Below are 72,089 nucleotides of genomic sequence, written 5' to 3' on the forward strand. Positions count from 1 at the left end.
GATACCGTATTGACTTCAAGATCCTGCTCCTCACCTTTAAGGCCCTTAATAACCTACCTCCTCCATATCTCTCTGAACTCCTTCATATCCACACACCCTCCCGCACCGTCGGATCCTCTTCTGCCCTCCAACTCACTACACTGTCGGCTGCTTGACTACCATGGGGTCTAGAGCCTTCAGTCGTTCTGCCCCCCGCCTATGGACCTCTCTCCCACAAGACATTCACAACACTGACTCTCTTTCAGCCTTCACATCCCATCTCAAAACGCACCTTTTCACACTGGCATATTCAGTCTGATCCACACTTCATTGAGTTTTGTGCAGATGATGATGTTGTACTTATCTCTTGTGTTAACTTTTTATTGTCTACCCTGCTTTGTTTTGATTTTATGCTGTCTGATACTTGTTTTTTACTTTGTTCTGTAAGGTGTCTTTGAGTGCCCAAATAAAATGTATTATTATTGTTATTATTATTATTATTATTATTATTATTATTATTGTTATATGACTAGTAAATATGATAACATGACTAGTAAATATGATGACTACCAGTAAACATTATACCAAGCACATGTAATAACATGACTCATAAACATCCCAATATGACTAGTAAATATAATAACATGACTCATAAACATCCCAATATGACTAGTAAATATAATAACATGACTCATAAACATCCCAATATGACTAGTAAATATAATAACATGACTCATAAACATCCCAATATGACTAGTAAACATAATAACATGACAATAAAATATAATGATATGGATGGTAAATATCATAATATAACTAGTAACTGTGACTAATGAATATGACATGACTAGTAAATGTAGTGTGACTAGTAAATATCATCAGGGGTTTCTTGGTAGTTTTGTTGTTGTTTGACCCCTCTTATGTTTGGTTGATATGACTGACGTAAAGCCTAGCTGACGTGATGCTTAGTCAGCATGATGGTTAGCTGGCATGATGTGAAGATGGTGAAGATGGGGAAGGTGGTGAAGATGGTGAAGGTGGTGAAGGTGGTGGCAGGTTGAGTGGAGTGGATGTGATGGAAGCTTTGCTCACTTGTAGGAGAGGATGTAGCCGATGGCCTTCTCACTGAGGCGGATGAGAAAGCAGCCCAGAGTTTTATCTCTCAGCAGATCTTCAGCTTCCCTGAGCCACAGACAAATCCATCAGTTAAACATTGTCCTAGGCAAATCACATTTAAAACAACGCTGGCCTCGCCCTCTCCCTCTCCCTCTCGCTCTCGCTCTCTCTCTTCCCCTCTCTCTTCCTCACCTCGCTCTCTCTCTTCCCTCTCTCTTCCTCCCCTCGCTCTCTCTCTTCCCCTCTCTCTTCCCCCTCTCGCTCTCTCTCTCTCTTCCCCTCTCTCTTCTCTCCCTCGCTCTCTCTCACTCTCTTCCCCCTCTCACTCTCTCGCTCTCTCTCTCTCTCTCTTCCCCTCTCTCTTCCTCCCCTCACTCTCTCTCTCTCTCTTCCCCCTCTCACTCTCTCGCTCTCTCTCTCTCTCTCTTCCCCTCCCTCTTCCTCCCCTCACTCTCTCTCTCTCTCTTCCCCTCTCTCTTCCCCCTCTCACTCTCTCTCTCTCTCTCTCTCTCTTCCCCCTCCCTCTTCCTCCCCTCGCTCTCTCTCACTCTCTTCCCCCTCTCACTCTCTCGCTCTCTTCCTCCCTCTCTCTTCCCCTCCCTCTTCCTCCCTCTCGCTCTCTCTCTCTCTCTTCCCCCTCCCTCTTCCTCCCCTCGCTCTCTCTCTCTCTTCCCTCTCTCTTCCTCCCCTCGCTCTCTCTCACTCTCTTCCCCCTCTCACTCTCTCGCTCTCTCTCGCTCTCTCTCCCCCTCTCTCTTCCTCCCCTTGCTCTCTCTCACTCTCTTCCCCCTCTCACTCTCTCGCTCTCTCTCGCTCTCTCTTCCCCTCTCTCTTCCCCTCTCTCTTCCTCCCCTCGCTCTCTCTCTCTCTCTTCCCCCTCTCACTCTCTCGCTCTCTCTCTCTTCCCCCTCTCTCTTCCTCCCCTCTCTCTCTCTCTCTCTCTCTTCCCCCTCTCACTCTCTCGCTGTCTCTCTCTTCCCCCTCTCTCTTCCTCCCTCTCTCTTCCTCCCCTCACTCTCTCTCTCTCTTCCCCACTCTCTCTTGCTCTCTCTCTCTTCCCCCTCTCACTCTCTCGCTCTCTCTCTCTCTTCCCCCTCTCTCTTCCTCCCCTCACTCTCTCTCTCTCTCTCTCTTCCCCTCCCTCTTCCTCCCCTTGCTCTCTCTCTCTCTCTTCCCCCTCTCACTCTCTCGCTGTCTCTCTCTTCCCCCCTCTCTCTTCCTCCCCTCGCTCTCTCTCTCTCTTCCTCCTCTCACTCTCTCGCTCTCTCTCTCTTCCCCCCTCTCTCTTCCTCCCCTCACTCTCTCTCTTCCCCATTCCTTCTTGCTCTCTCTCTCTCCCCCCCTCTCTCTCTCACTCTCTCTCTTCCTCCCTCTCTCTTCCTCCCCTCACTCTCCCTCTCTCTTCCCCCTCTCTCACTCTCTCTCTCTCTCTCTTCCCCCCTCTCTCTTCCTCCCCTCACTCTCTCTCTCTCTCTTCCCCATTCCTTCTTGCTCTCTCTCTCTCTCTCTCTCTCTCTCTCTCTCTCTCTCTCTCTCTCTCTCTCTCTCTCTCTCTCTCTCTCTCTCTCTCTCTCTCTCTCTCTCTCTCTCTCTCTCTCTCTTTCGTCTTTCTCTCTCTGTCTCCCCCCTCTCTGTCTGTCTGTCTCTCTCTCGGTCCGTCTCTCCCCACCTCTCTCTCTCTCCCCCCCCCTCTCTCCTTCCCCCTCCTCTTTCTCGCTCTCTCTGTCTCCCCCCTCTCTGTCTGTCTGTCTATCTGTCTATCTGTCTCCCTGTCTCCCCGTCTCTCTCTCTCTCTGTTGCACCCACACCGTCCTGTTGCAGGAGACTACACCAGGACCCAAGCTAAAATGTTGACGATTCAAAATTCAGTTTGAACTCCAGCCGAACAAACGAAAGACCCCCAAGAGCGGCACAGATACACGTTTTCAGCAAATACTCTAATACCTGTGTCTACACGTGTGTGTGTGTGTGTGTGTGTGTGTGTGTGTGTGTGTGTGTGTGTGTGTGTGTGTGTGTGTGTGTGTGTGTGTGTGTGTATGTGTGTGTGTGTATATGTATATATATATATATATAGAGAGAGAGAGAGAGAGAGATTTATCACTGACCTCCTGCTGGTGAATCCCTGAAACCAGTCCGGGAAGCTGCCGTCGGGCAGGAGGAGCGGACTCTGCGTCTCGGTGAACCAGCGGAGCACCAGCTCCTTCAGGCCTCCGTCCGCCGCCTCCATCCTGCCGCCGTCCCGGCAGACGGACGACACCGCGGCGCACCACGCCCGTCTCTCCATCGCTGTCCTCGGCGGGGGACGTCTGTCTCTCGGACGGGCGGCCGGCTGCCTATTTGACTACTTCCGTTACGGGTCTGCCTGCTGAACGGAGGCATTGTGTCCGTTATCTCGCGTCACCATCGCGCTTCCTGGTCCCTCACCCGCTGCTACCCACACCGGGGCGCTGGCTGGGGCAATAACACAGGCAAATGATCTGGACGCCTTTGTTGTTGTTGTTTTCACCCGTTTAATAAAGATAACAGACCACAAGGCCAACCTGACGCAGGCCTCACGCGGCATGGCACAGTGATGACGGACTGTCCGGGTGGTCTGAGGTTCGGTCCCGCTCCCACACTTTACAGCCGAGCCAGAGCACGACACACCAGGCGTGGACAGACGTTTAACGAGAGAGAATGTGAGAAAAAAACAATATATAAAAGAATATAAACCCAGCACTCTGGAACACTGTCATGTCACGTTATAAAACAACATAAACCCAGCACTCTGGAACACTGTCATGTCACGTTATAAAAGAATATAAACCCAGCACTCTGGAACACTCTCATGTCACTTTATAAAAGAACATAAACCCAGCACTCTGGAACACTGTCATGTCACGTTATAAAAGAATATAAACCCAGCACTCTGGAACACTGTCATGTCACGTTATAAAAGAATATAAACCCAGCACTCTGGAACACTGTCATGTCACGTTATAAAAGAATATAAACCCAGCACTCTGGAACACTCTCATGTCACTTTATAAAAGAACATAAACCCAGCACTCTGGAACACTGTCATGTCACGTTATAAAAGAATATAAACCCAGAACTCTGGAACACTGTCATGTCACGTTATAAAAGAATATAAACCCAGCACTCTGGAACACTCTCATGTCACTTTATAAAAGAATATAAACCCAGCACTCTGGAAGACTCTCATGTCACTTTATAAAAGAATATAAACCCAGCACTCAGGAACACTGTCATGTCACTTTATAAAACAACATAAACCCAGCACTCTGGAACACTGTCATGTCACGTTATAAAATAATATAAACCCAGCACTCTGGAACACTCTCATGTCACTTTATAAAAGAATATAAACCCAGCACTCAGGAACACTGTCATGTTACGTTATAAAGCAACATAAACCCAGCACTCTGGAACACTGTCATGTCACTTTATAAAAGAATATAAACCCAGCACTCTGGAACACTGTCATATCACTTTATAAAAGAATATAAACCCAGCACTCAGGAACACTGTCATGTCACTTTATAAAACAACATAAACCCAGCAGTCTGGAACACTGTCATGTCACTTTATAAAAGAACATAAACCCAGCACTCAGGAACACTGTCATGTCACTTTATAAAAGAATATAAACCCAGCACTCAGGAACACTGTCATGTCACTTTATAAAAGAATATAAACCCAGCACTCAGGAACACTGTCATGTCACGTTATGAAACAATATAAACCCAGCACTCAGGAACACTGTCATGTCACTTTATAAAAGAATATAAACCCAGCACTCAGGAACACTGTCATGTCACCTTATAAAACAACATAAACCCAGCACTCTGGAACACTGTCATGTCACTTTATAAAACAACATAAACCCAGCACTCTGGAACACTCTCATGTCACTTTACAAAAGCATATAAACCCAGCACTCAGGAACACTGTCATGTTACGTTATAAAGCAACATAAACCCAGCACTCTGGAACACTGTCATGTCACTTTATGAAAGAATATAAACCCAGCACTCTGGAACACTCTCATGTCACTTTATAAAAGAATATAAACCCAGCACTCAGGAACACTGTCATGTTACGTTATAAAGCAACATAAACCCAGCACTCTGGAACAATGTCATGTCACTTTATAAAAGAATATAAACCCAGCACTCTGGAACACTGTCATGTCACGTTATAAAAGAATATAAACCCAGCACTCTGGAACACTCTCATGTCACTTTATAAAAGAACATAAACCCAGCACTCTGGAACACTGTCATGTCACTTTATAAAAGAATATAAACCCAGCACTCAGGAACACTGTCATATCACTTTATAAAAGAATATAAACCCAGCACTCAGGAACACTGTCATGTCACTTTATAAGAAAATATAAACCCAGCATTCTGGAAGAATGTCATGTCACGTTATAAAAGAATATAAACCCAGCACTCAGGAACACTGTCATGTCACGTTATAAAAGCACATAAACCCAGCACTCTGGAACACTCTCATGTCACGTTATAAACGAATATAAACCCAGCACTCTGGAACACTGTCATGTCACGTTATAAAAGAATATAAACCCAGAACTCTGGAACACTGTCATGTCACGTTATAAAATAATATAAACCCAGCACTCTGGAACACTCTCATGTCGCTTTATAAAAGAATATAAACCCAGCACTCTGGAAGACTCTCATGTCACTTTATAAAAGAATATAAACCCAGCACTCAGGAACACTGTCATGTCACTTTATAAAACAACATAAACCCAGCACTCTGGAACACTGTCATGTCACGTTATAAAATAATATAAACCCAGCACTCTGGAACACTCTCATGTCACGTTATAAAAGAATATAAACCCAACACTCTGGAACACCGTCATGTCACGTTATAAAAGAATATAAACCCAGCACTCTGGAACACTGTCATGTCACGTTTTAAAAGAACATAAACCCAGCACTCTGGAACACTCTCATGTCACGTTATAAACGAATATAAGCCCAGCACTCTGGAACACTGTCATGTCACGTTATAAAAGAATATAAACCCAGAACTCTGGAACACTGTAATGTCACGTTATAAAAGAATATAAACCCAGCACTCTGGAACACTTTCATGTCACGTTATAAAAGAATATAAACCCAGCACTCTGGAAGACTCTCATGTCACTTTATAAAAGAATATAAACCCAGCACTCAGGAACACTGTCATGTCACTTTATAAAACAACATAAACCCAGCACTCTGGAACACTGTCATGTCACGTTATAAAATAATATAAACCCAGCACTCTGGAACACTCTCATGTCACTTTATAAAAGCATATAAACCCAGCACTCAGGAACACTGTCATGTTACGTTATAAAGCAACATAAACCCAGCACTCTGGAACACTGTCATGTCACTTTATAAAAGAATATAAACCCAGCACTCTGGAACACTGTCATATCACTTTATAAAAGAATATAAACCCAGCACTCAGGAACACTGTCATGTCACTTTATAAAACAACATAAACCCAGCAGTCTGGAACACTGTCATGTCACTTTATAAAAGAACATAAACTCAGCACTCAGGAACACTGTCATGTCACTTTATAAAAGAATATAAACCCAGCACTCAGGAACACTGTCATGTCACGTTATGAAACAATATAAACCCAGCACTCAGGAACACTGTCATGTCACTTTATAAAAGAATATAAACCCAGCACTCAGGAACACTGTCATGTCACTTTATAAAACAACATAAACCCAGCACTCTGGATCACTGTCATGTCACTTTATAAAACAACATAAACCCAGCACTCTGGAACACTCTCATGTCACTTTATAAAAGCATATAAACCCAGCACTCAGGAACACTGTCATGTTACGTTATAAAGCAACATAAACCCTGCACTCTGGAACACTGTCATGTCACTTTATGAAAGAATATAAACCCAGCACTCTGGAACACTCTCATGTCACTTTATAAAAGAATATAAACCCAGCACTCAGGAACACTGTCATGTTACGTTATAAAGCAACATAAACCCAGCACTCTGGAACACTGTCATGTCACTTTATAAAAGAATATAAACCCAGCACTCTGGAACACTGTCATGTCACGTTATAAAAGAATATAAACCCAGCACTCTGGAACACTCTCATGTCACTTTATAAAAGAACATAAACCCAGCACTCTGGAACACTGTCATGTCACTTTATAAAAGAATATAAACCCAGCACTCAGGAACACTGTCATATCACTTTATAAAAGAATATAATCCCAGCACTCAGGAACACTGTCATGTCACGTTATGAAAGAATATAAACCCAGCACTCTGGAACACTGTCATGTCACTTTATAAAACAACATAAACCCAGCACTCAGGAACACTGTCATGTCACGTTATAAAAGAATATAAACCCAGCACTCAGGAACACTGTCATGTCACTTTATAAAAAAATATAAACCCAGCATTCTGGAACAATGTCATGTCACGTTATAAAAGAATATAAACCCAGCACTCTGGAACACTGTCATGTCATCCAAAGGAGTTGAATCAAGTGCAACTGGACTTGGTATATATCCGTGAAGACGTTCCGCCTCTCATCCAAGAGGCTTCCTCAGTTCGTGCCTTTCTGACTAGATCAAGCGAGTCTGACTGGCTGCTGATGAGACTCAGTATTTATCCTCTAGGAGTCGTTGTCAGAGTTATTGATGTCCATGGCTCTTTGTGTCCCGATGTTTACCAACGCCCGTCGCTAACAGAGCCATAGATATGAGTGGCTCTTTTGTGTACCGATGTTTGGCCGCGCCCGTCGTTATCGGAGCTATTGATTTGCATTTGCTTAGCAGCGACGGTCGTTGGGGTTGTTAGTTTCGACTTCATTATTCAGTGGTCATGGGAGTCGTTGGAGCCGTTAGTGACCGACTGTTGTTCTTGGAGGCTAGGCTTCTTGAGTCTCCTGTCCAAAGAGCCATGGACATCTATATCTCTGACAACGACTCCAAGAGGATAAAAACTGAGTCTCATCAGCAGCCAGTCAGACTAGCTTGGTCTAGTCAGAAAGGCACGAACTGAGGAAGCCTCTTGGATGAGAGGCGAAACGTCTTCACGGATACTATATACCAAGTCCAGTTGCAGTTGATTCACCTCCTTTTGAGAACCATGACGACCTGGATGAATGAGAACATTCACAGACACTGTCATGTCACTTCATGCACTCCCGTACATGAAATGAAACGGCGTTTCCCCCAGCCCACACCAGCACAACACAAAGACACAACAACACGTCCAAAAACTAACACACATAACCTAACTAACACATACTCACACTAACACACATACCCACGCTAACACACATACCCACACTAACACAAATAGCCACACTAACACACACACACACACACACACACACACACTAACACACATACCCACACTAACACACACACACACACTAACACACATACCCACACTAACACACATATCCACACTAAAACACATACCCACACTAACACACATACCCACACTAACACACACACACACCAACACATATAGCCACACTAACACACATACACACACACTAACACACATACCCACACTAACAAACATACCCAAACTAACACACATACCCACACTAACACACATACCCACACTAACACACATATCCACACTAACACACACACACACACACACCCACACTTACACACACACCCACACTAACACACATACCCACACTAACACACACACCCACACTAACACACATACCCACACTAACACACATACCCACACTAACACATATACCCACACTAACACACATACCCACACTAACACACACACCCACACTAACACACATACCCACACTAACACACATACCCACACTAACACATACCCACACTAACACACATACCCACACTAACACACACACCCACACTAACACACACACCCACACTAACACACATACCCACACTAACACACACACCCACACTAACACACACACCCACACTAACACACCCACACTAACACACATACCCACAGTAACACACATATCCACACTAACACACATACCCACACTAACACACACACTCACACTAACACACATACCCACACTAACACACACACCCACACTAACACACATACCCACACTAACACACACACCCACACTAACACACATACTCACACTAACACATATACCCACACTAACACACACCCACACACACTAACACACACCCACACTAACACACATACCCACACTAAAAAAAAAATTTTTTAAAAACCACCCTCCGAGGGAACAACGCCAGCCAGGATGACTGTGGGAACCGCCGGTCTGCATGGGCTACCAGTTAGCTTAGACCGCCCTCGGCGTCTCCTCCTCGGGTGCAGCTCCAGGCGAGGCCGCCGCCAGACCGCCCTCGGTGTTGTCGGAGCTGCCGATCTGCATGGGCTAGCCGCTAGCCGACCCAGCACCGGCTCTCCCAGCCATCAAACAAGACAACACTTAGTCGCAGACGGGGACCAAGACGCTGCGTGGACGGTGCTGGGTGAGGCCGCCGCACACGGGGATTCGCGCCGCCATCTTCCCACACCGGAAGCGGGTGTAATAAGAAAAGGGATTAAAGAGGTAGGTAATATAACCGGTTATTTTCTTGCCCGGTGCGGGATTCGATGCGGGGTGTACTGCACCACAAGGCGACGTCACTAACCGCTCGACTAAGGGGTCAGACCCCCTAGCTAGTCGGCCAGTGGGTCTTATTAGTAGTTTACAGTCGTCACCCTCTCCCGGAAGCGCGCCCTCGCACTTTGTTATTCCCGCGCTCCGAAGAGACTTCTGAGGATCTGCACACTTCCGGATCCCGCCGCTGCCACCAATATAACCGGTTATTTTCTTGCCCGGTGCGGGATTCGATACGGGGTGTACTGCACCACAAGGCGACGTCACTATTCGGGTTAGTGATGTATTTATACTCTCATGTGTTCCCTAAACTCACGCGACGTTCACAATATCCACCTCAAATCCCTTTCAGCTCACCACTGTGTGCGTGCGTGTGTGCGCATGCGTGCGTGTGTGTGATGGCCTGTCCAGGGTGTCTCCCCGCCTGCCGCCGCGCAGTGGCTGCTGGGATAGGCTCCAGCATCCCCGCCACCCTGACAGCAGGATAAGTGGTTGGGATAATGGATGGATGGATGGGTGGATGGGTGATTGGCTGTAATGATTTAACTTAATGATAATAATTAGTCTGAGAATCGGTAAGATAATAACCGGAAGTGAATGTTTCCGGACGTTGTGTAAAATGTGTACTTAGTGTTACATTGTAGTAATTTAACACCGGCCTCATTTTGCAGACTCTTAGGGGCGTCACCAGTCACCCGTGTGCAGCGGGTGTCTCGTTTAACCTCAAGGCCAGTTTAGTATGTGGTGATTCGATCAGTGGCACTAATGAAGAATTATGCTCTTCTTTTATTTTATAGAAAAATACAACATTCATACATTAGACCAACAGGGAAATAACATATTTCACAAGCCCGTCGAACTCTATAGAATCAAATGAGGAATTGTTTCTTCCCCTCTGCGCCGTTTATAGTTATTTTCGCACGGTTTTATCATTTTCTATGCGTTATCATCATTATCATTATCATCATTCATGTGTTTAATTGTTCATCAGTGGTCCGGCATCAGAGAGGTGTTTTGTTTTCCGAGCTTGTCTAATTGCGCACGTCAACATGTCGGGACTCGTGTTGGGTTACGTGTCGCGAGGACCCTCCTCCCCTCTAAACGCGCGCGACAGGTGGCCCTGGCCACGTGACCGCGGAGTCACCTTGTTCACCAAACGAGATGGGACAGAAGCTCCGCCTTCGCTCTCTTTCCGACCAATGAGAGGCGTGCTTTCGGCACGACGGACGGCTACGGCGTCGATCCCTACACTTTACCGCAGCATTTCCTACTAGCCCCACTCCTTCCCTCACGCCGGGCCAGCATTTTACTGACTGGGACGCATCCGCGCCTCTATTTACCTTTTATTTTTCTACTCGTTTCCACCCCCCGCGTGCTGAGCCGAGCCGAGCCGAGCTGAGATCTGATTGGCTGAGAGGCGGGACGAGGCGGGGCTTGTGTCATGTCGTGTGGGTTGGTGAACGGGCGGCGTCGCTCTGACGGGCGGAGGGCACAGGAATACCACCAGAGACGTTGGCAGAAGTATCCCAAGACTCATTTTTACCACGGTAAGACCGTCACTCGCCCGTACTTACACTGCCAGTGCCAATAACCCGTATGTGAGTTGTTGCGTTAACAGATCCATAACTTTTTTTTTGGATGATTAGCTACCAATTTATACGTCATGATCAGTGATCAATATCAACCTTTTTTTTCACCGCTGCTTAATCGATATGTGTTTGTTCTTACGCCCCGCTAACCGGTATCCGTAAACCAGCACCGGCCGCCTCTGGGTGAAAGTAAGTTCCTGTTGAGGGTTGTTGGCTTTTAATAGTCCTGATAATCTTCTTCTGCTGTCAGCCTCCTGGGGTTTGTGCCTCCGCGTCTGCCACTAACGATTTCTATTTGCTTTATTCTTTTCTATCACGGTTACTCAATGAAACATGCTTTTTTCTTCCAGGGGAAGGTGGTGTGCCTGGTCCGAATGATGAAGAGGGAGGCATCATAACGACCTTCCTCCACCGGGACTGAAGCCATGACTCCATTCAGACACCAGAAAGTGGAGGATTACTATGAAATCACCGATGAGCTGGGAAGGTACACCCCTTCCCCATTAACACAGCAGGTGTAATGTTGTTAGTAAACCGGCCTCTACTTCTTTTACTACCACTGCTATTATCACTGGCACGCGCGCACGCGAAGCCATTAATAGACGAGTTATTCTATTTCCGTCACGAACACTGCTACTATTGATACGACTGTTATAAACCCAAGCGCACGAGAGGTTATAAATAAACTAGTTTGTGCCTCTGTTTACTATTAATACGTGAGGTCATTCACAAACTAGTTACTGCAGTACTTCTACTACAGTTACTATTACAATTACTGTTACAACCCCAAGCAGATGTAACAGCAACAATAAAACACTTCCTACTTTTCATTATTGCTATTACTACGCCAAGCACATTTGAACTCATTAATTAAGTGATTACTTCAATTATTGGTACTTTTATGACTACTGCTGCTAACAAAGTAGATGTGAAGTCGTTAATAAACCGAGGTACTACTTCCACTACTACTGCTGTTACAAGCCACAAGCAGATGTGGCGTTACTGGCAAAACAGTTACTACCTTTATTTATAAAAATCTTCATGTAGTTTTCTCGTATATTCGTTGTGTTCCCACCAAGGGCGTAGGAGAGAGTTTTATATGGGGGGGGGGGCAAGACCATGTAGGGGGGTCCAGGGGCGTGCTCCCCCCCGGAGGGGAAAAACGGTTTTAAACTGCTATTTTACAAGTTTTCAGCAAGGAAGAACATGTTTCATGGCCTCCCCCGGAAGATTATTATTAATTAAATTAACCATGTTTAAGCTATTTGAGACAAAAACGAGACATCTGTACATCATTGACTTTTACATATTGTGGGATGGGAATGACATGAATGCTGCCACATACAAGGAGTATACGTCTAATATTATATATATATATATATATATATATATATATATATACACTACCGTTCAAAAGTTTGGGATCACCCAAACAATTTCGTGTTTTCCATGAAAAGTCACACTTATTCACCACCATATGTTGTGAAATGAATAGAAAATAGAGTCAAGACATTGACAAGGTTAGAAATAATGATTTGTATTTGAAATAAGATTTTTTTTACATCAAACTTTGCTTTCGTCAAAGAATCCTCCATTTGCAGCAATTACAGCATTGCAGACCTTTGGCATTCTAGCTGTTAATTTGTTGAGGTAATCTGGAGAAATTGCACCCCACGCTTCCAGAAGCAGCTCCCACAAGTTGGATTGGTTGGATGGGCACTTCTTTGAGCAGATTGAGTTTCTGGAGCATCACATTTGTGGGGTCAATTAAACGCTCAAAATGGCCAGAAAAAGAGAACTTTCATCTGAAACTCGACAGTCTATTCTTGTTCTTAGAAATGAAGGCTATTCCATGCGAGAAATTGCTAAGAAATTGAAGATTTCCTACACCGGTGTGTACTACTCCCTTCAGAGGACAGCACAAACAGGCTCTAACAGGTACTATTTAATGAAGATGCCAGTTGGGGACCTGTGAGGCGTCTGTTTCTCAAACTAGAGACTCTAATGTACTTATCTTCTTGCTCAGTTGTGCAACGCGGCCTCCCACTTCTTTTTCTACTCTGGTTAGAGCCTGTTTGTGCTGTCCTCTGAAGGGAGTAGTACACACCGGTGTAGGAAATCTTCAATTTCTTAGCAATTTCTCGCATGGAATAGCCTTCATTTCTAAGAACAAGAATAGACTGTCGAGTTTCAGATGAAAGTTCTCTTTTTCTGGCCATTTTGAGCGTTTAATTGACCCCACAAATGTGATGCTCCAGAAACTCAATCTGCTCAAAGAAGTGCCCATCCAACCAATCCAACTTGTGGGAGCTGCTTCTGGAAGCGTGGGGTGCAATTTCTCCAGATTACCTCAACAAATTAACAGCTAGAATGCCAAAGGTCTGCAATGCTGTAATTGCTGCAAATGGAGGATTCTTTCACGAAAGCAAAGTTTGATGTAAAAAAAATCTTATTTCAAATACAAATCATTATTTCTAACCTTGTCAATGTCTTGACTCTATTTTCTATTCATTTCACAACATATGGTGGTGAATAAGTGTGACTTTTCATGGAAAACACGAAATTGTTTGGGTGATCCCAAACTTTTGAACGGTAGTGTATATATATATGCATATATGTAGTACTGGATGGTCTTATTTATGGGGGGAGGGGACTTTTTAGCCCCCCGCCCTCATTGAGGGGGACTTGTCCCCTCCGTCAACCCTGGGCCTGACACCCTTGGTTCCCGCTACTAGATGCTGAGTACTGATTACTTTCATTACTTTGATGGGCATACGTCCTCTGGTTTTATCAGTGTGTGTCAGGAGAGTTAGTGCCTGCTGATGCAGGTTTGGTATCGCAGCAAGTCTGAGGTGGTGTATGTGGGTCAGATTTACAAACACTGCATAGGAAACAAATGACCCTGTTCCCTACTAAACGTGTTTTAAACAATGTGGGGGTTAAGGTGTCCCCAAAGACTATCGGGATAAAAGCTAATTCGACTTCTTTGCCTCCTCTGTCTTCATGCTGTCTCGTTCTTGCTGTGGGTCTTCAGTGCAGGTGGATAGATGTCAGATGCTGACACAACGTAATGATGGATGCTGACCAGTCTTCTGCTGAACCTCCCTCCCAGCGTCTGTGCTGCAGAGCCCGTGGGCTTGCACTGACTTTAGAAAGTTCCAGTTGAGAAAGACAGGTTCTATTTTAGAGCCAGATGGTATTTCAGTGAGGTAAAGGTGAATATTTGGACGTTCAGTTCAATCGGCTCAGTGCATAACTGTAGTCCACTGACTTCCGGTTTCTACTGCAGCGGTCACACCAGTTTCCTGTTCGTTGGCGTGCGCTATTGACAATGGCATATTTTTCGCCATGCCTGCAAGATTTACCATGGATCGATGTCAACCACATGCACAGAAGTGTCGACAAACTTCCACCTGCACCTACCAGCAAGCGGGTGAAAAGTTTCAAGTTGTACGTATCAAGTTACGTCCACAATTCCGTCCGTCCATAACTTGATACTGCACTGGTAGGTGCAGGTGAAAGTCTGTCGACAATTCTCTGCTTGTCGTTGACATTGATCCATGGTAAACCGTGCAAGCATCGCGAAAAATATGCCCATTGTCAATAGCGCATGCCAACAAACAGGAAACTGATATGACCGCTGCAGTAGAAACCGGAAGTCAGTGGATTACATGTTATGCAGAGTGGATTTATATTGGTTAACTGTACTCAGACTTTATCATCCATACAGATGTAAACTACTAATAAGACACGTTAGCCCCTAGCTAACGGGTCTAACCCTTTAGCCGAGCGGTTAGTGATGTCGCCTTGTGGTGCAGTACACCCTGTATCGAATCCCGCACCGGGCAAGAAAATAACCGGTTACATTGGCGGCAGCGGTGGGATCCGGAAGTGTGCAGATCCTCAGCAGTCTCTTCGGAGCGCGGGAATAACAAAGCGCGAGGGTGCGCTCCCGGGAGAGGGTGACGACTGTAAACTACTAATAAGACACGTTAGCCGCTAGCTAGCGGGTCTGACCCTTTAGCCGAGCGGTTAGTGATGTCGCCTTGTGGTGCAGTACACCCCGTATCGAATCCCGCACCGGGCAAGAAAATACCCGGTTACACAGACATCTACAACTGGGGGTTTTCTTCCTGAAAAAAATAACTAAAGGAGATGTAATCCATGTTTTCAACTTTTCTCCTTAGTTGCGTTAGAGAAAAGCAGAGAGAACCGACCTTTTTGCTCTTGAAGGAGAACGTTCAGGCGTTTATTTGTCAGTATGGTTCAGTCATCATTTGTACAGTTTCTCTGATGCTACGTGACCGTGGAGGCCGAAGTGGGAATCAAATATTTGATGGCGTTCGACAATTTCTATTTGTAGGTGTCAGTCAGATTGGCGGCTTTGAAAACCAGAGCTGTGTCTCTTGGGGGGCACCAGCAAACATACTGGCTCATGTATTATATCTATTTCTACAGTACTGCAGTCAGTATGTATCAACAAACAATGACATGCATTGTATTTATTCTGTGAAATTGCTGAATCTATCTGTGTTGTTGGAGTTTAACCACGCACAACTTCACCTGATAGTTTTTTTTTTTTACTGCAAACCGCTCTCTTGGAGCCCTGACAGTTTCCCCTCATTCTTGCTAGAAACGTTCTCAGCCCTGCACTCACACCCCAGTACTGCAGGGCAGACCGTCTGCATCCAAAGCTTGTGTGTTTTGCTTGACGGAGAGAAGGAACAGATGCACGTCACTCTTCTTTTTAAAGGACACTTCTATCTTTAGCTGGGACTGTATCTAAACACAGAGCGGCTACGAACAGGGAAGTGCAGTGTGAGATAACCAACCCCCCTCCCCCCTACTCAGCTCCAGACAGGCAGACAATCTGACCTCAAACCTTCATGCCTTAGCAGGGTCTGTCTGCCTTCAGTCTTTTCACTGTTAAACCCAACGATTGATCAGGGCTGTCTGATGGGAATTGCATTTGGCCGAGCGCGACTGCATGTGGATTTGTGACCGAGCGAGATTCATCAGGCTTATCACATACTGGCTTCAATTGGCAGCAGAACTAGCCCTCATCTATGAATAGACCAGGAGGCCCGTGGTGAAACATAAGGGGCAAAATATTAGCCTTTGAAGGGATGGTAGGTAAATGTAAAGTAAACGACCATTTATGAGATAGTGGTGAGTGGTTTTGTTTGTCTGTTGTAATGCCACTAGGAGGCACTATGCAGTCTGCTGGAGGAGCGACGCGTGCCATTACATAGACTCAATACAGAGAAACTCCATCAGTGTCACTCTTCAGTACAGAAAAGACAAAGCGCGTAAAGCCCAAATCAGCTTCCATAGACAAAATGGTGGAAAGTGACTGGGAAGGCAAGGCAGGTCAATTGTATTTGTATAGCCCATTATCACGAATTACAAACTTCCCTCAGTGGGCTTTACAGCAACACAACATCCTGTCCTTAGACCCTCACAATGGATGAGGAACAACTCCCTAACAGGGAGAAAAATATAGGAAGAAACCTCAGAGGGGGGATCTCTCTCCCAACATGCACAGCGTGCAATGGATGTTGTGTGTACAGAATGAAACACAATTTACAGAATACAACATTGAAAGAGGATAACAGAATTATAATGGAATTACAGGAAGTCCCCTGGTTACGAACGCCCGTACTTACGAACCGACCTCCGTAACGCCTGTTATTTAAAAAAAATTCGAGTTTCACACAATGGTTCCTACTAACGAACGGACGGACTACTTTGCGTTCAAAACACTGCGCGTTTTAGGCGGTTCATCGGCCCGTGGGAGAACAACGTCATGCATGTGTTGCCAATTTAAGTCGGATCGCGTAAACGTTGTTGTGTTTGTTGTGTTTTGACTTTAATGTGTCGTGTGTTTACCCTCGTAATTATGGTTTCAAAGTGTAAATCTGGTGCAAGTGACGGTGATGTATCGAAGAAAAGGGAAATGATCACGACTGAAACGGAAGTGGAAATAGTAAAGCGCTCAGAGAGACGTGAAACGCCACGAATATTGGAAAAACGTTCGGCTACGGTCGATCAACGATTGGGACGATTATAAAGGACAAGTGGAGAGTAATGGAGGACGTAAAAGGCTCTGTCCCAACGAAAGAGACAGCTATCACTAAGCAACACAGTGGTTTAATTATCAAAATGTAAAGAAATGGAATGAACAATTATATTTATGATATTTTAGGTAAAATATTACTAGACGTGAACTGCACTAACTGTTCCGACTTACATACAAATTCGATTTACGAACAGACTCAAACACAGAACTCGTTCATAATCCGGGGACTTCCTGTATAAAATATATGAAGGTTATGATGAGGATGCCAAGCAGTGTCCAGTTGCCACTGGAACAGCTTAGGACCTGAGCCACGTGACCATCATCACCATGTAGACCTGGCAGGAGGACAGACTACACATGCACACAAGAGAGACTCTCATCACACCATTCACATACACGGGAGAAGAGAAAAGATAAAAACATTCACACATCAGAGTGAGAGAAGGACATAACATTGAAACAGGGCAACAAAACAATATGGAAGATATAAAAAAAATGTGATGAGAAGGATGCCAAGGAGTGTCCAGGTGGAGACCACCATCACCGTAGAGACCTGGGAGGAGGGCAGCCTACACGTGCACATGGGGGAGACTCACATCATACCATTCACTTACACAGAAGAAGAGAAAGGAGAAGACATAATTCAGAGAGCGAGAAAAGACATGTGAGAGAGGAGAACAGTTTGCAATCATCAATAATCAATACCCCATAATCTCATTGGCAGAACAGTGCTTGGTAAATTCATTGAGACAGAAACTGGCCCGCCATCCAGTACAGGTTGTGAAGCACTCAATTTAAAGGCAACTAATTGTAAGCTAAGGCAAAAAGATGAGTTTTAAGTTTAGATTTAAAGGACTCAACAGACTCTGATTGTCTGATTGTGTTGTGGAATAACCTGCAGCTGCAGGTTATTCCACAAAAATGGAGCCCGATAGGAACAGGCCCTGCCACCAACTGATTTCTTTTTAACTGTGGGTACACACAGGAGCCCTGTATTTTTAGAGTGGATAGCTCGAGATGGAGTATGCGGTTTATGGGGGTCAGAGAGATATGATGGGGCAAGCCCATTTAGGATTTTATAAGTCAGCGGAAGCACCTTGCAGTCTGATCTAACCTGGATAGGAAGCCAATGAAGGGAGGCAAGAGTTGGTGTAATATGGTCAGACTTTCTAGTTTTAGTTAGGATTCTAGCTGCAGCATTTTGAACTCTCTGAAGACTTTTTTAGTACTAGTATGTGGCAGACCTGAAAACAGAACATTACAGTAATCAAGTTTGGATGAAACAAATGCATGTATTAAAGTCTCTGTGTCAGCCATGGAGAGAAAAGACCACATTTTAGCTATGTTACATGAGTGGGAAAAAGGCAGTCTTGGTGATTTCTTTAATGTGCTTGTCAAAGGAAAGGCTGGGATCAAACATAACAACACGTTTTTATTTGGCTGCCACACTTTGTGAAACCACGGAGTTGTCGAACATCACTTTTACTTAACCAAATTGGTGTCTGTGTCTAGCAGGGACAATGACCAGCATCTCGGTTTTATTCATATTTCATAGCAGGAAATTTTAGTGTCAGCCAATTTTTCTCAGCAGCCAAGCAGGCCCCTAAATTAGTCATTTGAGTATGATCGTCAGCCCTTGTAGGCACATACAGCTGAGTATCATCAGCAGAGCAACGGAAATTAATTCCATGACTACGTATAATATGGCCAAGAGGTGAAATATAAAGATAAAAAAGTAGAGGGCCAAGAACCGAGCCCTGAGGAAAGCCATATTTAGCTTCAGAGAATTTTGATGTAATATTATAGCAGACGCACTGTGTTCTTAAGATAAGCAGGACTTAAGCCGAGAGCTGACCCAGAGACACCAAAATTACAATTTATTCTGTCTAATAGTATATAGTGATTAATGGTGGCGTTGAGATCCAGTAGTAGAAGCACAGAAGGGGAATCAGAGTCCATAGCTAGTAGAAGATCGTTCACCACTCTGGTCAGAGCAGTTTCAGTGGAGTGGCAGGCCCTGAAAGCCGATTGAAAAGGTCCATATAGATGGTTTTCTTCTATATGGGTTGAAAGTTTTTGACACACAACTCTCTCTAGTACTATGAATTAGACCAGCAGTGTCCTGTTAACAGTTAACAAATGCTTGATGTAATGAGCTGCCACCCCAGCGTTCCCAGTCTTACTGAGCCAATGTGACTTCAGAGCAGTTACATGAGACAGCCGAGGGTTTCTCTGACACCTTCACGTAGTTTACATGGCGGCGTTCGTGACATTTTCCATGATGAGGGCATTGTGCTTAAAGACTGACTTTCAGAGATGCATATCTTAGTTGTATGAGCTCTTTGCTTTCAATCATTCACACGGCTCATTATTTTATGTCATAACCTATTTTCCTAAATCTGTTTATAAGACGAGCTTACTTTAACTTTAAAGACTATTATACATAATAGTATACAGTAGTTGGTAACAAATGAAATATCAACAACTGTCCTGTACCTTTCCATTTAGAAAAATAAGATTTCGGGGCGGTCTATTCCGTTGCCTACCAACACAGGGCTCGCTGGATCGAGTCCCCGTGTTACCTCCGGCTTGGTCGGGCGTCCCAGCAGACACAATTGACCGTGTCTGTGGGTGGGGAGCCGGATGTGGGTATGTGTCCTGGTCGCTGCACTAGCACCCCCTCTGGTCGGTCGGGGCGCCTGTTCAAGCGAGGGGGGGGGATAGCGTGATCCTCCCACGCGCTACATCCCCCTGGCGAAACTCCTCACTGTCAGGTGAAAAGAAGCGACTGGCCACTCCACATGTATGGGAGGAGGCATGTTGTAGTCCGCAGCCCCCACCCCGGCTCGGCTCGGCTCGGCAGAGTGGGTTGAGCAGCAACCGGCATGGCTCAGAAGAATGGGGTAGTTGGCCAAGTACAATTGGGGATAAAAAAGGGGGGGGTAAAAAAAAGAAAGAAAAAGAAACAAGACTTGGAAGTATAAATTAAGGCTTCGGTTAGAGAGCAGTTGGAAAGAAGGGACAGAGTCAGGAGGGTATGACTCGGTTCACTGAATATGTGTTGTTAACTTGAGTTGCAGGATTACATGAAGGTACACTGATGTGGTCCAGAAATGAGGTGAGAGGAGGGCATATGGGTTCTGGACGTTGACAATGAGGTGGTAACAAAGATTGGTTGCCAGGAACTGAGGTGCACCGGGTTTGCATTCTCAGTCGCCCAGAGGGATGGTGCAAGGCTCAGCGGCGCACTCAGACTAGTATGTTTAAAGCAAGAGCTGATACGTGGGACATGAAGGGCAGTTTAGGGATTCGTAGTGGGGTTTTTGTTGCTTGCAAGAAGACGATGCTGAGCTCCCCCTATAGATCTAGATGAGGGGAAATCGGAGTTCTTCTCCACACCTCTGTGACTCTTCCTGCTCTCCTTCCAGCGGTCAGTTCGCCATTGTGAAGCAGTGTCGAGAGAAGGCAACGGGTCGAGAGTTTGCCGCCAAGTTCATCAAGAAGCGTCAGAGCGTGGCCAGCCTGCGGGGGGTGAGGCGGGAGGAAATCGAGCGGGAGGTGAACATCCTGCGTCAGATTCAGCATCCCAACATCGTCACACTGCACGATGTCTACGAGAACCGCACCGACGTGGTGCTCATCTTGGAACTGTGAGTCACGCCAGAGATACAGTCCGACAAAGACACGTTTTACTGTAAAAAAAATAAATCCTACTGTGTTACTACCTATAACTAAACCTACACAGATAAAGCTACAATCCTGAAGATTTGTTTTGCAAACGAATGTCCTTTTTGATACTGTGCCGATCACGGATGAATCACCTCGCTAGCTAACGGATCGGACCCTTTAGTCCAGTGTTTCTCAAACGGGGGTCCGCGGACCCCTAGTGGTCCGTGGTGTAATTGCAAGGGGTCCGTGAAAATAAAATATCTTTAAAAAAAGATCCTATGACATTTATAGAAATAGGATTATTTTACTCAAATGTGACTGAGACCTTTATCTACCTAAACTATAAAGGTTAACAGGACTTTTTTCTCTAATTACATCTGTTTCAGAAGTGTAATTTATTGTATTTTAATAAGAGATCTCGCTCCCGTTTGCATTGTTAAAAGTTACTGCATAAAAATTCTGTTGTTACATATATCTGAAAGTTACTGAATACCTATTCTGTGTTGTTACATATATCTGAAAGTTACTGCATAAGAATTCTGTTTTGTTAACTATATCTAAGTTACAACTGAAAGCTCTTATTTTTGCCCCAAAGAGTGAATAAATGCTATAATGCAATTTAAAATGCAGTTTCTACTGTTTCTATCAAATTGCAACCCCCCTCCCCCAAGATCAGGTGGAGGGACCCTCAGGGTAGATCAAAAATACGCAGGGGGTCCAGGACCCCAAAAAGGTTGAGAACCACTGCTTTAGTCGACTGGTTAGTCGCCCGTGGTGCAGGAGATCCGGGTTCGCGTCCTGGCTCTGACAGTTACCACCTGCTCCCTGAATTCGCTACAATACTTTCGATCGCTGTCGTAGCAATGCTGGACGGAAGTTAGCAAAAGCTAGCTGTATTTTGAAAACGTCCTGCCAAAGAATCCACCCCTTCACTTCTGCCTGAGGGTCTTGTGAACTGATTGACGGCAAATTGGGGCAAATGGAGACGCCGACTTGAAAGAATTCTGATTGACCAATCAGGAGTGGGTACAGAGAAAAATGTCTTTTTTCTCTTTACAGCATCAAGGATGGCCTTAAAGACCAGATTTATTTCTCAGTGCATCTACTTGGTTGACAACTGTTGGGATGTACAAAGAGTTTGGCCAAATCTTATAACAAGTGTTCCAAGTCAAAATAGCTGTTAGCGGGGGCGTGCGGGTAGCGTAGCGGTCTATTCCGTTGCCTGCCAACAAGGGGATCCCGCTTCAAATCCCCGTGTTGCCAACACGGAGATTTGTCCTCCGTCCCTACAGATACAATTGGTCGTGTCTGCAGGTGGGAAGCCGGATGTGGGTATGCGTCCTGGTCGCTGCACTAGCGCCTCCTCTGGTCGGTAAGGACGCCTGTTCGGGAGGGGGAACTAAGGAGAATAGCGTGATCCTCCCACGCGCTACGTCCCCCTGGTGAAACTCCTCACTGTCAGGTGAAAAGAAGCGGCTGGTGACTCCACATGTATCGCAGGAGGGATGTGGTAGTCTGCAGCCCTCCCCGGATCGGCAGAAGGCTCGGAAGAGTGGGGTAATTGGCTGGATACTGTGGCGATACACTAATGAGGGTAGATCAGCAGGGGGTGCTGCTCCTTTAAGGCAGACGTTCAAAGTGGTGACGTAGGCACTGCTTAGGGTTTCCGGGGTGGAGCCATGTTTGCAGCAGCCTAGCAGTTGGTTAGCTGGTTGCCAGGAGAGATTGTGCTGTATCGGTGTCGTTTTGTGTGGCGAGTAAACGGAATTGACTCGACTCGATCTCTCCGTCTCCTCATTCCTGCACTCCCACATTGGTGACCCCCGCACCTGATTCCTCCCAGCTCGAACTGGGCTTCAGTGTGCTGAAACCATGGCCGGGGACTGCGCTGCCAAAAGTCGGGCAACTTCCCCGTCGCTGCTGAGATGCTAGCGCTAACATGAGCCATTCCGTTAGCATCACTCGGAGCCGGAGCGGTGTTCGGAGAGATCGAGTCGCTAACCAACCGCTAGGATGCTGCTAACATGGCTCCACCCCGGAAACCCCAAGCGGTGCCTACGTCAGCACTCCGAACGTCTGCCTTAAAGGAGCAGCAGCCCCTGGTGGATCTACCCTCATTTGTGTATCGCCACAATACAATTGGGGAGGAAATAGCTGATAGCCATTATAACTGATCCATAAATATCCAAATTTAACATCAAGTGCCAAGTTTTCTTAGTCACCAGATTTGGATCCGGGTAGATTTAAAACACGCCAGTAACTGATCAAAACATTGTTGTTTTTTTTACACGTAGAAATCTCCTGGCATGGTTTTTTTTCTTTCTACAGCATAAAGTTCTTGTGGTCCTGTGGTGAAACTGGACTCTCCCCTAATCGTCCCATGCATACGCCATCGGCACTCAGCAGAGGGTTTAACTTCTGTAACAATGACAAATTGACAATTTTCAGTATTGCAGGTTTAACTGAAGGCAGGACTATTTATTTATTTATTTATTTATTTATTTTTGATTTTGATATACTCTATTGATCCCTGTAGGGGAATTATGCTCTGCATTTAACCCATCCCAGCTGTGTAGCTAGGAGCAGTGCAGCACCCGGGGACCCACTCCGGTTCGTCTTGCCATGCCTCGGTCAGGGGCACAGACAGGAGTATTCACCCTAACATGCATGTCTTTTTGATGGTGGGGGAAACCGGGGCACCCGGAGAAAACCCACCACGGACACGGGGAGAACATGCAAAGTCCAGACAGAGGACGACCTGAGATGACCCCCAATGACTGATTAAGCCGAGAATACACTCTCACTGTTGGGGGACGCTAAGGAGCAAAGTCCTCTTGAAAGTGGTGCCATGTTGTTTTAGCTTTGCATTCAGGGACGTGGTTCTGTGTTTCAGGGTGTCTGGAGGAGAGCTGTTCGACTTCCTGGCCCAGAAGGAGTCTCTGAGTGAAGAGGAGGCCACGCAGTTCATCAAACAGATCCTGGAGGGGGTGCACTACCTCCACTCCAGGAAAATCGCCCACTTTGATCTCAAGGTCTGTCTAACATTCAATCAATCAACCAATCAACCAATCAATCAATCAATCAATCAATCAATCAATCAATCAATCAGATTTCAACTTGATTTCTAAAGCACAGTCCGTACAGATAAATGTGGTTCAAGTAAAAAGGTAAACAAGTAACAAAGAATCTCAATAACCAGACAGTAGTGAACATGACTTTGTGAGGGTAGGGGTACAACAAAGGGTTTCTCTGTCCAGGGTGCCTGTGTGATCCTGGTTCGTCACACCGGTAGCCCATATCCACCTCATACTACCACATGATGTCTGTGTTCATGGGATTTACGGTGATGATCAGCATGTTAAGTGTTTATTTACTGACCTTGGTCACCAGACGTAAGTGCTGGAGCAGTCAAATGTATTTGTAATAAGAAAGGTTTTGCATGGACCTGTAGAGTGACTGTCATTCCAGTGGCGTTGGCCGTGATACCGACTATGTACAACCAGGAAAACTGCTGTCACACTTTGTCTTCATGTTGTCTCATGGAAACGAGAGCTTTACCTCAGTTCTCTCTTGCCAAGTTAAATATAATAATGAAGATATATTCCTCTTATACCCAGTTCTAATGCTCCCTCTGAGGATGAAGAAGTCATACTTAGCCTATTACCCCACTCTTCCGAGCTGTCCCGGTCTCTGCTCCACCCCCTCTGCCGATCCGGGGAGGGCTGCAGACTACCACATGCCTCCTCCCATATATGTGGAGTCGCCAGCTGCTTCTTTTCACCTGACAGCCAGGAGTTTCACCAGGGAGACATAGCGTGTGGGAGGATCACGCTATTCCCCCCAGTTCCCCCTCCCCCCCTGAATAGGCGCCCTGACCGACCAGAGGAGGAGCTAGTGCAGTGACCAGGACACATATCCACATCCGGCTTCCCACCCGCAGACACGGCCAATTGTGTCTGTAGGGACGCCTGACCAAGCCGGAGGTAACACAGGGATTCGAACCGGCGATCCCTGTGTTGGTGGGCAACGGAATAGACCGCCACGCCACCCAGACGCCCTACTGAGGCACTTTCTTGAGTCTAGATGGAAGATCTATATTGATACCTGGCACTGACCTTCTCCGTCTTTACTTCTGCCTCCAACTGAGGTCAAAAACAGTCCAATCACGATTAGCATGCTCAACACCTGGAAAAACATTGTGAAGTTCACTGGTAGGAAGGGTCTCTCATCAGCCCTGCACCCCATTATAGAAAACAAAGTCTTTCCCCTTGGAATGGGTCAGAACATATTTAATGCTGGTATGACCAAGTCACCAAGGTATCAGAATTGTCAGTGATCTGTTCGAGGCTGGACAATTATTATCATTGCAGAGCCAAGTATGGCATCCCATCTAAACATGTATGGCTTTCTGCAGATTGGACCCTCCACCAACAATCTACATTTTCCTGAAACGCAGCCAATAGCTTCTGCTGGTGACTCGTTTTTGTTACAGTCTTGCCATAATAAAAACTTCGTATCCCACTTTTATGAAAGATTACAGCCCCTCAACACTGACAGAATTAAAGGCGTATGGGAGAGGGACCAGGGGACTGAGTTTTGGGATGGGGTGTGGTCTGATGCAGTGGACCCCATCCATCCATTATCCAAGCCGCTTATCCTAGTCAGGGTCGCGGGATGCTGGAGCCTATCCCAGCAGTCATTGGGCAGCATGCGGGGAAACACCCTGGACAGGCCACCAATATTTTGTACCCGGGGATTTCTCCCCTCTGTGTCAAGTGCAAGAGGTAGGGTCTTACATACACTGCATATGGCACCACCCTCTGATATTTAATTTCTGGGGAAACATCTCATAGGAACTTAACTTTTTTTTGGAGGGGGGGGGCTTTTCGCCCCAATTGTCAGTTGTACCTGTCTAATTACCCCACTCTTCTGAGCTGTCCCCGTCGCTGCTCCACCCCCTCTGCTGATCCGGGGAGGGCTGCAGACTACCACATGCCTCCTCCCATACATGTGGAGTCACCAGCTGCTTCTTTTCACCTGACAGTGAGGAGTTTCACCAGGGGGACGTAGCACGTGAGAGGATCACGCTATCCCCCCCCACTCCCCCATGAATAGGCGCCCCGACCGACCAGAGGAGGCGCTAGTGCAGCGACCAGGACACATACCCACATCCGGGTTCCCACCCGCAGACGTGGCCAATTGTGTCTGTAGGGACGCCCGACCAAGCTGGAGGAAACACGGGGATTCGAACCGGCGAGCCCCGTGTTGGTGGGCAACGGAATAGACTTGCTGCTTTACCCGGACGCCCCCTTAACTCCATTTTTGATGAGGAACTACAAATGATCCCTGGTTTGTTTCTGCTGACTCTTCCAGGTGAAGGGCGCTCTGACAAGTGGCCAGCAAGAACTTTTGAACAAGCTTCTCCTATTAGCAAGAAGATGCATTCTATCTGACTGGATTAAGCCCACACCCCCTACCGGTAACTGGTGGTATGGAGAAATCTTTAAAGTTTTGCCGATGGAGCTCTTGAGCTCAGTCTTGAGGGGTAATGAGAGGGTTTTTGATAAGCTGTGGGCACCTTGTCTAAACTACCTCCCAGATTGCACAGCAGACCTGGGGCCGCATGGGCAAAGTCTTGTATACAATTCATACTGAAACGTAGCGTACGCTGGAAAGTTGTGTACGCACCCGTCTTTTATTTGCCACCGAGTGGATGTTTGGGGTGTTATATGTACAATATGTCGTTTATCTGTGCGTGTTCATGAACACATTCGTCTCTTGTGTTTCTGGCCTCTGCTGTGTGAGCGTGCACATAGGAGCAACTTTGTGTAAGCTTACCAGTGCCCTGTACAGGGTTTAGTATGGGGCGGCACGGTGGCGCAGTGGTCAGCCAGAAGGTCCCGGGTTCGAGCCCAGGGGTAGTCGAACCTTGGGGGGGAGGTCATCCCGGGTTGTCCTCTGTGTGGAGTTTGCACGTTCTCTGTGTGGGTTTCATCCGGGGGCTCCGGTTTCCTCCCAAAGACGTGTAGGTCAGGTGAATCGGCCGTACTAGTGTGTGTCGGCCCTGTGATGGCCTGGCGGCGATCAGCTCCAGCGAGCGGGGTGGATAATGGATGGAAACTGTGCTCACGCAGGATTCCACGCACATTTTCTTTGTACATCCCAATCAACGGGACATTTAGCGCACACGCAGGGGCACCACACTCCACCCTCTCTCCGCCCTAAATTGAATATGCTAATGAGTATAAATACACCCGAGCTACCCCTCTCTTCAGAATTAGGGGCACCACACTCCACCCTCTATCCGCCCTAAATTGAATATGCTAATGAGTATAAATACGCCCGAGCAACCCCTCTCTTCAGAATTAGGGGGCACCACACTCCACCCTCTCTCCGCCCTAAATTGAATATGCTAATGAGTATAAATACGCCCGAGCGACCCCTCTCTTCAGAATTAGGGGCACCACACTCCACCCTCTATCCGCCCTAAATTGAATATGCTAATGAGTATAAATACGCCCGAGCGACCCCTCTCTTCAGAATCAGAGAACATGCCAAGAGAGGAATTTCAGTGAGCGCGAGGTGGAGGTGCTGTTGTCAGAGGTCGGGTCCAGGAAAAATATCTTATCTGGCACCCCGTCATCAGCTGTTAGCAACAAACGGAACACAAATGGACCGGGGGACTGCGGCAGAGGCGGTTACTAATGCGGTGGGCTGGGAGAACCGCACAACGAATCACATAAAAGAGGTGGTCTGACGTTAAGGTCGAGGTGAAGCGGAGGACTCCTGCCCACCGCCAGAGTGTGACCAGAACCGGCGGAGGGTCTGGAGTCGAGGACCTCACTCCCGTTGAGCAGAGTTGCCTCTGTTGTGGGCGACACGGTTCTCAGTGGGGGATTGGCAGCGCGCGATGGAGCCACTGACTGCATACAAGATCCCAATGAAGGTAAAAAGATGTCCACTTATCTGGTTAGACTACCAGACTTACGTCATTATTATATATTATCATGCTTTATCTGCTGGGTAGACCCAGACTTACGTCATTATGATATATTATCATGCTTTATCTGGGCAGACTACCAGACTTACGTCATTATGATATGTTATCATGCTTTATCTGGGCAGACTACCAGACTTACGTCATTATGATATATTATCATGCTTTATCTGGGTAGACTACCAGACTTGCGTCATTATGAGATATTATCATGCTTTATCTGGGTAGACTACCAGACTTGCGTCATTATGATATGTTGTCATGCTTTATCTGGGTAGACTCCCAGACTTACGCCATTATGATGTATTATCATGCTTTATCTGGGTAGACTCCCAGACTTACGTCATTATGATATATTATCATGCTTTATCTGTGTAGACTCCCAGACTTACGCCATTATGATGTATTATCATGCTTTATCTGGGTAGACTACCAGACTTACGTCATTATGATATATTATCATGCTTTATCTGCGGGGTAGACTACCAGACTTACGCCATTATGATGTATTATCATGCTTTATCTGGGTAGACTACCAGACTTACGTCATTATTATATATTATCATGCTTTATCTGGGTAGACTACGAGACTTACGCCATTATGATATATTATCATGCTTTATCTGCTGGGTAGACCCAGACTTACGTCATTATGATATATTATCATGCTTTATCTGTGTAGACTCCCAGACTTACGTCATTATGACATATTATCATGCGTTATCTGTTGGGTAGACTACCAGACTTACGCCATTATGATATATTATCATGCTTTATCTGCTGGGTAGACCCAGACTTACGTCATTATGATATATTATCATGCTTTATCTGTGTAGACTCCCAGACTTACGCCATTATTATATATTATCATGCTTTATCTGGGTAGACTACCAGACTTACGTCATTATGATATATTATCATGCTTTATCTGGGTAGACTACCAGACTTACGCCATTATTATATATTATCATGCTTTATCTGGGTAGACTACCAGACTTACGCCATTATGATATATTATCATGCTTTATCTGGGTAGACTACCAGACTTACGTCATTATTATATATTATCATGCTTTATCTGCGGGGTAGACTACCAGACTTACGTCATTATCATATATTACCATGCTTTATGCAAAAGCCTCGCCATAGCACACCGGATAATATTTTACGCGTAAAGATGCAATCATGGTTTACCAAACAGGCACCCCAATTTAGTGACTAGGTTAAAGTGGTTTTATTTTGTCCCAGCAGACAATATCAGCGGCAGGACACCCCTCTGGCGCGCGCTCTGTCCCTCCGGGAGCAACCACGTGTCTCCGGCGTCTGCAGCGCTCCCCATCCCTCGTGTGCGGAGGCCCGCCCGACTGGCCGTGTCCCGACCAACGCCGTCCTTGAATCACAAAGGGAACTTGTGAGGGCAGCCGGGGACATCCACGACCTACCGAGGAAACTGACCCACGTCCTCACAGACATACGCGACTCATTAACAGAACTTGTTGAAACTGAATTGTGTCTGTGTAACCCAGCCAGAAATAATGGGTTAAAGAAAACGAAACGTGTTTACCCAACTAGGTAACACTTTAGTATGGGGAACGTAGTCACCATTAATTAGGTGCTTATTAGCATGCAAATTAGCTACATATTGGCTCTTAATTGGTCATTATTACGTACTCATTAATGCCTTATTCTGCATGGCCTTATTATACAACCAGTAAGCCATTAACTATGAGTTTTCCCTCTATAACCTCAGAAGTATTGCTTATTAGTAGTACCATCTCAATATGCTTTGCTTAGTGTGGACTTTATAAGGTGGTAGTACCACAAGAAGAGTTATTCTCCCTTACTAACACTTAATGAATATGCTCTGTTCTTACATAACAACACACAAAACTACAAGTGTTCATAGTGTTAAATTACTGTAAATTAAGTTGTTGTTACTTAGAATATGTTCCCCATACTAAAGTGACATCTTGATCATTACTAATTCACTAGTAATTAAGTTTTTGTTACTTAGAATATGTTCCCCATGCTAAAGTGACATCTTGATCATTGCTAATTCACTAGTAATTAAGTTTTTTTACTTAGAATATGTTCCCCATACTAAAGTGACATCTTGATCATTACTAATTCACTCGTAATTAAGTTTTTTTATGTTCCCCATACTAAAGTGTTACCAGAAACTACATAAGTTATAAACATTAATTTGTTTTAAGTTCATGTCTCATTTTATTTCATATTATAGTTAGGATTTATTACTTGGTTAAAATCGGTTCCCTCTATGGGCTCCATTCTTCCCTGCCTCGATTGGTGGAGTCTAGGATAGAGGGCGTGTCCGTGTGACTAGAGAAGGGAGGGGCGGGGACACGAGACGGGAGCGTGGGCGCTGCGTGAAGCTTATCAAGCCATAGCTGCTTCGCGGCGCGTGGGAGCTTGGTAAGAGAATAACAAGAAACATTGAGAGATTAAAACATAATAACACTTTTCACGTGGCTAATTAACTGAATCGGTTTTACAGCACGAGCCACGGGCTGTGAAGAGTGCCGTTTTAACGAGGTTATCGCATCCCACGTGTCTTGCTAAACTAGCCTAGCAATCGGGCTATTCGGCTAATTGCCGTAAGCTAGCCATGAGGCTGCTAATGTAGCATTGTGTTGTTAGCATGTGAACGTTATACACCCTGATGTGAAATGTTTGTAAACTGTTCATGTATATTAAATACGTGCTGTAGAACTAAATAATTCCAGTATTTGGGATTAATTTAGAATATATTCTAGAATCTATTATTTCACCAATGTGATACACTCAGTATTATTTTGAATGTTGATTGTTGAATGTTGTACAGCACAGATAAGATAATTTAAGAAACTGAACCTGTGTTATATGCACAGGTCAGGTTTTGTTGTTAAGATCAGAATCCTGAGAAGTCATCTGAGAGCTGATAGATGGCGAGCCACCAGAGTAGCAGTAGGAAGCGGATCTGAACCTCTGCAGGACAGCTCTACTTACCATCCAGTGGGGCAAGTTGTGCCAGTCACCCAGACTGGTGTCCTTTGAACAAAACCCCAGAGTGCACTCTGATAATTAACTCTTGACAATTAACTGTGACTAGTCTTTGACTCATTGAAGTGCAGAAAATCACACTTCAGGACTATTTCTTTATTTTAAGGGCCCAGTTTATTATTTTCATTGTAATGGTAAATTGTATTTGTATTTTCCAGTGCACTAAAGGTGCAGTTCAGATTAATGTGTGTGTGTGTGTTGTTATTACACTCTGTCCTTAGCTCCTCCTGAACCTAAAGCATCGCGCATCCCAAGAGTAGGGCTCACCACTTATATTGTCCCAGACGGGCCTGAACGGCAACTTCATTTGCTGGAACTTTAATGGGTCCAGGGTCTGGGTCCTCCGGGAGGTTGGGCACCTCTTGCAGTGGCGTGCCTTGTATCCGCCACACCTTCACCTTTTCAGGCCGGTACAGAAGAGTGCCACCGGTCCTGTCGAGGCAGCGCCACCAACTCTCTAGCTGGCCTATCGCTCTCTCGACAACTGACCGAGTGCGGCAGCGGAAGGTCATTGTACCTCCACTCTCGGTCAGTTTGGGGGGTTGGCGAGGGGGGAGGGGGGTCAGCAGCCATGTCTTCAGGGGGTAACCGCGGTCTCGTGATGGGTAGTCGAACAAACAGAATAGCTGCACACATAACTTTAGGCACTCGTTAAGACCTTCCCATTTGTGCATGCCTTGTGTTGCCTGATAAATAATGTCTCACAGTAGACTGTCAAGTTTTGCACAATCAGCACAACTTCAGCTCATTAGCCTATATAAGTCACCCAAAGACCTCTGTGCACTGTAATAGGGGATATTAGCCCATTAAACGGAAGTTGGACTTCTGCTTATTGTGTTCAAAACAGCACTGCAAACCATAATAGCGGAACAAACTGACGGAGTTGTACACATCTCGTTGGTCTGTGCTACGTGTGATTTGTTGTGATTTGAAGTTTCAGCTTTTCCTGCTTGCTATTCCTACACCGGATGTGCACCATGGTACTTCCTGTCCAGAGTCGCACACAGGAGCACCTACAGGCCTTGCAGCAGAATGGAGTATTTTTCTTGTACATCATGCACTTCCTCTTGATTTACATGACTAAAGTAGTTTACAGTAGCAGTAGGTTTATTCCACGTGCTATTTACTTCCACCGTGCACTATTTGCAGTAGCAGTAGGTTTATTTCACGTACTATTTACTTCCACCGTGCACTATTTGCAGTAGCAGTAGGTTTATTTCATGTACTATTTACTTCCACCGTGCACTATTTGCAGTAGCAGTAGGTTTATTTCACGTACTATTTACTTCCACCATGCACTATTTGTAGTAGCAGTAGGTTTATTTCACGTACTATTTACTTCCACCATGCACTACTTGCAGTAGCAGTAGGTTTATTTCATGTACTATTTACTTCCACCATGCACTATTTGCAGTAGCAGTAGGTTTATTTCATGTACTATATACTTCCACCATGCACTATTTGCAGTAGCAGTAGGTTTATTTCATGTACTATTTACTTCCACCATGCGCTGTTTTCGCCATGCATACAGGTGGAACGCAGCTATGCGCCATGCGGGCAAAAGGCGAGACTGTCCAAATGTTTTCCAACGGCATCCTTCCGGTGCCCCCTTGAATGTCTGATGTGCTATCCTGTGTATTTACTGTTTGGCATCAGTTGTGTACTCCCTGATCTGTGTGACCGTCTAAGCCGTGAGAGGCCTGAATGTGTGTGTGTCTACATGCAATGCTGTTTTTCAGCCCTCGCGGTCTGTTGTCTGCTCGCTGTCACGTGTGTTTTGTGTTATATTCTGCTCTCAAAAGGCCACAAAATATCGTGTTAAAAACATTCCTGGCAAAGGAAGAGACTCGGGTTTTTATGTTTTTGTGTGTTTCCGGTCCACAGCCTGAAAACATAATGCTGCTGGACAAGAACGCCCCCCTGCCCAGAATCAAACTCATCGATTTCGGCCTCGCGCACAAGATTGAGGCTGGCGTCGAGTTCAAGAACATCTTCGGGACTCCTGAGTTCGTGGGTAAGAGAGCGGTTCGGTTCTGTTGCAAGTCTTTGCTTTCCTGCTCTGCATGGACCCGTGAAGGGGTCTTCATCATCCATGCAGCATGCGGGGGATTATCCCGCCCCGCATGTCCTCTGTCTCCCTAACGATGTTCTCCGAAACACCTTCTTTCTCAACCCGCGGTTCTTCTGCTTTGTTTGTTTGTGTTGGCTCGTTGTGTGCTGATGGAGGGGCAGCATTCAAACCAGTCTCGTCACGCCGTCCATTTTTCTAAACTGTTGTCAGGGATTTTTGCAGCAAACTGATGAGAGAAAGTGTTCCAGTGTCGCTTTCCCCCAAAACTCTGTCCCCTCTTCCCCATTCTGGTCTTCATCCTGGTTCTGGTTCTGCTCAGTTCCGGACTGGACCAGATATACAGCATTATCATCATGTGGTTTATATGACTGATGTGATGTGATGTGATGTGAGGTTGATGTGATGTGATGTGATGTGATTGGTGTTATTGATGTGATGTGATGTGATGTGATTGGTGTGATTGATGTGATTGGTGTGATGTGATGTGATGCAATTGATATGATTGGTGTGATGTGATGTGATTGGTGTGATTGATGTGATTGGTGTGATGTGATGTGATTGGTGTGATTGATGTGATTGGTGTGATGTGATGTGATGCAATTGATATGATTGGTGTGATTAGTGTGATTGATGTGATGTGGTGTGATTGATGTGATGTGATGTGAGGTTGATTTGACGTGACGTGACGTGGTGTGATGTTGATGTGACGTGATGTGATTGATGTGACGTGTGTGACATGATGTGACATGACGTGATGTGACATGATGTGACGTGACATGACATGACATGATTGATGTGACGTGATGTGACGTGACGTGATGTGATGTGGTGTGTTGGTCTTTTCTCAGCTCCAGAGATTGTCAACTATGAGCCACTGGGGCTGGAGGCTGACATGTGGAGCATCGGGGTTATTTCCTACATCCTGTAAGTACATCAGTCACTTCCTGCCGCGGTGGTTCTCTCAGACTGAGGCGGTCCTCCGTAAATCAAAGTGCTGTGATGTTTCGCCTCAGGCTGAGCGGTGCGTCGCCCTTCCTGGGAGAAAGCAAACAGGACACGCTGGCCAACATCTCCGCTGTCAGCTACGAGTTTCACTCTGAGTTCTTCTGTCACACCAGCCAGCTGGCCAAGGACTTCATCCGACAGCTGCTGGAGAAGGACACCAAGTAAGACCTCTTGTGTAAAAAGGGTCGGGGGGGGGGTCTTGATCATGATTAAAGTTGACTGACCTGAAAAGGTTCCTTGTTTGTCTTACAGGAAAAGGTTAACTATCCAAGAAGCTCTTAACCACCCATGGATCAAGGTATTTCCATGACTTCCGTTAACATTTACAGCGCACACGTGTTGACAAGTCTGCAAGTATGTTCTTCTTTATAAATCTCTTGCAGTTCACATGGCTGGCGAATGACCCGTCGTCTACTGCCCTCTGGCGTCCGGACCACGGGGGCCATCAGGGCATGTCATTTAGAGCAGTGGTTCTCCACCTTTTTGGGGTCCTGGACCCCCTGCGTATTTTTGATCTACCCTGAGGACCCCTCCACCTGATCTTGGGGGAGGGGGGTTGCAATTTGATAGAAACAGTAGAAACTGCATTTTAAATTGCATTATAGCATTTATTCACTCTTTGGGGCAAAAATAAGAGCTTTCAGTTGTAACTTAGATATAGTTAACAAAACAGAATTCTTATGCAGTAACTTTCAGATATATGTAACAACACAGAATATGTATTCAGTAACTTTCAGATATATGTAACAAAACAGAATATGTATTCAGTAACTTTCAGATATATGTAACAAAACAGAATATGTATTCAGTAACTTTCAGATATATGTAACAAAACAGAATTCTTATGCAGTAACTTTCAGATATAGGTAACAAAACAGAATATGTATTCAGTAACTTTCAGATATATGTAACTAAACAGAATATGTATTCAGTAACTTTCAGATATATGTAACAACAGAATTCTTATGCAGTAACTTTTAACAATGCAAACGGGAGCGAGATCTCTTATTAAAATACAATAAATTACACTTGTGAAACAGAGGTAATTAGAGAAAAAAGTCCTGTTACCCTTTATAGTTTAGCTAGATAAAGGTCTCAGTCACATTTGAGTAAAATAATCCTATTTCTATAAATGTCATAGGATCTTTTTTTTTTAAAGATATTGTATTTTCACGGACCCCATGCAATTACACCACGGACCACTAGGGGTCCGCGGACCCCAGGTTGAGAAACACTGGTTTAGAGGAAGATGAACTTGATATTTTGTTTCAGATAATTATCGCTGCTTGACGACGTCCTTCTCACTTAACGACCAAGGCGGTCATTATGACCGTTTTGGATTTTCAAAGTTTAGTAACTGCGTGAATTAAACACGCAGACCTGCCGCTCCCCGAATGCTCCTAAAATTGCTTATATTTGCATTAAAATGAGTTTTAGATCAATTTCACAAAAAAAGTTACGATCAGATCTACCTAAAACGACCATGAGCGGTCAAAATGGCCGCTCGTAATTTGCGCGTGATCGTGCGCGTCATGTGACTATTTATGACGTGTGTTGGTGGCGTCATTTCCTTGGTGAAGTTCGTTGCTCTGTCCTCGAAACACACTAGCGCCCTCCAGTGGAGAGAAATAGTCTACACTTGATGTGTGATCATGCCCAACATGTCTGGTTACAGACGCACCATGACTACCACCGAGGCGCTGCGGTGTTTACAGGCGTTGGACGGCGGCCATTTTGAATTGTTTGAAAAATAATATTATAGTTTTTAAAATGTTAATTTTGGCGTCAGTTAGTTTCATCACAACAGACACACTAACATCTGTAATGCATTAATATCTCTCGTAGGTATTTATCTTGACACGATATTGTGGTAAATTGGGGGGGGGGCAACCACAGGAACTGCTGCGGCCGGGACGCGAACCCGTATCGCCCGCACCGCGGGAGACATCGCTGACCGCTCGACTAAAGGGTCCGACCCGTTAGTCAAGGTCTACTTATCCATGCACGCTACAATATAGAGTTTAATTAACAACCGGCGGTCATTTTGACCTCTCGTGGTCGTTTTAGGTAGGAGTGAAATCCCGGTGGTTCTAGTGTTTTAAAGGGTAATTCCGTTTTGTTTTTCAACCTGGGTCTTATTTTGGTCATCCGTTTTTGCCATCATATTACTCACCAGGTTCATTTTAGGGATGTTGGGCCACTGCTGAGCTCAGCTTTACATTTGCAATGTGCTTGTTATTTATTTTTGACAGTGACAGTAGAGAGAAACAGGAAAGGGGATTCGAACCCAGGCTGCTACAGTCAGGACTCAGCCCTGACATATGGTACAGGCTCTACCGGGTGTGCCACCGGAGCGCCCCACAGTGGTGTTTTATGGGGCATTGGAAAACGAGTGTCAGACATATTTCAACAAGTCCAACTTTAATCCAGTTATCTAAATCCTGCATTTGGAAGTGAAAACCAAAGTGCAAGTTAAAAGTGACCCCATATGTCTAATGCCCCCATATGTCTAATGCCCCCATATGTCTAATGCCCCCATATCGATCACATGGCTGACCTACTTACTGGTTCAACCTGCAGGAATAAGCAGCCTGTACTTACTGTAGGTGGTAGTAACCATCCATAACCTACCCGGCCAGCACGATAGAGAAGTCATACATAATGGACAATCACGGACACATTCTAACTGAGACACCAGGGGGGGTTGTTGTTCAAAAGACAGGTGTAAGACTCATGTACAGTTGTCCCAGTGAGTAAAATGGTATCATAACTGATATGCACAATGGCAAAAACTACAACAACAACAAAAAACAGGTTGTAAAACAGCAGAATCATCCTGTAAACATTCACAGCTCACAAGAAAACAACACACAGGTTGCCTCCGGCTTGGTCGGGCGTCCCTACAGACACAATTGGCCGTGTCTGTGGGTGGGAAGCCGGATGTGGGTGTGTGTCCTGGTCGCTGCACTAGCACCTCCTCTGGTAGGTCAGGGCGCCTGTTTGGGGAATAGCGTGATCCTCCCACGCGCTACATCCCCCTGGTGAAACTCCTCACTGTCAGGTGAAAAGAAGCGGCTGGTGACTCCACATGTATGGGAGGAGGCATGTGGTGGTCTGCAGCCCTCCCCGGATCGGCAGAGGGGGTGGAGCAGTGACCGCTCAGAAGAGCGGGGTAATTGGCCAAGTACAATTGGGGAGAAAAGGGGGGAAAATCCCTCCCCCCCCAAAAAAGAAAATAACACCCAGGGGACATTGTCTGTATTTGTAGTGGACACCTCACTTTATGGCAGAGTGAGCATCAGTCTACGCTGCTGTCTCACCCTCTCACCCTGTCTCACCCTCTCTTTGATAGCTCACACTGACTGTCCATCTCCTCTCCTCTTGTTCAACAAGGAGGAGGACAAAGGCCTGAATGTCCGGAAGCGCCAGCGCCGACAGCTGAAAACCAAGCGGCTCAGGGAGTACACCATCAAGTCCCACTCCAGCATGCCACCCAACAACACCTACGTCAACTTCCAGCGCTTTGCCCAGGTGGTGGAGGACATTGACCAGATGGAAGGCTCCTTCAACAGCCTGGCGGGTGCGCACGACTCCCTGCAGGAGGATATCGATGTCCTGGTCTCCATATACAACGAGAAGGAGTCCTGGTACAGGGAGGAGAGCGAGGGTGTGCGACACGAGCTCTCTCAGATCCGCTATGAGTTCCGCAAGGTGGAAGCCATGAAGAGAAGCCTGCAGGAGGACATGCGGACGGTGGATGTAGGCCTGACCGCCATTGGCTGCCGCTACCAGGAGAGAAGAAGCCGCTTTGATGCCCTGAAGCAGGAGCTAAGCCAGGAGCTGCAGTGGGTCCAGGAGGTGATGGGCTCTTTCCCCCTGGAGAGGGACGGCGGTGGCAGCAGCGGCGGTTACCCCGCCTGTAACTTTTCCACCGTCTTCAACACGGACGTGAACGAGGCCCTGAAAGAGCTGCTGAACCACTCCTGCGGCGGCGAGCTGCTCTCTGGGATCAACCTGGACTTGACTGAAAATGGACAGCAGAGATGAGTCTTCCACAGCTCTCCAACGTTAAGAAGAGCCCCAGTCTCCGTCCCGACACACCAGTAATGTGACGTCACATGACTACACGACCTTTCCACTTTTCTACTTAAAGGGAGGAGGTAACCAGCCAGTATATTCTAATGTTGGTGCTGCAAACTTTGATAGTACGTTGATGTGCGCAATGTTGTTTGATCAGAATATTTGGATTTCGCCGTCGTTCAAATGCCCATTCCAGCCACTCCAATTCCTTCAGCTGTTTCCCAGAAAACGTTGAATGTACAATAAACAAATAAGACACCCTGACTGTGCCGGAGAACTTGATTTTAGGAAGGAACGACTTCACCACATCCACCAACATCCCTCAAAAGCACTGCATGTCGGGGCGTCCGGGTGGCGCGGCGGTCTATTCTGTTGCCTAGCAACGCAGGGATCGCCGTTTTGAATCCCCGTGTTGCCTCCGGCTTGGTCCGGCGTCTCTACAGCCACAATTGGCCGTGTCTGTGGGTGGGAAGCCGGATGTGGGTGTGTTTCCTGGTCGCTGCACTAGCGCCTCCTCTGGTCAGTCGGGGTGCCTATTCGGGGGGTGGGGAGTGGCTGGATCCTCCCACGCACTATGTCCCCCTGGTGAAATTCCTCACTGTCAGGTGAAAAGAAGCAGCTGGTGACTCCACATGTGTGGGAGGAGGCATGTGGTAGTCTGCAGCCCTCCCCGGATCAGCAGAGGGGGTGGAGCAGAGACCGGGACGGCTCGGAAGGGTGGGGTAACTGGCCGGATACATCCATCCATCCATTATCCGAACCACTTATCCTGCTGTCAGGGTGGCAGGGATGCTGGAGCCTATCCCAAGCGTCATTGGACAGCAGGCGGGGAGACACCCTGGACAGGCCGCCAGGCCATCACAGGGCCCACACACACACACACACACACACACACACACACACACACACACACACACACACACACACACACACACACACACACACACACACACACACACACACACACCTAGGGGTAATTTAGGACGGCCGAGTCACCTGACCTACATGTCTTTGGACTGTGGGAGGAAACCGGAGCCCCCGGAGGAAACCCACACAGACACGGGGAGAACATGCAAACTCCACACAGAGGACGACCCGGGACGACCCCCAAGGTTGGACTACCCCGGGGCTCGAACCCAGGACCTTCTGGCTGTGAAGCGACCACGCTAACCACTGTGCCGCCTGGCCGGATACAACTGGGGGTTAAAATCTGAAAAAAGCACCGCATGTCAGTACGTACTGACAAACACACTGTAAAGGAACAACACCTATCTTTCACAAAAAAAACCCAAAACATATATATATATATATATATATATATATATATCTGTGTGTGTGTGTGTGTGTGTGTGTGTGTGTGTGTGTGTCCATCTGTTTGACACAAGCTACCACATCCATTTTGGAGGGTAGATGTCAACAATACAAAGACTTGTGTAGCTCCACTATAGTAAACACAATCTGAAAGGCATTAGAAAAGATGAAGATGATGGGAACTGGAGGTCCAGAACAGTCTAGATGACAGAAGCCGTCATACTCGTTACATAGACGATGACCGTGTGCCAACTTCACAGGGAATCCAGTGAGGATCTTGCGTCTTACCAGTCGTTGCTCATCGGTAGTTTCAAATGACAGAGTCCCATAAGTACGTTTTCCTCTTTAGGGAGTTTGTGTAAACTCCCTCTGGAGGAGCCCAGCTATCACTACCGGGTCAAGGTCAAGGAAATCTTCATCACCCCCGAGGGGCAGTTTGTTTTTTGTACCAGCAAGTGTCAGTGTAGCAGAAAATTTGAGATTGTGGAGGTACATGGTGGTGGAGCAAAAATATTAAAGCAGTGATATATATATATTTAAATTTATACTTATATTTATATGATTATATCTATATTTATTTATATTTATATAGTTATATTTATATATTTATATTTATAGGGATTTATATAGTTATATCTATATTTATTTATATTTATATAGTTATATTTATATATTTATATTTATATAGTTATATCTATATTTATTTATATAGTTATATTTATATATTTATATTTATTATATAATTATATTTATAGGGATTTATATTTATATAGTTATATTTATATTTATTTATATTTATATAGTTATATTTATATATTTATATTTATTATATAATTATATTTATAGGGATTTATATTTATATAGTTATATTTATAGTGCTGTATATTTATATTTATAGTTATATTTATATATATTTATATTTATATAGTTATATTTATAGTGCTGTATATTTATAGTTATATTTATATAATTATATCTATATATTTATATTGTTATATTTAGTTGTAGTGATGTATATTTAAGTTGGGATGTAAAATGTTTGGAAGCAGAAGCAGATCAACATTGTCTTGGAAATAGGTAAAATTTGTGACACATTTTACAAAATGGCAATAATGATAATAATAATAATCTGTTACAAATTTGACTCATTTCCAAGATAATGTTGATCTGCTTCCAAACATTTCATTCATACAACATTAAAAAAACAAACTGAGTCCTGAAGTTGTGAATTTTACTCACACTAATATGTACCAGCATGCACTTCAAATGCCCCCAAACACCCCAGTTCGCTGGGAAATCATGCCGTGTGTTGGAGTGGAAGTTTGAACATTCCCGTGTTTATTTGCGGGAGTAGTTTGTGCATTGATTCTCACAAATGACACAGAAGCGTTGTGTCCATGACACGTCTTCGTGTCCATGACACGTCTTCGTGTCCATGACACGTCTTCGTGTCCTGCCGAGAGCAACCCAGTCCAGATGAATGCCGGCTGTGTGCTAGCAGAGCTGTCCCTCCGGTGCCACTGGGTGGGGAGGTAAGCGGATGATCGGACGGATGCCCCCTGAAACCGACACCCTGACAGTTCAGTCCTGCACCATATCAAGATACTCTGCTATTTTCAGAGTCCCGATGAATCCAGCAGAGCTCAGGCTGGACACAGACTGCAGCTTCTCCTGCTGTGGACAAGTCTTTCAGTCTGTGGAGACCCACAGTGTTTCTGAAGCATTGTGCTTTACCAAGGCTCACCAGTCTATGCAAGTTTTACAAAAAAACCACGAGCTTTATTACTGAAGTACGTAGTCCTGTACTCAAGTCTAGCCAAGGCGAGACCAAGTCTTTAGGGGGTTGTGTCCGAGTCAGGTCCGAGACTCAAATGTAGCCTGTCCAGCTCAATACCAATGAAATGAAATGACAAATAAAGTCTTCCTGATTCCTGATTCTTGATCCCTGGGGCCAAAACTTGTGTAAAACTGTACACCACTGGGGTACTAAGATTGTGTTAGGGTCCACTAAGACACGTGTGGGTCATGTTTGACCCTAAGACTTGTGGGTCATGTTTGACCCTAAGACGTGTGGGTCATGTGTGACCCTAAGACGTGTGGGTCATGTGTGACCCTAAGACATGTTGGGTCATGTGTGACCCTAAGACATGTGTGGGCCATGTGTGACCCTAAGACTTGTGGGGGTCATGTGTGACCCTAAGACTTGTGGGTCATGTTTGATCCTAAGACTTGTGGGTCATGTGTGCCCCTAAGACATGTTGGGTCATGTGTGACCCTAAGACGTGTGTGGGTCATGTGTGACCCTAAGACATGTGTGGGTCATTTGTGACCCTAAGACTTGTGGGTCATGTGTGACCCTAAGACATATGTGGGTCATGTGTGACCCTAAGACATGTGTGGGTCATGTGTGACCCTAAGACATGTTGGGTCATGTGTGACCCTAAGACTTGTGGGTCGTGTGTGACCCTAAGACATGTGTGGGTCATGTGTGACCCTAAGACATGTGGGTCATGTGTGACCCTAAGATTTGTGGGTCATGTGTGACCCTAAGACTTGTGGGTCATGTGTGACCCTAAGACATATGTGGGTCACGTGTGACCCAAGACATGTGTGGGTCATGTGTGACCCTAAGAACTGTGTGGGTCATGTGTGACCCTAAGACTTGTAGGTCATGTGTGACCCTAATACATGTGTGGGTCACGTGTGACCCTAAGACATGTGTGGGTCACGTGTGACCCTAAGACGTGTGTGGGTCATGTGTGACCCTAAGACATGTGTGGGTCATGTGTGACCCTAAGACTTGTGGGTCATGTGTGACCCTAAGACATATGTGGGTCATGTGTGACCCTAAGACATGTGTGGGTCATGTGTGACCCTAAGACTTGTGGGTCATGTGTGACCCTATGACATGTTGGGTCATGTGTGACCCTAAGACATATGTGGCTCATGTGTGACCCTAAGACGTGTGTGGGTCATGTGTGACCCTATGACATGTTGGGTCATGTGTGACCCTAAGACATATGTGGCTCATGTGTGACCCTAAGACGTGTGTGGGTCATGTGTGACCCTAAGACTTGTAGGTCATGTGTGACCCTAATACATGTGTGGGTCATGTGTGACCCTAAGACATGTGTGGGTCATGTGTGACCCTAAGACATGTTGGGTCATGTGTGACCCTAAGACATGTGTGGGTCATGTGTGACCCTAAGACATATGTGGGTCATGTGTGACCCTAAGACATGTGTGGGTCATGTGTGACCCTATGACATGTTGGGTCATGTGTGACCCTATGACATGTTGGGTCATGTGTGACCCTAAGACATATGTGGCTCATGTGTGACCCTAAGACGTGTGCGGGTCATGTGTGACCCTAAGACGTGTGTGGGTCATGTGTGACCCTAAGACGTGTGTGGGTCATGTGTGACCCTAAGACTTGTAGGTCATGTGTGACCCTAATACATGTGTGGGTCACGTGTGACCCTAAGACATGTGTGGGTCACGTGTGACCCTAAGACGTGTGTGGGTCATGTGTGACCCTAAGACATGTGTGGGTCATGTGTGACCCTAAGACTTGTGGGTCATGTGTGACCCTAAGACATATGTGGGTCATGTGTGACCCTAAGACATGTGTGGGTCATGTGTGACCCTAAGACTTGTGGGTCATGTGTGACCCTATGACATGTTGGGTCATGTGTGACCCTAAGACATATGTGGCTCATGTGTGACCCTAAGACGTGTGTGGGTCATGTGTGACCCTATGACATGTTGGGTCATGTGTGACCCTAAGACATATGTGGCTCATGTGTGACCCTAAGACGTGTGTGGGTCATGTGTGACCCTATGACATGTTGGGTCATGTGTGACCCTAAGACATATGTGGCTCATGTGTGACCCTAAGACGTGTGTGGGTCATGTGTGACCCTAAGACTTGTGGGTCATGTGTGACCCTAAGACTTGTAGGTCATGTGTGACCCTAATACATGTGTGGGTCACGTGTGACCCTAAGACATGTGTGGGTCATGTGTGACCCTAAGACGTGTGTGGGTCATGTGTGACCCTAAGACATGTGTGGGTCATGTGTGACCCTAAGACTTGTGGGTCATGTGTGACCCTAAGACATGTGTGGGTCATGTGTGACCCTAAGACATGTGTGGGTCATGTGTGACCCTAAGACTTGTGGGTCATGTGTGACCCTATGACATGTTGGGTCATGTGTGACCCTAAGACATATGTGGCTCATGTGTGACCCTAAGACGTGTGTGGGTCATGTGTGACCCTAAGACTTGTAGGTCATGTGTGACCCTAATACATGTGTGGGTCACGTGTGACCCTAAGACATGTGTGGGTCATGTGTGACCCTAAGACGTGTGTGGGTCATGTGTGACCCTAAGACATGTGTGGGTCATTTGTGACCCTAAGACTTGTGGGTCATGTGTGACCCTAAGACATATGTGGGTCATGTGTGACCCTAAGACATGTGTGGGTCATGTGTGACCCTAAGACATGTTGGGTCATGTGTGACCCTAAGACTTGTGGGTCGTGTGTGACCCTAAGACATGTGTGGGTCATGTGTGACCCTAAGACATGTGGGTCATGTGTGACCCTAAGATTTGTGGGTCATGTGTGACCCTAAGACTTGTGGGTCATGTGTGACCCTAAGACATATGTGGGTCACGTGTGACCCAAGACATGTGTGGGTCATGTGTGACCCTAAGAACTGTGTGGGTCATGTGTGACCCTAAGACTTGTAGGTCATGTGTGACCCTAATACATGTGTGGGTCACGTGTGACCCTAAGACATGTGTGGGTCACGTGTGACCCTAAGACGTGTGTGGGTCATGTGTGACCCTAAGACATGTGTGGGTCATGTGTGACCCTAAGACTTGTGGGTCATGTGTGACCCTAAGACATATGTGGGTCATGTGTGACCCTAAGACATGTGTGGGTCATGTGTGACCCTAAGACTTGTGGGTCATGTGTGACCCTATGACATGTTGGGTCATGTGTGACCCTAAGACATATGTGGCTCATGTGTGACCCTAAGACGTGTGTGGGTCATGTGTGACCCTATGACATGTTGGGTCATGTGTGACCCTAAGACATATGTGGCTCATGTGTGACCCTAAGACGTGTGTGGGTCATGTGTGACCCTAAGACTTGTAGGTCATGTGTGACCCTAATACATGTGTGGGTCATGTGTGACCCTAAGACATGTGTGGGTCATGTGTGACCCTAAGACATGTTGGGTCATGTGTGACCCTAAGACATGTGTGGGTCATGTGTGACCCTAAGACATATGTGGGTCATGTGTGACCCTAAGACATGTGTGGGTCATGTGTGACCCTATGACATGTTGGGTCATGTGTGACCCTATGACATGTTGGGTCATGTGTGACCCTAAGACATATGTGGCTCATGTGTGACCCTAAGACGTGTGCGGGTCATGTGTGACCCTAAGACGTGTGTGGGTCATGTGTGACCCTAAGACGTGTGTGGGTCATGTGTGACCCTAAGACTTGTAGGTCATGTGTGACCCTAATACATGTGTGGGTCACGTGTGACCCTAAGACATGTGTGGGTCACGTGTGACCCTAAGACGTGTGTGGGTCATGTGTGACCCTAAGACATGTGTGGGTCATGTGTGACCCTAAGACTTGTGGGTCATGTGTGACCCTAAGACATATGTGGGTCATGTGTGACCCTAAGACATGTGTGGGTCATGTGTGACCCTAAGACTTGTGGGTCATGTGTGACCCTATGACATGTTGGGTCATGTGTGACCCTAAGACATATGTGGCTCATGTGTGACCCTAAGACGTGTGTGGGTCATGTGTGACCCTATGACATGTTGGGTCATGTGTGACCCTAAGACATATGTGGCTCATGTGTGACCCTAAGACGTGTGTGGGTCATGTGTGACCCTATGACATGTTGGGTCATGTGTGACCCTAAGACATATGTGGCTCATGTGTGACCCTAAGACGTGTGTGGGTCATGTGTGACCCTAAGACTTGTGGGTCATGTGTGACCCTAAGACTTGTAGGTCATGTGTGACCCTAATACATGTGTGGGTCACGTGTGACCCTAAGACATGTGTGGGTCATGTGTGACCCTAAGACGTGTGTGGGTCATGTGTGACCCTAAGACATGTGTGGGTCATGTGTGACCCTAAGACTTGTGGGTCATGTGTGACCCTAAGACATGTGTGGGTCATGTGTGACCCTAAGACATGTGTGGGTCATGTGTGACCCTAAGACTTGTGGGTCATGTGTGACCCTATGACATGTTGGGTCATGTGTGACCCTAAGACATATGTGGCTCATGTGTGACCCTAAGACGTGTGTGGGTCATGTGTGACCCTAAGACTTGTAGGTCATGTGTGACCCTAATACATGTGTGGGTCACGTGTGACCCTAAGACATGTGTGGGTCATGTGTGACCCTAAGACTTGTGGGTCATGTGTGACCCTAAGACATGTGTGGGTCATGTGTGACCCAAAGACTTGTGGGTCATGTGTGACCCTAAGACATGTATGGGTCATGTGTGACCCTGAGATTTGTGGGTCATGTGTTACCCTAAGACTTGTGGGTCATGTGTGACCCTAAGACATGTGGGTCATGTGTGACCCTAAGACATGTGTGGGTCATGTGTGACCCTAAGACTTGTGGGTCATGTGTGACCCTAAGACTTGTGGGTCGTGTGTGACCCTAAGACATGTGTGGGTCATGTGTGACCCTAAGACATGTGGGTCATGTGTGACCCTAAGATTTGTGGGTCATGTGTGACCCTAAGACTTGTGGGTCATGTGTGACCCTAAGACATATGTGGGTCACGTGTGACCCAAGACATGTGTGGGTCACGTGTGACCCTAAGACTTGTTGGGTCATGTGTGACCCTAAGACTTGTGGGTCATGTGTGACCCTAAGACTTGTGGGTCACGTGTGACCCTAAGACATGTGTGGATCATGTGTGACCCCTATAAAAAGGAGTGGTGTCCACCGGTGAACTGCAGTCTTTCTGCCCTGTGAAGAGGGAAAACCCAGATAGTGTCACAGTTTGTGATGAATGACGGCTTGTTTCTCCCTGCAGAATTGATTCGGGGTTTGAAATTAAATTAAGTTGCTTTAATTTAGAGGTTTAATGACGGAGGGTCATAAATGACCCTGAAGACAGGGGCAGTATACAGAACACGTGGACAATACAAGGGGTAAACACCATGACTGTAACTGTAACTGGCTTTTTTGCCCCCCTGCCAAAGGAGGGGGGCAAAGCTTTGTATTGTGCCAGAAACACAAAATGAGTGATAATAAGAATGAGGTTAGATTGTCCTTAATTCATTTCAAAGAGAAGTAAATTCAAAATTGAATTAAAGTCTTGTGCTCTACCAGTCTTGAAAAACTATCACCAGTCATTATTGAGTCAAGTCCGAGTCACTCTGCTGTGAAGTCCCGGACCAGCCGAGACCTTAAACATGCACTCGGGACCGTGTATGCTCGAGTAGTATAACCCTAAATATCCCCTTCTGAATATTTTCGCGATGATGATGGAAATCTGAACACTTGCACCAGAGTATGTCGGGGCAGATGCAGTATTTTACTTCATTACCCCACAGAAATGATCTAAATACACCAAATATGATCAATTCAAAGAAAAACGTAGCAGCTGCAGCGCCATCAGGTAGAGGAGCTCAGCGCTGAGTTATGAATGACGTGGGACTGAAAGACCGACGCGAGCTTGTATAACCCAGTCAGAGCACGTTGTCCTGTTGCCGACTCTTCCCTGGTAAACAACCTCTAACAAAGTAAAGCTTCAAATTAACTTCTGCTGGAACGAGTGGAGGGCGGCACGGTGGCGCAGCGGTTAGCGCGGTCGCCTCACAGCAAGAAGGTCCTGGGTTCGAGCCCCGGGGTAGTCCAACATTGGGGGTCGTCCCGGGTCGTCCTCTGTGTGGAGTTTGCATGTTCTCCCGGTGTCTCTGTGGGTTTCCTCCGGGGGCTCCGGTTTCCTCCCACAGTCCAAAGACATGTAGGTCAGGTGACTTGGCCGTACTAAATGAATGAATGAATGTGTGTGTATGTCGGCCCTGTGATGGCCTGGCGGCCTGTCCAGGTTGTCTCCCTGCCCACCGCGCCCAGTGACTGCTGGGAAAGGCTCCAGCATCCCCGCGACCCTGAGAGCAGGATAAGCGGTGCGGGTAATGGATGGATGGAATGAATTCTGATGTCAAATTCAAGGTTTCGAAGGCAGCGTTACTCTCCAGTGTTGCTGTAGGGAGCATCACACACTGTGAACCGGACAGGGTGACATAATCCATCATGTCAGACAGTTGTTACGGTCCATGGCTTGGTGGGATTTCCAGCGGAGGAGTGTTTCATATAGTCACAGGGCGGTGGTGAGTATTGAATATAAGTATACTTATCTGAGAAGCACAACCGACTGCCAAACATGTGAATCCTTTGGATTTGGTGAAACGTTCATCTGAGGTCATCCAACCTGACCAGACCTCACCTACCCTGATGTACCCATGAAGCTGGTAACCTAAAAGGGGTTAGGGGCCTGCTCCCATTTGGGGCCACCCATACTAAAAATGAATGCTCAGTGCAAAAGGATAAAAGCATCCACTAAATGGTGCATGCTAAGCACCTCTTTCATTTAAAAGCTCCAGTCCAGAATCTTCTCCCTCTCTCTGCGCCCCTGCTGGCCCAGTGATGGCCTAGACCTTTTCTTTCACCTCTGTCAGCTGGAGATGAGTTTGACATGAAACCGTATATGTTTGCTTGTTTTTAACCGCGGACAGGAAATGACTTTCGTGATGGCGGGAAGACGGCGGTCGAGGCCGGGCCTCTCGGCTGTCTCTGCACGGCGGAGATAACCCCGGAGTCCCCCAGGAGGACGCCGGTGTTTATATCAGCCGTGCTTCAGCACAAAGTGTCGTCTAGAAACTGCTGCAGACTTGGACTCTTAATTCATTTAAGGCATGATGGTCCACGGAAGTAGTCACCGGACCGCCAGCACCACAGATCCCCAAATCAAAATGCAAAGTCATTGCTCAACATTACATTTAAATGGACCAGGATGCAAAGAAAAACCCAAAGGTGCTAAATAATGTGTTTTATAGCTGTGTTTACACAGAGCTCTGGGCTTGTATCTTGCTTTCTTTCAGTATAAACCCTTTTGATAGAGTAGCTGAGAGCACAGTCTCCTCTGCATGCGGGACTGTGGGTCGGTTGGCCTACTTACGCCTGCACATCACTTTAAATGTTTAGACACAAAACTGTTTTGGTTAATTTTGAATTTTTGATCTGAGACGCCGACTGTTTCAGTAATCCTTCTAAACAGGGGTGGCATCCCTTTCAGGACATATGAAGTTGAGCTATGGAGAACTGCACATTTTGAATCTTTTTATGGTGTATGCAGGTACTACATTCACAAATGTACATGTAAGGTGTGTAAGCTAAGTGTGACGGTAAGAAGCCAGATATTCCACAATTCAGAATAGAAATGAGATATTATTTAGAAATACTAGATGGTATTAAATACAACAAGGCGAATAAGCCATTGGACTACTGTAGGACATTTGTTCATAGGTTTCTTTTCACTTGTTCGGTATGGCCACTTGTACTGCGGTCAATCATTTTATCAAAACTGTGGGTAATACTTTATTATCTTAAAAAACGTCTCTTGGAAAAAGTCCCTTTTTTAATTGCAAAAAAATACACATACAGGAATCAGCATAACAGCAGTGTGCAAACAACTTCAGTCAGAAAGCAGAAACTCACAATGGACAAAACAGACTCCCCATTTAAAATACAACCATGTTTTACGTAATGAAAAAAAATGCATAGATACAGATAAGAAAGATACATAGATGAATAAATAGATTTAAAAAGGACCGGATCAAATAATAGCAGAAACTCAAACTGGCTGTATGAAAAACCGACATATAAGCAGCAATATCAGCTTAGTGTGTGACTTGTTGGACTATGCAGATGAAGGAAGCTCTGAGGCTCTCATTTTGTTTTTAGACTTTTACAAGCAAGGCCTCTGGCACAGCTGAACACAGTAGCTTTCTTCTTCACACTCCGCAGCTATTTGGCTTTGGGGATACAGTTGTGCGCATAACTGATATGTCGTATAGAAATATAAATGGGTGACTCTTCAATGTGGGGCACTTTTGGCTTTTGAAATTTTGAAAAAACAAAAAATAAATTTCTTCAAAATGTGTTTTTTTCTTGTTCAAAAGCTCTAGTAAGTGGTGTGGAACAAATAGCTCAGCGTAGCTTTGGTCGTCCTACACAACAAGTTTGATGTTGTGATGCTTTTCTTAAAGTTGTAACAGCAAAATGTGATGTAATGACACGTGATGGTCATGACCATGTTCACTTTTGGCTAGACTTGCTAAGCTAACTTGTTAGCTAGCATACAATTTACAATGAATATAGGTGAATAAAGGGAAGTTTCTTATTTCTGAACTAAAATACTCAGCTAGTAACGTGTCTGGTGATGAGGCCTAATAAGCATCCTGTCAGATCAGGACATATAAACCTTCACATTACTACATGTGTAATAACCATCCTGTCAGATCAGGACATATAAACCTTCACATGACTTACATTTGTAATGACCATCTTGTCAGATCAGGACATATAAACCTTCACATTACTACATGTGTAATAACCATCCTGTCAGATCAGGACATATAAACCTTCACATTACTACATGTGTAATAACCATCCTGTCAGATCAGGACATATAAACCTTCACATTACTACATGTGTAATAACCATCCTGTCAGATAAGGGCATATAAACCTTCACATTACTACATGTGTAATAAGCATCCTGTCAGATCAGGACATATAAACCTTCACATGACTTACATGTGTAATAACCATCCTGTAAGATCAGGACATATAAACCTTCACATTACTACATGTGTAATAACCATCCTGTCAGATCAGGACACATAAACCTTCACATTACTACATGTGTAATAACCATCCTGTCAGATCAGGACATATAAACCTTCACATTACTACATGTGTAATAACCATCCTGTCAGATCAGGACATATAAACCTTCACATGACTTACATTTGTAATAACCATCCTGTCAGATCAGGACATATAAACCTTCACATGACTTACATTTGTAATAACCATCCTGTCAGATCAGGACATATAAACCTTCACATGACTTACATTTGTAATAACCATCCTGTCAGATCAGGACATATAAACCTTCACATTACTACATGTGTAATAACCGTCCTGTCAGATCAGTACATATAAACCTTCACATTACTACATGTGTAATAACCATCCTGTCAGATCAGGACATATAAACCTTCACATTACTACATGTGTAATAACCATCCTGTCAGATCAGGACATATAAACCTTCACATTACTGCATGTGTAATAACCATCCTGTCAGATCAGGACATATAAACCTTCACATGACTTACATGTGTAATAACCATCCTGTCAGATCAGGACATATAAACCTTCACATTACTACATGTGTAATAACCATCCTGTCAGATCAGGACATATAAACCTTCACATTACTCACATTTATGCACATGTAAGAGTCACGCTTCTGCCATGACGGCTCACGCGCCTCTGGCACTTCTCGTTTCCATGGCAACCGCGTTGTTGCTATTTGAAAAAACGTTACCTCTCTAAAATGTTGGGGGTGATGTAATGACAGATGTATGAGGGACAGCGATATTTAACTATAAGAATGTACAAACTGCACATATATAAACCATATGAATGTGAAATACGTCTTTTTAAATTATCATGAGAAAATGCAAAGTAAAGCTTTAATGAATGTAACCATTTTTCTTACTTTATTATAGTTAAAACGTCTGGGTTGGGGACAAGCCCAAGACAGCCAAATTCTGGCGCATTTGAATTTCCAACAGACTGAAAATGTATTAAAATTGAGACGCAAATCTTTTTTTGTTTTTATAGCTAACACAACCTAACTCTCGCAAATACTGTAATTGTTGTTTTTTCAAATAAAAAACGTTTTTTTTCTCCCTTCTTGAAAATCCACCCTGGGGACAGAATAACCCCCTTGACTGAAGAATCAGCCAAATAGCTCCGTATGTTAATTTTGCTGTTTGAAAGCGTGACCCGGGATGACGTCGTGACGCAGTGGGGCGTCACGACGTCGTGACGCAGTGGGCCGGGACCGCCGGGGCTTCATTGCGGAGGAAGGAGCCAGAAGTGGACAGGAGCGACACAGGCGTCTCCGCTCCCCTTTTCCCCTTCACTGTAACGCAACCCAAACCTGCGGATAACTGACTCTGTGCTGGTAAAATGAACCGCGCTTCTATTTTTAATTAAGACATCAAGCCAAGACAAGGAGGCCTTTGACGGACAGCTGTCGGTGAGCGACGCCGTTGTTCTATTTAAAGCTAACGTTAGCTAGGTTAGCTATGATACAGCAGTTAGTTAGCTGGCTAACACATTGACAGGGCCTTTTGAACAGGTGAGCTTTGGACGTTAGCTGGACCAGGACTAAACCGGGTGCTGGATCAGCCAGTTTCTGGTTTAGTAATCAGTGGCAGCTAATTAACTTTAGCTAACAGCAGCTCCTGTTGACAGACGTGTAAGCTATTTGCTTCTCTCAAATAACAGCTGATGTTGAATCCAGAACTGATGACATCCAACCAAACTAACTAGCTGTAATTGTCTAACGCTTGGCTAAAATGTTTTCCAAACTCTGTTGATGAGGTCCGTTATTTGTAACACACCGGAAAATCCGCCAGTCAGGCGAGAGCTACCCGCCCCAGCCAGCAGGTTAACCGACCCGCCAGCATGTCAGTCACTTAAAACGACCAGATTTACAAACCCACCCACCTGTCAAACTAAATCCAACTGTCTCACCCATCTACCTGCCTGTCAAACTGAACCAGCAGGTTGACTTAACCCACGTTTCTGTCAGTCAGACTAAAGCTACCAGTCTCAACCAGCAGGTTATCTAAACTACCTGCTCTCTGCCTGTAAGCCAGCTGGGTCAATGAAGGAGCTAAGGAGGCTAATTAATATTAGCCTTAAATCTCAGCCGCTGCACAACTGCACCTAGATTAGCAAGATCAAGCTCTGAAGAAACAGTGTCAGACATGGTCTAATATTTCATTACCTCTGAGCAGAATGGCTTTCAACATCAAAATGGGAATTGGAGTAGGGCTGTAGGTGGTTACCTGATGGAGACCACTGACCAGTAATTATGCAACACCTCATGCAACAGCATAGTAGCTGGAGTGAACATGGTCGTTTAGCCATCCCACGTATGCATTTATGAATTTGTATTCAGTAGCGATGCATCAATTCCGATACTGGTATCAGATATCAGGCCAATACCAGGCTAAACTGTGTGTGTTGGTATCAGATTTTACCTGAGACTAAAATCTGGTACCAAAAGCCATGAGTCATATGTTATAGATAAAAGCAAAATGACTGTATTTACTGGGTTTTGGGTACATTAAAGCATGTATTCTTTAATGGTGGGTAAAATATGTGTTCAGTCTCAATTAATGCCCATTGAATCCAAACTAATAATGGTCCAAGTTTTCAATGATTAGCAAAAGTAATGGATTGGCATCAGTACTCAATGTTGCCCGATACTTAAAAGATTAGATTTAAAGGAAAGATTCAAAGGCTTATTTGTCACATACTTCACGTACAATTACAATTAGTGAAATGATTTTCAGCTGTGCAACAAAAGAGAAATGGAACAACAATCACAATAAAATGAGAATGACGTTAAATAAAATACATAAAATTTAAAAAGTAAAAAAGAAAATCCGGGGTGTATACAGAAGGTACGTACCGATAAATATCTGTACAATGTGCAGTTACTACAGAAATAGAAGTACAAGTGTACAAATGATCTGAATGAGTAAAGTGTCTGAGGCAAAATTGGCAGTAATATTATAAATGTAATTGTTGTGTTTAGTGTCCTTATGGCCTGGGGGGAGAATCTCCTTCTGAATCTCTCTCTGTTGGGTTTGTGGTTGCGAAGGCGTTTGTCTGACCGCACCAGCTGAAACAGTCCGTTATTGGGATGATGGGGATCCATAATGATCCTTTTAGCCTTTTAATCCATTTTATTAGTACTCAGAATTGGTATTGGCAGTGTAAAATTGATAGTGGTGAATAGTCTAGTCTTTCAAAGTATCATCACCCCCAGAATCAGCTGTGTTCCGCCCCTTTCTTAGCTAAGAATAAAGGTAAGAAATAGAATCTTTTGGAGGGACTGGTCTGACAGGAAAGGGGGAGTGGTTGGTTGGGATCAGGCTGTCTCCCTGATCTGTGTGTGTGTGTGTGTGTGTGTGTGTGTGTGTGTGTGTGTGTGTGTGTGTGTGTGTGTGTGTGTGTGCGTGTGCGCACGCACGCGGGCGGGCTCGCGATTGGCACGATGGCCCAGTGGGTAGCACTGTTGCCTCACAGCAAGGTCCTGGGTTTGAACCCCAGGCTGTCCCAGGTCCTTTCTCTGTGGAGTTTGCATGTTCTCCCCGTGTTTGCGTGGGTTTCCTCTGGGTGCTCTGGCTTCCTCCCATCATCAAAAGACATGCATTAATACTCCTGCCTGTGCCCCTGAGCAAGGTAATGGAAAGAAGAACTGGAGTTGGTCCCCGGGTGCTGCAGCTGCCCACTGCCCCTATACAATAGGATGGGTTAAATGCAGAGAACACATTTCATTCTAACCAAACAACTGTGAAATTACAAAAATGAAGTGGCTTTCTTATCTCATGTTTGATTCAGGGCTGCACGCCTATGGCAGAGATCAATTTGCAATGGGCATAATGTTGGCAGATTTATTACTGGAAATCAAGCTGTAATAAATCTGTAGAGAGAATGAGATTTAATCAAATGATTAAATCAAACTGATGTCTTTCATTGAACTTATGCTGTATATATTAGGAAATCACTCAAACTGTTTTCCCAAGCGGAATGTGTAGCTGCAGTTCACATTCTAGTCCGTCCTGTTTTTTGTTAAACTTCTTTACTCCAGTGTAGATTAGAGATGCACCGATTGCAATTTTCTTGGCAATTTCCAAATTTTTCTTTTAAATCTGATGTGTCAATTCTGATTTTGGCCTATTCCATTTTTTTCCCCCTAAGAACTATAATTTACATCATGTCTGTGAATGTTCTCATTCATCCAGGTCATGGTTATCCAAAGGAGTTGAATCAAGTGCAACTGGACACATCAACTCAGTAGACAAGAACATTAAGTTCACAAGGGAAGACGTAAAGAACAACAGTTTGCCCTTCTTGGACTGTGACGTCCACATTGGGGAAGACAGGAGCCTCCACATTGGGGTTTACAGGAAACCTACACACACAGGCCAATATCTACTTTTCGACTCACCACCCTCTGGAACACAAACTGAGCGTCATCAGAACTTTGCAACACAGAGCTGACAATGTGCCCAGCAGCACTCAGGCCCAACGAGAAGAACGCAAACACCTGAGGGGAGCTTTAAAAACCTGCAGTTACCCCAGTTGGACCTTTGTGAAAACTGCAACACGTTCCAAAAAGACCAACCAGGTGAGCGACGAGGAGAAAAGGAACAGAAGGAATAGCACAGTCATCCCGTATGTGTCTGGGGTCTCCGAGAAACTCAGGAGAATTTTCAACAAACACCGCATCCCGGTATACTTCAAACCCAGCAACACACTCCGACAAAGACTGGTTCCTCCCGAAGACCGTGTACCACACACCCAAAAAAGCAATCTGGTGTATGCCGTACAATGCAATGAGGATTGCACTGACCTATACATAGGAGAAACCAAACAACCACTACACAAACGGATGGCCCAACACAGAAGGCCAAACTCCTCAGGACAAGACTCAGCAGTCTATCTACACCTAAAGGAGAAGACACACTCCTTCGAGGACAGCAACGTACACATTTTGGACAGAGAAGATAGATGGTTTGAAAGAGGGGTGAAGGAAGGTATCTATACGAAACTGGAAAAACCATCCCTCAACAGACGAGGAGGTCTGCGACACCACCTATCTCCCGCTTACAATGCCATCCTTTCATCTCTACCCAGGAGACTCAAGAAGCCTAGCCTCCAAGAACAACGGTTGGTCACCAACGGCTCCAACGACTCTCATGACCACTGAACAATCAAGTCGAAACTAACAACCCCAACGACCGTCGCTGCTAAACAAATGCAAATCAATAGCTCCGATGACGACGGGCGCGGTCAAACATCGGTACACAAAAGAGCCACTCATATCTATTGCTCTGTTAACGACGGGCGTTGGTAAACATCGGGACACAAAGAGCCATGGACATCTATAGCTCTGACAACGACTCCAAGAGGATAAATTCTGAGTCTCATCACCAGCCAGTCAGACTAGCTTCGTCTAGTCAGAAAGGCACAAACTGAGGAAGCCTCTTGGATGAGAGGTGAAACGTCTTCACGGATATATACCAAGTCCAGTTGCACTTGATTCAACTCCTTTGGATAATTTACAGCACACACAAACATTTTTGTAACTTTTCTTTAATGGAAATTTTAATTGTGTGTATGTTGTATGTTAATTTTCTCAAACTGCACCAGGTTACAGGACCTTCTCTCACTTTCACTCAAACAAATCTCCAAATAAATAAGTGCTCCAGGTTACTGGACAGAGCTTTTTTTGTGCAAATAAAATCCAGCTGAAATTGAATGCGGTATAGCACACTTAATCTAACATGATTTACTTTCCCAAAGTAAACGGCTGTTTTCGACAACATGTTTAAGACATGTTTAAAATTTAGTGTGTGTGTAATAATAATAATAAACTTCATATAGCACTATAAAAACCATTCTAAGAGAAAAAATAAAAATCACTAACAAAAAAGCAATTTGTTAATCAAAACAGTTACAAAACTAGGAGTTAAAAATTAAAACAGTATAAATAATAACAAATATCAAATATTTGTGAAAGCTTTCATAAAAAGAAAAGTTCTAAGACAAGATTTAAAAAAACTAGACACGTGGTTTGTCTTATTTGAATAGGAAGAGAGTTCCATAGTGTGGGGGCTCTGACAACAAAAGCCCAATCACCCTTTGTGATAAACTGAGACCTGGGAATAACCAGCAGGGCTCCATCTGCCAATCATAATGGTCGAGAGGGTATATACTAGGTCAATAAATTGGAAATCAAAGTAGGAGCAAGACTTTTTAAGGGCTTAAAAGTGAGCAATAAAATTTTAAAATCAATCCGATATATAACTGAGCCAGTGTAGAGAGGCAACACAGGAGTGATATGGTCATACCTTTTTTGTCCTGGTAATGAGCTGAGCAGCAGCTTTTTGTACCAACTGCAGACAGTGGAGGTAGTCCTTGCTGATACCCGAGTAAAGTGCATTGCAATAATCAAGCAGAGAATAAATAAAGGCATGTACAACTTTTTGCAGATTGTTAATTGATAAAAATGGCCTAATTTTGGAGATTACCTTGAGCTGGAGAAAGTATGACTGAACAACATGTTTGATTTATCAAAACTGAGGTTAGCATTGAATATTACCCCAAGATTCCTAGCAGCCTGCTTAAGACTACCTGACGGACCACCAAGATTAGTACCAAAAGGGCTGATGGAATTGGGAGACTGAACAGAATTACCTTAGACTTATGATCATTAGATTTAAGAAAAATTGTGGAGATCCAGGATTTAATGTGTGAGTGTGAGTGTCATCAGCATAAAAATGGTAAAACACAAAAGGATTTTGAATGACCTGGCCAAGGGGCAACATGCATATAGAAAACAGAAGGGGGCCAAGAGCTGAGCCTTGAGGGACACCACAACTCAAACGAGCCATCAAGGAAGTAGAGTTACCCAGAGAGTTACGCTTGGATTTGCCGAGGGAGTGGGGTATAAATAAGAGACCCAGGTCGGAAGATCTGAGTGGCCTAGAGGTGGAGTAAGGGTGCAAAAGTTGGAAATGTATAAAGGGGCAAGACCATGTTGGGGCTTATTTGTGATAAGCAGTAGCTTGAAGTCTATTCTTTAATTTATTGGGAGCCAATGCAGGTATACAAGGATTAGTGTGATGTAGGATTTAAGATTGGTATTGGTTAGCAGCCTGGCTACATTTTTTTTGCATGAGTTGCAGGGGGAGAGGGCTGCTTGGCTGAGACGGGAGAAATGAGCATTGCAGTAGTTAAGGGTGTCAAAAAGTTAGGCTGTGGGTTAGTAATTCAAGCTCTTTGGTTGATAGTATTGATTTGATTTTTTGTGATGTACTGTAGTTGGAAAAAGCAGGTGTGCAGAAGCTTTTTTTTCTTTCTTCATCCATCCATCCATTATTCAAACTGCTAATCCTGCTCTTAAGGTCACGGGGATGCTAGAGCCTGTCACAGCAGTCATTGGGCGGCAGGCGGGGAGACACCCTGGGCAGGCTGCCAGGGCGGCAGGCCATCACAGGGCAACAGACTATTAAGCAAACTACTAAAACTACTTTTTTTTTTTAAGATGTTTTTTTTTGGCATTTTCCGCCTTTATTAGATAGCGATAGTCGAGAGAGACCGGAAAGACAGGGGGGAGAGAGGGGATGACATACAGCAAAGGGCCTGGGCCAGATTGAACCCAGGCCGCTGCAGTAAGGACTCAACCTTATATGTGGTATGCGCTCAAGCTTGTTTATGTGTGGGTTGAAATTCAGAATTTGGTCAAAGAGTACACCCAGATTTCTTGAGGAGCGTTTAGTATTGGTGGCCAGAGGGCCAATAATAAGGTTTTACTTCTGAGACAAACTTATTAGGACCAATAAGGAGAACCTCGGTTTTGTCTGAATTGAGCTGAAGGAAAGTGAGTGACATCCATTCCTTTAATCGCAGCCAGGCAGTCATGAAGGGTACTAATATTATCCATATCATTTGGCTTAACTGATAAATACAGCAGCATGTCACCAGCATAGCGATGGTGAGAGATGAAATTGAACTGTTTAACCAGACAGCCTAGAGGTAACATAACATGTAGATTGAGAAAAGGATTGGAACAAGGATGGAACCCTGTGAAACTCCAGAGTATAGTGGCAGTTGAGGACACAAAGTTGTCTGTGGCAACCTGAAACTTCCTGTTAGACAGATAGGATGAAAGCCAACTGAGAGCGGAGCCCGAGATACCAACCCATTATTTAAACTTTCAACCAAGATGGAGTGATCAGTAGTATCAAAAGCAGCAGTTATCAGTCCGCGGTGGTGTAACGGTCTAAGCATCGGCTTTGTGTCGATGCAGTTGCCCACTGGGGACTGGGGTTCGTGCCCCGGTCTCATCAGATCCGACTATGGCCGGACTCGATGAAGCAGCAATCATTGGCAACGCTGTCTTCGGGAGGGGGGCGGAGTCGGCTTGTGTTCGTCACGTGAATGCGTCTCTGTGTGTGTCGGAAAAAAACAGTGGTTCGGCCTGGAGTCGCCTTGTCACGAAAGTGGGGAGGCGATCTCCTTCGAGACTGCCGGCCGGAGAGATGCAGTTGGCGAACGCATGCAGTACGAGGGTGGGTGTTTGAATTAAAATAGTGATCGATTGGCCACTAAATTGGGAGAAAGAAGGGAAAAATCAGAAATAAAAAAATTAGAAAAGCAGCAGTTATGTCAAGCAGGACCTGGATAGAATTTTTGCCAATGTCAGCTCGCATGAAGATATCATTTGTCACTCTTAGAAGTGCTGTTTCTGTACTATGTCGGTGGCCAAAGCTGGACTGGAATTTATTGAAAACATTGTGTCCTTCAGTGACCTCAAGGAGCTGCTGCACAACAAGTTTTTTCAAGAATTTTGGTGATGAATGGTAGTTTTGAAATAGGTCTGTTGTTATTTGGTAGGGTTGGATCAAGGGCCTTTAATGTGTGTCGGCCCTGTGATGGCCTGGCGGCCTGTCCAGGTTGTCTCCCCACCTGCCGCCCAATGACTGCTGGGATAGGCTCCAGCATTCCCGCGACCCTGAAAGCAGGCTAAACAGTTTGGGTAATGGATGGATGGCTGGATGGATCAAGGGCAGTTTTTTTTAAATGCTATGTTGGACACTCGCCATCTCAAAACCATCAGGAACACAGCCAGAGGTGAGAGAAATATTAATAATGGAGAGCAGGCTAGGGCCCAGGGAAGGCAGGACCTCTTTGAGGAATTTGAGGGGGGTTATATCTAAAGGACAAGAGGACAGGCGCATATGGGATACAGTGTCAATGAGATTGTGCAGAGAAATCGGGGAGAAATCAGACAAGAGAGTAGGACAGTAAACTGATGAGTCAGAGGAAATGTTAGCAATGTTAAAATTAGAACGAATGTTATTGATTTTGTCAACAGATGACAAAACATTTTCAGTCTACCGGGGAAGAGGCAGATACAGCACTATGGACAAGGTTTACAATCCGGTCAGTGGAACCTTAAAAAGGAACCTTGGATTGTGTTTATTGACACTAATTAGGCCTGCAAAGTAGGCAACTCTCACCTCTTTGATGTTTTGGTTGAGCATGGGTAGCAGTTCTTTCAGATGGAGGAGATGGGCCCTGAGTTTGGATTTCTTCCACCTACGCTCCACTCTTCGGACTTCCCTTTCTGATGATGAATGTTGTCGTTAATTCGGGGGCAAGAGAGTTGACGAAAACGACCTGGTAGTGTAGGGAGCTGTAGTATCTAGCACAGAAGCACACTGAACATTGAACCAGGTTACAAGTAGGGATGGGTACCGTTCACATTTGAACCGATATGGTAACGGTACCGGTACTTGGAATTCGGTACCGGTACGCAACGGTACCTTTTTTCGGTACTTTTTCTTTTTTGTAATTTCATTAGTAAAAAAAAAGAAGTAAAAATGTCTTAATTTAACACATTTACTGCCGCAGGATCTCTGCTTGTAGGCTCGCCAACGCCGCCTGCTGGCCCATTAGGTTATCCACAGAGACCTGGAGGGGCTGGACCCGAGTCTGGAGATCCCTCACAGCGACAGAGGCCGCCTCTAGCTGCCGGGTGTGGGAGTTGGTCAGTTGGACCTGTTCGATGAGAGCTGCTCAAACCGGACTGGTCGGTACGCTCTCTGTGCCGGCTGGGGTCGTCATGGCCAGATTGTACTGTTAGGGTTTGTGGGAGATCCCAAGCGCGCGACACCAGGCAGAGGTAGAGTTCGCCGAAAACTGGCGTACTTTATTAATAGTTCATACAAAGGTCAACACGGAAGGACAAGGAGCAACTAGGAAGCAGGAAACCCAAAATGAACCGAAATGTCCCTTTAAGGTCCACCGAGAAAAACACACACGGCAATGAAAAGAACCCAGTAATCCGCTTCTGGGGTCGTCCCAACAAACAGAGAAAATGGTAAATCCATGGGCTGAGATAAACTCAGAGAGAATACACATGGAGGGAAGAGTAGCCGCCTCACCGAGACGGTTACGGCACGAACTGGTAACGGGCGCTGGGAGACCAGCAAACTTAAGCCCAGCCCTGACGACTAAGCCCAGCCCTGACGACTAAGCCCAGCCCTGACGAGCTGATTGGCTGCCAGCGCGGGGTGGGCGAGCCGTAACAACGTTAGTGCTAACGTTAGCTTTTTTAGCTTTATCAAAGATGTAGGTACACTCATCAGCATGTAAATAAATTCTGTGCTTCACCAAGTGTCTCCTCAGGTTCGAGGTATTGCCATGGCCACCCTTGCATGCTTGGTGACATATATTGCATCGAGCTTTGTCTTGGTCGATTTGAGTAAAGTGTAGCCATACTTTAGACCGCTTGCGAGACGCCATCGCTAATCTGTGTGTGAAAGCATCCGGTCAATTTTCAAAATAATACCCAATCGTTGTTTTTTTAAAAATCTTTATTACATAATTACTGAAATTAGGTACCGTTTCACTTTATTTGGAATAGGTACTCGGTAGTACCGACCTAATTCGGTCGGTACCTAAAAAGTACCGAATATCGGTACCCATCCCTAGTTACAAGATCATTAACATTGGAGGATTCAGGTTGGGGGAGGGGGTGTACGAATCAGAGAAACAGGATGAAAAAGTGGCTGAAGAGTTAGCATTGGAGAAGTGAGAGTGTATTGTGCGCTTCTGCGGTTGAGCAGAAGACTCAAGCACGGTGTCAAAAACAATGCTTTTGTGGTCAGAGATAAAATCAAACATGGAAAGAGAGTTCAAGGTCAGAGCAAGGGTAAAAACAAGGTCAAGAGTGTGACCATGGCCCTGCGTAGAGCCGAACACATGTTGAACAAGGTTAAAAGAGTTGGTAATATTTAAAAAGTTGGTTGCAAGAGAATCTGAGAGGTTAACAATGTGCACAGTCAAATCACCAGCCATAATAACTCTTATCATATTTGAGAACCACTGAAGTTAACAATTCAGAGAGTTCATTTAAAAAAAGAATTGTTAGGTTTGGATGGTCGGTCAGTAGACAACCAAGCAACATACTGAGATTTCACAATCAATGTTTAAAGAAAGTAATTCAAAGCTACTGAAAGTACCCCATGTAATCTGGTTACAAATAAAATTATTCTTAAAAAGAACTGCAATACCCCCACCATGACCAGTAAGCCTAGGGAGATTGAGGGTCTGGTAATTAGGAGGACCAAGCGCTCTATTAGAGGGCAGCAGTCCTTGGTTATAAGACGGGTCTCAGTTAAAAGTGAAAAAAATCCAGATTATGACATAAAATGAGAACAAGAATAAAAGTCTGGTACGCAACACAATGTTTGAGCGAACTGAGGCTGACTGAGAGTGACAGAGTGAACGCTTGATGGAGATCTGAGAATGGTTTTTGTGTCTATTATTTTTGTGTTTAATGTTTAATGTTTTTGTGGTCTGTTGTTAATATTGACAGAGATAGGATGGACGGGGAGAGGATTGGCTCAGCCAAAGAAATAGAGGGCTGTATCCAGTCAGATGGAGAGCTAGAGGAATACATGATAGATACAGAGTTTGATACATGATATCTGCGTGCAGCTAAATGTCAGGCTGAAAAAACGATGCAATGGATGAGGTTACATGTCAGTTGCTTATCCCCCTCGCTGTGTGGGTGAATATGTCTTTTTTTGTAAAAGTCCCTCCAGATTGAATGCCAGAATGAGTCAAAGTTGTTAATGAAACCATGGCCTGTAGCAGTACAGAAATTCATTAACCGGCAGTGTAGACTGAAGAGGCGGCTAAAGCGCTCTGCGCCCTTACCTAGGGATGGAATGGGGCCAGATAGGATACAGATTTTGCCCAAGGTCTCTAAAGTTAGAGTGAGAGACTGAAAGTCAGACTATAGCTTTAATGATTGCCTTGACATGAGGTCATTGGTTCCAGCATGCATGATAACCGTGTGGACAGTTGGATGCAGGGTCCGAAATTAACTTTTTGGCTTACCGGCCAAGGGGACTGGTAGATGAAAAAATCTACCGGCCAAGCATATTTTTTACCGGCCAAAATAATTAGTAGCCTTTTTTGTGCCATACAAACGTTTTCAGTACATATCAATGAGAGAATAAGGTATTGTGTTGAATAAGAGCTTTTAAAAATGTGCAGATTTGAAGCAAAAATATTTTTATGTAAAATTAGTCAAAGGTTAAATGATAAAATGTTACAAGTATGATTCGCCACATTGGAAACAGTACCATGGTCTGGGCTTTTTGGCTACTGCTTGAGTAGGCGGTGTTGGTGACTGCTTCTCGGACTTCTCTTGTTTTGGCTTGGATTTCTTGTTTTTCTTCTGGTTGCCTCCCTTGGAAGTGGTTAGGTTGGCAAGCTGGGTTTGTAGAACAGCGAGCTGCTTCTTGATTTCATCCATGTCCGATGAACTTCCATCAGCAAGGGAAGGATCTTGATACTCATCATCCACAGGGGAACATGCAGCTTGCACGTTAGACTGAGCTTTGGTCTTTGTGAGCCCCAGATGCTGCTTCATACGAGTGGACTTGGCGGCTTGCTTGTCCTCCTCAGTGCGCAATAAGAGCAACAGCTCTGCGAAGGTGGGTGGTATCAGTTTTTTCTGCTGTAGCTGGAGTGTTGAGATCAGGTGGTTGTTCCAGCACCCTCTGCAGAATTGTTTGAGAAGCTGCACATCTGCGTCACTTGCGGCAATTGCCTTCTTCTTCACGACAGTGTTCAAGGATGTCTGGAGCCTGTGTAGGTAGTTGGAAGGTTTCTCTCCAGCGTTTTGTTGAGTGGTGAGAAACTTCGCAAACGGCTCATCTCCGTCTTCGATGGTCGCATAAGCGGAGTCAAGTAAATCCAGGTAAGCTCTTGGGGAGTCTCGTGGACCTAATGGTTTGACCACATTGGATGCTGGCGGTAGCAGACTGTCAACAATCTTTCTTGCTAGCTGAACGTCAGATACATTAGGATCTGACAAGTGGAATTCTACACTGCTACACCAGGTTTCATAGTCAACCTCGTGGTTAGGGAGAGGTGACTTCAAGGAGAAGGATCTCAGTTTGAACGTGGAATGAAATTGGGAACCGCTTTCCCCACTCTTTACGATGTGCTCCACTACTATGCGCTGAACTTCAGGCGTGCTCAACTGATCAGGAGGTAAGTGAAACGGGTTTGTTCTCCCCTTATTACTAGGAGAAGCTGCGGTTGCAAAATCCACATGAAACGGTGTTTCACCGGAGGTCAGGTTTACTTCTACAGAAGCTGGGGTGAAGCTGTGCTGAATATCACTCATCTGTTTCCTAGGCGAAATGATCGGAGCTGGTTCATCAGCTGGCGCAGTGTTACCACTAACACCCTCAATACCAATGGATTCAGAAATCTTAGCCAATTCCTTTCGCAAAACCTCAGCAAGCGGTTTCCCACTCAGTTTGGCTATACCCTTAAGCTGTGTCAGAAATGTATCAGTCGCTGTGGTACCTATCTGGCTACTGTAAACACTAGACAGGGCTTGGATACGAAACTCAACCTTGGGATCAGCGGAACATGATCTGGTATCTGGCAAGAAAAGAGCAAGTTCCTCTATTGCAGCGCCGGATATGAATTCAACTATCACATGGTCATTAAACTCAGACTCTGCATCTCTGATCTTAATTATCCTAGAGATTGACCCTACTGTCTTAAGATAGTCAAAAACTTCCTCATCTACCACAGTGTTAGACAACCCACTGACGATGAGAGAGTTAGGCACTTTGATATTTTCAGTTGCAACGATTTCCATGTGTGCGGCTCATATATTTCACAGTACAGTACACACAACTCCTGGCTGGCTCGCCAAATTTTTACTGTGTAACCCACTTGGATAAGGAATACCCTGCAAGGATGAATAATAACCATCTAAGGTAAGTAGTAGTAACCACAGGGTAAGTACAACTCTTTACTAGGTTCGTAGGAGTCGTGATTAACTGGACTGAGAAATGATAGGAGCCGGACAACCAGGATAAAATGGTAAGTAGAAATATTTAGTGTTGTAGTTGCAACACTCAAAGGTACACATACAATTATACAATGCAATATACAATAATCCCTCAATGACCCGGGTCCTAATACAGTAAGCGCTTTTGGTTCAATAAAGAAAATAAAAGTGTGTGTGTTTTTTTTCAGAGTCCTACCACACCAGACGTGTGGAAGATAGTAGGTGGAGAATCTTCTTTTTCTCTTGGTTCCGAGCGGTGGCTCGCCAGTTCCTTGTCAGGAACAATCAATCACTCAAAAGACCCAACCTGTATTACAAACAGGGTTTAGTCACTGTATCAATTATCAACTAACTGTACAGTAAATATTCTCACACAACTGTAACAAATGCTTTCACAATTGAATAAACTCAAAATATATATATACACAACACGAATGCTGGCGATGTCTCTAACTTTTATCAACTCAACTTAAGACACGAGAAGACAGGACGATTGTCTCCCCGCTGATGGACAATGGCGAAGTCTTTCGTTCACTCTTTTTTCCTCTCACTTTTAGCTCGAGAGATCGCGTGTGTGTTTTCTGTGGCGCGTTCTAAAAATCTCGCGCACACAGCAGCTTACTGCAATGGAGGCGGGACTTCCAGATAGGCAGACGCTTCTCATTGGCTAGAAAGCATAGCTCTACACAAATCAATCAAAACACAATATTAACCCTTTGCTGGGATAACTGGATCACATCTAACCAGATATTATTAATAACCCATTGTGTGACTGGGTTACAGCTGCTTCATCGAGTCCGGCCATAGTTGGATCTGACGGGACCGGGGCGCGAACCCGGTCCCCAGTGGGCAACTGCATCGACACAAAGCCGATGCTTAGACCGCTACACCACCGCGGACACGCCAATCAGTTTTAACCTGTTTCATGGTTTTGAAGCTAGCACACAGCTAACGTTAGTGCAAACTAGGTGTCACATACGAGTGCTAGCTGGCTAACGTTAGCTACAGCCAGCACTTTGTTTACGCTGTATAAGGATATTTTGAGATGACGACTAAATTCACTTACTCGCACAGCCATTCGAAGTCGGAGAGATAATCATGCTGGTCTGCTCGGACATGGCTATTAGCGCCTTTATGGAGGATGTTGCGAGGACAGGCTCCGACTGAGCCCGAGAGGCATTCATACAGATAATGTGACATCTGGAGGTCTCATGTTCCTTGATGGTTTCCACCTTCATTATCTTGTTACCGATGACAAATGAATTGCTGCAGTTTTTGGCATACTGGTGTCAGACAGAGCAACTCATTATCACGGTCTGTGCGTTATACTCCAGCCAGCCTCTCGCAGCTCCTTTATCGCCATACCTCCACTTTTCACTAAACTTTAATTTTTTCGGTTTGGTGATGATGGTGGCTTCTTCCTCCTCTTCGGGCCATGGTTGTCTTTTTTAAGTTGGTTTTGCGCCTTCTAAATATCGCCACATAACTGGTGTTGCTCGCTAATGTTAGTTAAAAGAATAGAGTAGGCTAGTACCGAGGTTGACGGGTGCTGATGTCGTTGTTCCTCTCGAGTGTGTGCATAATGTTACCCGCCAGTAGTGTCTAGCAACATTCGAATGCACTTTGGTTAATTTCTGTTATTTCTGTTGCTATGTTATTGTTCTAATGCACTTTGGTTGGTTAATTTCTGTTGTTGTTGTTGCTATGTTATTGCTGTTGCTAAGGAGAGAGAGAGGGAGAGCGATGGGGGGGATTAAGTGGTTGGATTTCACTTTTTTTGTTTCTCGCCATTTGGCGGGTAGGCTTCTGAGATTTACTCGCCAATCAGAAAATCAACTTGCCTTTGGCGGGTGGCGAGTGTTAATTTCGGACCCTGGTTGGACGGCAATCAAGTATTGATAGAATGTGTATAGAAACATCGTAAGCTTTACATCAAGAGAGAAAGTACCAGGGAGCTTAACGAACCTGGAGATGAACTCACCAATCACAAGGATTTCAGGTTGACCATTGAGGCATCCTCCATTGAGGCATAGATCGTCAGCTTTTGATGACGATGATCATGGGTGTCAGTCGCCAAACCCACCACGGAAGGGACCTCGGTGGTAGTGGTGGAGGGAGAGGGTAGTTAAACAGCTGAAGGCCAAAGGGACAGCGGTGTGGAGTTGTTGAGCTTGACTCATGAATGCTTGGTCTTGGGGATGTAAAGTGGGGAGCATGCCAAGCTGGGTGTTGCAGGACGTTTCCTAGTCGGTGATGTAGCGCCATTGCTGTGATCAGTCATCGGGGTAACCGGCTGGAATATATTGACAGCAAGCTTTATCAACGGAAAGATTGAGTTTGCCAGGGGGAGATGAAAGTCAGGACCAAACGGGGGAATAGAGATCTGTCTCTTTCCCTTTACCACTGAGGACCAGCTGCGAGAGGGACCCAGACCATCAACCAGACCTCTGAACTCCTCTGGGTCGGACTGGATGGTAGCGAACCTTTTAACTAACACCATGTTGTATAGTTGAGCTTGCAGATGTAGGATGTCTTTGATCAAAGTGTCTATGGATTGAAGCTTTGTTTTAATGCAGGTGAGTTCAGTGGCTGACATCATTATAGTTAGTTTAGCTTAGCCGCCAGGCTTAAGGCGGGCCTAGCTAAGCTGGTAGCCGGGACAGGTAGTCCAAAGCAATCCCGCAAGTCAAACAACAGTACAAGTGAGGGGGAAAGTGCGATCAAGTGATAAAACTGGCATAAAAAGTATGTAAAAGTGATAAAAGCTTAAAACCCTAAATAAAAATGACCGGCTGGCCTAGTCAACAGGCTAAGAACAAACCTGGCTAAGCTAATAACTTCAGTTTGTTGGTCTGTATGTACAGCCGGCTGTGAGACAAGTGCGCTGTGTGCATGGAGAGCATCCATGACGTGGGCATGTGTCCTGTGTGTGTGTGGCTGTGACGTTACTGTCTGTGCCACTGTATGCGTGACGTGAACCATTGTGCGGTGCATGTGTGTAAATTTGACCAGCACGGAATTAATCGGCTATATCTGAGCCTGACCGGCCGGTCGCCAACCAGAGTCACCGGTGTTGTGTCAGCACCTTCCTCACTGCCGTGTCTTGCAGGGACATGAGTGTCCCTTCGAGACGAGAGTACACGTCTGGAAACAACTTCTTGAAATTTTGGCAGTGGATGGTAGTGAAATCCGCCACTGACAAGGCTACACCCACAGGCTTTCCTTCTAAGGCCCACCCCCAACTTCTTCCAGTCTGCCTACTTTTAACATCTGGAGTTTAACAGACAACACGTGCAAAACATCTGGCACAGTGTTTAGCTCAAATGCAAATCTGAGCGTTTTATCTATTCGCAAACGTAGTTTCCAATTCTAGTGGCTTCACTACTTCCAGTGAGTCCTCAGCATCAGAAAGAGGACGAGCATGTAAATTCACTGATCAAGTAATTCTGAGTTGATGGTTTCCTTCGTGAATGAAAAGAGCCATTCACCAAAATGGTTAGCAGACATTAGTGTCTGACTCAGCAGTTTTACAAAAGCAGCTTTGTTTGGTTTTAGGTCTGCAGAGAACTCCTGAGTTTGATGTTGTTCTTGGAGTGATTTCATGCGGAGGACAGTAAACCAGAGTTTACTCAAAGTATGCAGATAAGAAGGCAGCAGGTGTGTGTGTGTGTGTGTCCGTGTGTCCGTAGATCTTCGCTGCTGGATGCTGGAGTGGATGCAAGGCAGCAGGAGCCCAGAGGGTAGAAAAATTGGTCTGTAACTGAACTTAACTGGGAATATGTAGCAATAAACACCACCACCTCTACAGTGCTAGCTGCTAGTGGCTAGCACTGGTTGTTTTGATAGCTGGGCGATATGGCTAAAAAAAATAATAATCATATTTTACTATTTTTCAAGCTTGTGGAGATGTATATTCATGCATTCTGTCTTAAGATGGCTTAACAGAAAGTGAATGCTTGTGTTGGCTGCGTTGGGTTGTCCACATTTTCTCATGCAGTTCAGCCTGTCGGGAAACCCTCCTTAAGCTTGATAAGACTCAAACGTGGCCACACGAGATTAGTACTCTACCAACTCACTCAGAAACCTGAGACAAGGAGGGGATGAGAGATTACCCCTACTGACCCAGGCTTGAGGGAGCTTCATCAAAAATGCATTAATGTCACCACGATATTCATAATATTATTTCTTAAATGTTCAATGTAATGCCCAGCTTCATTTGTACTGAGCAGTGTCCAGGGGCCAACAAAAGAGACACTGGTTGTTGTGGGCAACTCAGATGTTTGGATGTCTGTACTATGTGAATTTATTGCAGGGTGTGGCAGAAAAAGAACACACATGCTCAGACATGCATTTGTGCATAAATAATAGGACATAGTTAATGTATGTAGCCTGGTTGCTGCAGATGAAAATCACCTCAGGACTTCTGTAATATTCTGCTATGTAATAATCTCTCTTTTTTTGTTTTGGATTTTTTTTGCGCCTTTTTCTCCCCAATTGTACTGGGCCAATTACCCCTCTCTTCCAAGCCGTCCCAATCGCTGCTCCACCCCCTCTGCCGATCCGGGGAGTGCTTCAGACTACCACATGCCTCCTCCAATACATGTGGAGTCGCCAGCCGCTTCTTTTCACCTGACAGTGAGGAGTTTCACCGGGGAGACATAGTACGTCGGAGGATCACGCTATTACCCCCAGTTCCCCCTCCCCTGCCAAACAGGCGCCCCGACCGACCAGAGGAGGTGCTAGTGCAGCAACCAGGACACATACCCACATCTGGCAGTGTCTGTAGGGACGCCCGACCAAGCCGGAGGGGATCGCCGTTCGAATCCTCGTGTTGGTAGGCAACGGAATAGACTACCACGCCACCCGGACACCCAGTGATTTCTTATTTTGTGGGATTTCTGATTTCTTATTTGTTGTTTTTGTTATTTATTATTTCATTACATATAGTTTTTAAGGACAGAGGGAGCCAGGGCGTAGCCCTCCCGGCTGAATGATGGCCTGACTCTTTCACTGATGGTTCACAGGGTTCACAGAAGTTTATTTGCATTTAATGATGTGCTTTTCTTTCCTCGTCCCCTTTTGCCTGGTGAACAGACCGTAACGGCTACAAAGAAATATAGAAACTCTACCATCTTTTACATTATGTCAAAACCTTAGAAAAGGTAGCCTTCATGCCACGATAGGTAAAAAGCTTCCAATTTTGATTTTCGCCATTTACGTTCCAGTCTCCTGCAGGTCCGCTTAAGAGCACGTGTCTCATCATTAAACCAGGGTGTAGGCCTCTTTAGTCACCTAGCTCTGGTAGTGAGAGGTGCAACTGAATCGAGGAGACTAGAGAGGGCCACATTTAAGTCACTAGTGAAATTTTCAACAGAGTCATTTACCACAGTGAAAGGAGCCAAGACTTCAGGCAGCTGCTGGCCAAATGCAGCTACAGTAGAGGGACCGATATGGCGAGTGGCAATTACATCTGTGCTGACATTAATTGGACAGGCCAATAATGCTTCAAATTTGATGAGAAAATGATCAGACACAGCAGATGTGGTTGGTAAGACATTCAGATCAGAAACAGCTATTCCTTTAGATAAAACCAAATCAAGGGTGTTACCACTTAAGTAGAATAAAACATAAAATAACCATAGATAAGTAAATTAAGCAGAATAACATGTAAGATAACAATAAATAACTAAATTGTAAGTAAGGGTTGACTAAACGATTGTTAGTTTTTAAGATATTACGTTGGTCAGATCATTTTCTAGTAATCCATAAAGATCTTTGGCACATTTTGATTTCGTTAATTCAGGGCCTTAATATAGAATTGAGTTTCATTATAGTAGCACATGAAGATGGGTGGCGTCTTAATAAATTTAGCCTTATGAATAAAACATTTGGCTAAAATAAGTAAAACATTGATCAGCAGTTCCAATTTTTTATCTTCTAACAACACACCCAAAATAATACTATGATCCATCCATCCATTACCAACCAGCCCATCCTGCTTTCAGGGCCGCAGGGATGCTGGAACCCATCCCAGCATCCACCAGGCAAGCAGGCAGGGAGACACCCCGGACAGGCCACCAGGCCATCGCTGTGGTTTTTCTACTTAACCATTCCATAAATTGTTTCCAGAACAACTGGGTATGAGGGCATGAAACAAAGAGACGCTCTGTTGTTTCAGTATCACCATTACACAAAACACATTCATTATTCTCACATCCAAATCTTAATCTTAAAAATTCACTGGAAGGCTAGAAATTGCTCTTTATTTTGTAGTGAATTTCTTTTGTTTTGGGTGGAACTGGGTATTTTGCAAACCTTTTTCCCTGTTTATCCACTTCCCTTTTGCTCTGATTGTCCTCGTTCCAGCTTCACACAACAACTGCACATGAGCATCAGGCAGTATAAGTGAATTTCAAAATAAAATTGCGTTTTAAGAAATAAGATGCTATCATAAACAAATATGCATGAGCACAAAAAAGGGTACTTATCAAAAATATACAATATAACACAAAGATTATTTACACAGGGCATATGTATTTCATTGCATTTGAAGGTAATGATACTTTTTTCTATGACAAATGGAAACTTGAACTTGTGAACTTGAACCCTCTGCCTGCCTGTTGTACACTTGAACATGCAATATGCAGACTTTTTGTAACATTCCTGCTTATATATTATGGCTTGGAATTGGCAGGTCCTTCCTGATTTGATAATACAGCATATTTTAGTGCCACTTTAATATCTCAGATAGCATCCGGATGTGGGCCACTTCAGGCAATGATGCGGCACTGATGGCCTTCTTCTGGCCCTGACAAAATGGATGTGAGCCTGAAGTGGTCCACATGTATAATAGCAAATATGGCCCAAATATGCAGATCAAATGTGGGCCTCTTTTGGCAAAGATGCGGTGCTCTCGGCAACATGAAATCTGGATGTGACCCTGAAGTGGCCTGTGTGGTAAATGGTGAAAATGGCCCAAATATCACAAAACAAATATGGGCCACCTTTGGCAAATATGTGGCACATGCGGCATTGCTATGGCTTGGATTTGGCCCAGATCTGGCAAACAGGAGCGGTCCTCCCAAGGGCCATCAATTCCACGCAGTATGTGGGCTGTAT

General features: G+C 45.1%; 3 protein-coding genes across 7 annotated transcripts in view; 2 read left to right on the forward strand and 1 right to left on the reverse strand.

Annotated features, from left to right (window-relative positions):
* The window catches only part of LOC130112123 (SH2 domain-containing protein 7-like), an 8,622-nt gene extending 5,243 nt beyond the window's left edge, over positions 1-3,379 (reverse strand). Inside the window, exons 1-2 of the mRNA XM_056279416.1 lie at positions 3,201-3,379; positions 1,072-1,161 (exon numbers count right to left, since the gene is read on the reverse strand). Of these exons, the coding sequence (XP_056135391.1) occupies positions 1,072-1,161; positions 3,201-3,379 (269 nt within the window). The remainder of the gene's footprint in view (positions 1-1,071; positions 1,162-3,200) is intronic.
* Positions 3,380-11,230: 7,851 nt separating this feature from the next.
* On the forward strand, positions 11,231-38,577 carry dapk2a (death-associated protein kinase 2a). Its single transcript, XM_056278687.1, has 9 exons — positions 11,231-11,316; positions 11,709-11,845; positions 20,866-21,087; positions 24,000-24,138; positions 33,048-33,177; positions 34,083-34,158; positions 34,248-34,400; positions 34,492-34,537; positions 37,633-38,577. The coding sequence occupies exons 2-9, from the start codon at positions 11,784-11,786 to the stop codon at positions 38,284-38,286; spliced, it is 1,482 nt and encodes a 493-aa protein (XP_056134662.1). The 5' UTR covers positions 11,231-11,316; positions 11,709-11,783; the 3' UTR covers positions 38,287-38,577.
* A 13,289-nt stretch (positions 38,578-51,866) lies between these two features.
* herc1 (HECT and RLD domain containing E3 ubiquitin protein ligase family member 1) overlaps positions 51,867-72,089 on the forward strand; it is a 133,087-nt gene continuing 112,864 nt past the window's right edge. For all 5 annotated transcript variants that reach the window (XM_056279427.1, XM_056279430.1, XM_056279429.1 and 2 more), the window contains exon 1: positions 51,867-52,028. The gene's annotated coding sequence lies outside the window, so the exon portion shown is untranslated. The remainder of the gene's footprint in view (positions 52,029-72,089) is intronic.

This window comes from Lampris incognitus, chromosome 4, assembly GCF_029633865.1.
Source record: "Lampris incognitus isolate fLamInc1 chromosome 4, fLamInc1.hap2, whole genome shotgun sequence".
Classification (NCBI taxonomy): Eukaryota; Metazoa; Chordata; class Actinopteri; order Lampriformes; family Lampridae; genus Lampris; species Lampris incognitus.

Coding starts and splice junctions, on each gene's coding strand:
- dapk2a (XM_056278687.1), top strand. CDS start 11,784: ATGACTCCATTCAGACACCAGAAAGTGGAGGATTACTATGAAATCACC. Junction 11,846..20,865: donor ATCACCGATGAGCTGGGAAG/GTACACCCCTTC, acceptor CTCTCCTTCCAG/CGGTCAGTTCGCCATTGTGA. Junction 33,178..34,082: donor CGGGACTCCTGAGTTCGTGG/GTAAGAGAGCGG, acceptor GTCTTTTCTCAG/CTCCAGAGATTGTCAACTAT.